General features: G+C 31.3%; 3 protein-coding genes across 3 annotated transcripts; all 3 read right to left on the bottom strand.

Moving 5' to 3' along the window:
• Nucleotides 1-14155: 14155 nt before the first annotated feature.
• On the bottom strand, nucleotides 14156-15268 carry LOC116774957 (uncharacterized). The gene is made up of 2 exons (XM_061523993.1): nucleotides 15156-15268; nucleotides 14156-14735 (listed from the first exon to the last, which is right to left on the bottom strand). Exons 1-2 carry the CDS (start codon nucleotides 15266-15268, stop codon nucleotides 14156-14158), a joined length of 693 nt encoding a protein of 230 aa, XP_061379977.1.
• A 21985-nt stretch (nucleotides 15269-37253) lies between these two features.
• On the bottom strand, nucleotides 37254-49257 carry LOC116774758 (facilitated trehalose transporter Tret1-like). Its single transcript, XM_061524150.1, has 8 exons — nucleotides 48640-49257; nucleotides 44358-44513; nucleotides 44202-44282; nucleotides 43793-43910; nucleotides 39553-39743; nucleotides 39088-39470; nucleotides 38106-38217; nucleotides 37254-37882 (listed from the first exon to the last, which is right to left on the bottom strand). The coding sequence occupies exons 1-8, from the start codon at nucleotides 48866-48868 to the stop codon at nucleotides 37611-37613; spliced, it is 1542 nt and encodes a 513-aa protein (XP_061380134.1). The 5' UTR covers nucleotides 48869-49257; the 3' UTR covers nucleotides 37254-37610.
• Nucleotides 49258-55062: 5805 nt separating this feature from the next.
• Nucleotides 55063-60254, bottom strand: LOC133319491 (facilitated trehalose transporter Tret1-like). The gene is made up of 3 exons (XM_061524103.1): nucleotides 60004-60254; nucleotides 57399-57510; nucleotides 55063-57066 (listed from the first exon to the last, which is right to left on the bottom strand). Exons 1-3 carry the CDS (start codon nucleotides 60187-60189, stop codon nucleotides 56795-56797), a joined length of 570 nt encoding a protein of 189 aa, XP_061380087.1. The 5' UTR covers nucleotides 60190-60254; the 3' UTR covers nucleotides 55063-56794.
• Between the last annotated feature and the right edge of the window lie 694 nt (nucleotides 60255-60948).

Here is a 60948-nt window from a genome sequence, read left to right on the forward strand (position 1 = left end):
TTCATATTTGAAGTGTCGTTAGATTTTTCTTAATAGCTTAAGTGTTCTTAGATATTATTTACTCACATTCACATATTGTGAGTTAAAAATAAAAAATTCAACAATAATATCGAGTGAGGCATCAAAATGAAGAATTTTAAACGCTTATTCTAAAAATATATATATATGAAAAAAAAAATTATTTAACTGCATTCGTTTCGTTCGATTGAATAAGTTTAAGTTGTAAAATAATAAAAATATAGTTTAAAAAAAAAAACATGAGTTTTGTAAGCAACCCAACTAAAAAGTTAAAAATTATCTTTATTATTAACAATAACAGTGGGCGGAAAATAATAGTATTACTTTTTTCATACGATTAGTTCAAAAATAGTATGAAAGATATGGTACAAAGCGCCCCACGCTTTACTCATAACAATACAATATATAAATACTTATCTTTAAACTTTAGTTTTGAATTTTACTACCCGAGGGAGCGTTATACAATTCGAAGTTAGGTACTGACTATTACTAATAGGATTAATTAAGTTAAGGTGAGCTGAGCTTTGTTTTAAAAATTAATTTCATTGTATTTGTTGTTAATTTGTTTTCTAATTCGACGTTATTTTGCCAAAATGGTTTTTTCTTGCAAGACTAAACAAGCTAAGTCTGCCAAAGAGAAAACTAAAACAGAATCTCCTAATTCACGTAAAATACGCCTTGATAGAATGAAGTTTGTATACAGTTACCTTTCTTAAGAGGAAAAGAAAAGAGTGTCAGAAGAAAATAAAGTCCAAGAGCAATCAGGCATCGAAAGAAAATTCATATAGAGAGACAGCAAAATCTCTCCACTCTCTGAGAGAGTATACTCTTAAAAACGGCAAAATTCTCAAAAACGGTAACGTTAACGGTATTCTCAAAAACGGCAAAACAAATCTCCATAATCTTGTAAGGCTAGACTAGATTCTATGAGATTTATGAACATTAACAAAACTCAAAGGCTTGTTTTTACACTTCTGCGAGAAGCCCAATCCATTTGATTGTACGAATTTCCTAAATTAAAAAAATATATATTTTTTACTCCAGCACTTTTACTTAGAAAAATGCATATAAGTACTTCTAGGAAAAAAAAATGCATATTGCCCGAGATTTTAATCTCAATTTTATTTAATACAACAAGAAGCAGGTTTTAAAACACGAGTTTTTTTGGTGTTTTTGGTGTCTATTAACGAGAGTTAAACGATTTCTGACGTGTACATAACTCATAAGACTAAGTATGTCTATATAAATTGAATTATAACCGACGTAAAACAACGACGGGATTCTCAATTGAATTTAGTACCTTTCATATACATTTTCTTATATATAATTTCTTCATCTATTTTACGAGTTGATTTGTGTTTTAGTGTACGGTTTCTTTTGTGTATATAAAGTTTTATTTAAGAACTTATTTTTGTTTAGAACAGTACAAAAAAAGAAGTTTGTGTTTTCAATTATGTGTATCTCGCTGTGTCTCCGTATTGGAGATTTGTTTATAGTTAATTTATTTTATAGGACAGGGAATTTATCAGGAGATCATCACTCCGTTATAATTGGTAATAAATATTATAAAAGTGTTTTCAGTACGAGTTATATAATATTGAAATAATTTTATACAAACTCATTAAACATATGGTTAGGATTTTTTTTCTAATTATAAATTTATATGACTTGATTAGGATCCTATTTATAATTTGCAATATGTTCTACTTCTTAATTATTTACTTGAATATTATAAGACAACAACAAAAAATCATACAAAATCAATACTTACCTCAGCAATATATGTCCAAGCACCATGTCATATTTGATTTTTAAAAACTGTGACGTCAACAATGCTACCGTCACTGTCACTATTTTCAACATTTGGCTTATCCATTATCCATTTAACTAATAAAACACTCACAAACACAATCACTCTTTTATTTTAGACTTCAACTTGATCTTGCAATTAAATAATCTTCCTTCTGGATAGCTATCACACTACTGTCTCTCCTCCACCAAAGTTTCTGAATATAATTGCTTTTTGTGAAGTCATTTATTCTTTTTATTTTAAATATTAAGTTACAATTAAACCATCCAATCTTTATATTGTAACTTAATATTTTTATAGAAAACATAATCGATTATTATTAATTACAAATTGGTTACTAATTAAGTTTTCGTTATACTAAAACTTACAGGATGACTAATATTCACATATTATAAATCACTATACGAATTAACATTTACAGATCTTTAATACAAATCATACAATGATCTGTAGAACAAATAATTTTGTTAAAGTAATCACTTGCGCCTTGAAATTGGTTATGTCACATCTACCCTCGAAAGTAAAATACTTATCAAACAGCTATTCCTTATAATGGCTTTAAATGGCGTTGCGCCGACATATATATTTGAAGTATAGTGCATTATTTATACTGTTAAAGACTTATTAATTACGATACTGAAATGTTTAACTATTTTAATAGCGTATTGTAATTATATACGGAACCTTGATGAAAATGATTATAGGGTTATGGATCCAAGAATAATTTGAACATAATTGGTCGTTTTCATTACTATTGGACTTTTTTTCATATCCATGTTTCATATTTTGTTGTTGACGCGACTTCTTTGCGTGTATTTAGAGATCAAAGACTTTTGTATGATATTGTATTTGAGACTTACCCGAAACCGTGGAAAGATAAATAAGGTTGTTCTATTTTAGAGACTCAAAATTCAGTCAGGATTTGTATTTATGAATAATTATATATTACTATAAAACTTTTCAAGATATTTTGCAGAGTAACCCTTTTTTTCAGGTATAAGCTTTTTTGCAATTTTCAACAAGCCAACCATATTTGACACTGGACGTAGTGTTTTTTTAAGGGTGTAATGGTCTCTAATTGCCATAAAAAATATAATTCAAGGTATTAAGAATCAAAATAAGAGTATCACAAAGTGAAAAATTTTACGCCTATAATTTATCAGTATTAAATTTTTTTACCATTTTATCTAGAATTTTTTTTTAGGGCAAATGTGTAAAATACGAAAAAAACTTACAAATCTTATGATTTTTCAAAATTAAAAGACCTCAGTTTCATTTTATATTATTATTTTTTTTAATTTTATAAGCCAGATGTTTATAAATATTTCTAGGGTCAAATAGTTTATCCAAAAATGTTTCCGACTCTTGAACCTTGAACTCAGCCTCAAATATAAAGTAACAATTAATCATTAATTCAGATAAAGAATAAATTAAAGCCCATTTTAATACTACTTGTTTTAAAATAAAAAAGACCTCTCAAACTCACACTCATTCTTTATGTTTCTGTGATTGTTACACAAGACTTTCTCAGCTTAAAAGATTTTAATAAGAACGAAAAAGGTCTAAGAGTGTTTAGGGCTTAGTCGCGGGCACTTAATCAACTTCAGTTTCATAATATTTATGGTTATTTTTAATAATGGATATGGTAATCAACTAGTAAAAGGTCTGATCTGGTCTGGTTATGAGACATCATATTCGCGTGAGGCCATAAAAAACCTCAATTATGAAATGTGAAAAAATTATACCTCTAGTAACATATCTAAGCAAAAGTTAATTCAATTTCAATATGCTCAATTCACACACCAGAAACTCAAAAACGTAAATTTCAAGGTACACGTTACATATTATGTCCCATAAGTTGTTTCTCACAGCTCAAATCAAAAACAATTTTGTCCTATAGTATCTACCTTTTCTGATACCATAATTTTTAGATATTATAGATTCAATAAAAAAATATAGAAGTACTTTTATAACTTTTGGCTCGATTAAAATAAAATAGCCTATTCAAAACTAGGCAATTAAGATCATAAAAACAAACATTGATTCAATAGCTCAAGTAATTGGCATTTTTAATGATATTAATTCACACCTATTGAAAGTTCAGAGAATAAAATTCACATATGTGTATCACGATACATTTTAACAATACCCTTAGAGAAACCGTTGTATGTTAAGCCCATAAGGCTTAAAAACGAGAAATTAGGTGGGTCTGTTTTGCAAGATTGTTAAAATAATAATTAAAGCGTTTTACTTCTTAAAATTATAGTGATAGAAGTTTTTTTTTTTATTAATAAATTAGTTAATTTGCACTACAACACTTTTTGAAATAAAAACTACTTGCACACTAAAAAGATAAATTTCTTATAAAGAAAGAACTGATGTTAAATTTCGGCTTAAAGGTCACGTTTATTTCATAACATTGGTACTAGGATACCATAAACAGCAAGATGTAAAACGAAACAACTCTTCTAGAAGATAAAGCTTTCGGTATCATTCTCAGTATGCACCCGACTGTACTCAGGGTTGCACGTACGTTTATCAGGAAATGTAGGTGACATTCCTTAGTAATTTTCTTTAAAATTTTATTTTAATTAAAAGACCGTGAAAGTGATATTCTTCATTCAAATATAGTTTTTATATAATGAAGGCAGCAAATTTATTTGTGACAATAATATTAAATAATTAATGACAAGAGAATAGAGATGTAAATTGTATGAGAATTAATAACCTATCGATTACATAAAATAAAAATAGTAAAGTATTCATAAAATAATCTTATCTCTTTATTATAGCTGACTTTCTTTTGATGAGTGAAATTGACGAAAGCAAGAAGTTCCTAAATATTTTATCTGAGTCTAAATCTCATTAACCTGTAACGCTGCTATATCCCTGATGGTACACTAACTGGTAGCATGATGCTGCTAATTTTCTCAACGAGCGGATTTTAAATCATTTGTATATAAATATCGTTTGTATATAAATACAAATGAATTAAGGTTACCGTTCTAAAAATTTAACAACACAATAAGGTGCAACTAGTTAACTTGAATTCAGGAAAATATCTATAAAGTAAATAAGCACAAATTAAAAAGGACTCATATAACCAACATATGGCTTTTTAAAGTTTGTAATTATAAATTTCTTAACATTAATTTATTTACCTTGCCTTCAAAAAATATTTTTGTTTATGTCTGCTAAACATTCCATAGATTGTTTTTTAATACAACAGGTTTAACTTTTTTGTATGCTGCCTCGTTTCGTTTGTATCATAGAACAGGTACCAGGATTTCATAAACATGAAGCAACGAAACGGAACAACGCTTACAGGCGGATTTTGGAATTTCAGTTTGAACATGAATGTGATGGGGGATGCACGTCCGTTTATCGGAAAATGCGATTCCGCTACATATTGGGTTGATAGAAGCTCAAACAAGAAGCAAGTACCAGAAGCACATAAATCACAAGGATATAGATTGGCGATACTGTAAAAAATATACACCCTTCGCTCCTGAAACTTACTTTAATAATATTAATTTAAATTATATATGACAATTGTCGCTAGTAATTTAGTAATTAAGTATTGCGTAATAAACTTTTATTTTAATCATATGAAATCACAACATACTATTAAAAATAAACATGTCGTAATAGGAAGTGAACTCGCAAGTGAAACTTTTGCGGACAAAACATTTCAACCAATAATATAGAAAACTAAAACGGTGAATCTATATTACATTTATATTTAGTTATGTATTTAAAAAAAATCATAATATTACCTCACTGTTCCATATTTTTAACAGCTGGTCTGCTTACGGGCTGATAGCTTCTGGGAAATCCTTTGAAGGTAAGAGAATTATAACCTTATAGGAGCGAGATTACAGGAAGAAAAAGGCCTCTATTTTTCGTTATCTTTCTCGTATTGGAATCATTGCAGCTTTATATCTTCCTAAAAAAAAAAATCGACAACATATGTACGTAAACGTATAAGTATATTTTTTTGTATTATATTAATTAATTGTCCTATCATATTATTTAGTAGCGATATTTTGTAGATATAATAATGACGAACAATTAATAATTACAAGATTACTTTTAAGTATTTCAAAGCTCATGATATTGCAAGGTGTGATATATTTACTTATATTTTTTAAAACTTTAATGCGAGACTTTAAAGCCTTTTATTTTATTTGATTGTAATCTTAGTTATAAATATCAAAGTTTTATTTTAGATTAAAGAAAAACCACTTTAAAATATCAAAATAGGGCCCGGTTATAAATATCTTGAAAAGCACTCCACGCTTGCTTTTTTAAACTAAATACATTTTTTTATTTACACTATTTTTTAAACTTTAATTTTCTTACACTATTTGTAATTCAAATTGATTAAAATTTATTTTCCATTTTTTAGTTGAATTTTTTGTAGAAGCGTATTTTTCAGTTTTTTTAAACTGTTATTAATTTTTTTTTATATTATTTTTAAAGTCAGTAACTTATCCGATAGATGAGTAAATTAAGTGCCTGCTGCCTTCCTTGGATAAGATAGGCGATTCTCAAGTTCCCTCTTCGAAAATTTTATCTTAATCACATTCGGTATCTTATCCGAGAAATAGGTGATCGGCGCGCTTGGTAATTTTTCCTTTATTGTTCTCGACGCAGATACTAACGGGGCTCGGGAAAACAAAAAATCCTGATTATCCTAGTAAGGACAACGTGTCAAACTGTTTAAAATATTGAATTGTCATCGGCCCTTGATAAGTATGCTAAATTTCGAGTTGATCCGATGTTTGGAAGGAGGTCAAAATCATGTTGAAAGTTTCCGTTACACACTAACATACTAACATACGTCTGAAGCTAACAAAAGCGTATTAATAGTTTAAATTTTTATGATTTGAAAGTAAACAAACATGTTTGCTTGAATAGGTATAATAAAATTCCAATTACAATCTCATATACAATAACGCCTCATGCTAACATCGCGTTTGTATTTCAATGTTACAAAATTTCAATTAAATTAAATTTTTTACTACGATACTGTCAACTAAACTTTAAATCAAAAGTAATAACTATATAGCCACAATTAAATTACATTAATATATGTAAGCTTATGTACATACAAGAATTAATTTTTCTCAAAACAAATCAAGAATAAACTCAAAATTTGAAGATATAAGACGCTAAAAGTGAAAACTTTCACGAACATTGACTGTTATACAAAAAAAAACAAGATACAATAAAATACTATATAAAAATGCTTGAGATGAAATTTACTACGGTAACTTGTAGTGATTAATTGATACAATATAGTTAATAATTGAATTTAGATACAATTTATAGAAACTGTCTTTTTATTTTATACTGGTCTTCTAGAAAACCTCAATATTGTATTCTTTTAGAACATTTAAAGTCAAAAACCTTAATAGCAAAGTTAGTATATACTTTTGTATTTGATATAGCACAATTGACTGCACATAGAAGCTGCAATTCTGTTATCCAACACTTTTTAGTGCAAATGGAAATGTAAGCTTACGTAATTCTATCAATGCCATACGTTACGCAGATTTATAGGACGTGAATGCAATTGACGAGATAAACTTGATTCATTAGCTGTTTATCTGACATATGTAGGACTTAAATTGGAAATAACAATACTAAACGAGATGTATTGCATAGTATAATGACAAGATTAGATTTGATTTGATTTGATTTCATTATTTTTATGTATCTGACTATGTAATAAGAATCTATGTTTATGTGATTATGTAGAATATTAGTATAAATATTATAAACAAATTGAAGCACTACTATTTCAATTTTAAAGGATAAAGGTAAAATTTTACAGATTTTGAAAACATCATCGTCGTAAGAGTCTTTGTAGATTCGTCGTGGTTACCACGTATCAGTGACCCATATACCTGATGACTTTCTTGGGAAGATAGTTGCAGTGATTTTCCCTTTCCTTCTGCACCCCTTTTTAGACCTTTTTGAGGCTTTTTAGACCCCAAGGCTTGCTGGAGCTTGTTTCAGCCAGTGGTGACTAAATACTCTTAGAAAGTACATATCACTCAAAAGTTCACATTGGTACTTTCCAGGTTTCGAACCCGCGCCGTCACGTATGAGAGGCGGGCCTTTTAGCCTCTAGGCCACCACGACTTTGTTATGCATTTTACGTAATTGGAGAATGAAATAAGGACATTTTTTTATTTCTATGAAATTATTACAAAATTAAAGAAACTTGAATGTATTTTGTCGCACATTATGAAGAATTTACATATGTTTTATTAGGTATTCTTAGCCTCAGGTTGGTTTTTATTGATCATAGTACAATTATATACTTTGAGATATATTATTGGCGATAGTAGAATTATATTGACGTTTTTTATCTAACATCTATTTTTTAAAATGACTCATCACTATAGGGCTTGAAATATTTTCGCGTCTCTTAGAGCACTACTAGTTGCGGGGAAGAGGTAAAAAAGGGCGTTGGACCAAATAAGCAAACAGATAACCTCGGAGCCAATGACCCCCAACAGCTATTAGTTCAAAATGTTATTATTTTGTATTCCGTATTATATACACAAATAAAAACGAATTATTAAACTGTAATTATATTTTTTACTAGTTAAGATTACAAACACGATTTTAATTTTTAATATTCTTTTCAGCCTTCGACCCGACAAAACAAGTTTCACATTAAGAAACCCGAATTTGAATCTTTATTTCAATATTTTACATTTTAGATTAAAACTCCGATTTACAAAGAAATATTTGTTGGATTATTATGGAAAAATAATGATGTCTTGCTTGTGCAAACTAGTGCGTGAAAACTTGACCTTTTTGCAGAAGTAAGACTGTCTTGTATGTCACGTTTATTTCTTAAGGCTTGTACTAGGATTTCATAAACATGGAGAGTTCATACCGTTTTCAGTATGCACCTGACTGTGACGGGGGTCGCACGTTTCTTGCTCAGAAAATATATTGAAGTTATTGGGTAGACACGAGCTTAAACTAAAACTATTTACCAGGTATATAAATACCTCAGACGTCGTTGTTTCAGATAACTTAGATATTTAGAGAGATGACAGTATCGGAACAAACTAAACCGCTTTCTGGAAGGTCACTTAAAACTCTTAAAATACTGTTATTTCGAAAACGTAATAAATTATTATCCATGATTTTTATCATTTTTAAAGTTCAGCTCATTATCTAGCTACTTCTATATTTTAAAGAAGCAAAACCTCAAATAAAGTAGAGATTAAAAAAAGCAATTTCTTTTTCAGTCACAAATGTCCCTGGTATAAAATTTTTATACAAAGAAGAGATAAAACCGCCTTCATTGAAACCGAAGCCTGTCTTTGTGAAGAAATCGAAATTAAGCCTTAATACAATGCAGTGATTGACCCAGTAATTGGAAACATACTTTAAGGTTTACAAATTTATATGCAAAGATACCCCTCAAAGAATTTTTTAAATGATAATGAAGCTTTAAGCCTATACTATCTTTATAAAATTAGTGTATGTTTCACGGAATACATGGTAAACATTGGAATTTATATTGTCCAGAACTACCAATGATTATACTGTGGGTTTATGCAGGATCACTTCAATTCTAAGCACTTACACCGTGTAATAATATAGTCTTACATTATAGGACGTTTTTTATCAAAGGATCATTTTAATATTGTTAGTGTTCTTCATTATTAAAATTGTATTGTTCTTTGTCTAGTAGGTATATTGTAGTTCCAAGCAGCACGTTTCAACTTGTAGGTGATTTAATCATCCCCTGAAATTTCTAAGAAGGTCAAAGGATACCTTCAAATCTATGAGACTATTTAAATTAATATAACTGTATCAGACCAAAACAAACAACCTGATGTAAAATATTGACATCTTAATGAAATTTCCCGATGGCTATCATACTATCTCTATTAATTGATTGATGATCATAGACCCAATGTGGTTTTTTGTCCTGAAAATATAATAAAAACATATCAAACAATGGAAGTAACTTTTGTGATAGAGGCGAAAGGTGTACGAAAACTTTACAGATTTGATGTGATGAGAACATAATAATGTCACAAAATAAATCACATCTCAATTAAATTAAGTCGTTTTCTATTATGTAATTAATAAACTAAAATACAATTTTATCTCATTTTGCCCAAAACGTTATAAAATAAATCTCTCTTTCGTTATCTATAAAAAGTAACGAAATACAAATGTAAGTTGGATCGTTATTGATTGTTTTATTCACGCGAGCTGAATGACTAACGATTCAGCTATTTTGATAAGATTACATTAATATAACCAAAAGAAATAATTATAATATCACCTAAGATCTAACTTGAAATAGAAAAGATATAGGGTACCAAGTTGTAATGATACGTATATATAATGAAAAATATTAATTTATTTAGCAGTTTTAATATCCTGTATTTATTATATCTCTTAATTATAATTATAATACGAATGATAGCTTTCAGAAGTTGTCGCCACCTTTTTATAAAATAAGCATGTTAGCGTGGGTGGTAACAATGGTATTAAGCTCGATCTTATTTGAAATTATAAATACTAAAAATAATATTTGTTCGTAATAATTATTTCTATAATAGGTTAGTATATCATTTTATTGTGATACAAGTTTCTTGCTCTATATGTGGCTATACATAGAAGTCTGTAGACAGAAGTTCAAAACTGAATATATTCAGTATTGTGATAGCTGCAAGTAAAATAATCACGATGTTTTTATTTTACTTGCAGTAAATTATATAGAGTAAATAGAATAGGATTTGACTATATAGAAATTAAAAAAATTGGTTTTAATTTTGACACTGATCAAAATAATAATGGTCTTGGAATCTTCATATGCTCAATATGATATTGAAATATTATAATAATAAAGTAGACATATCTATAATATTCAATATTTTTGCAAAACAGTATATGTATATTTTCTGGCAAAAATTATTACGAAATTACATTAAGTTCACTAAAAACATGACCTATCTATCTATCATCTATCTATCTATCTCTATGCAAGACATGACTTGTACGTCACGTTTATTTCATAAGACTGATACTAGGATTTCATAAACATGAGGTAGTATCCATCTGACTGTCATGCGGGTTACACGTTTTCTTCAACTATCTGCCTGCGCAACAGTTTCGGTTGGAACAAGCTCAACCTAGAATCAGATACCAGGAACATATAAATCGAAAAGACAGCCAAAGTTTTACATGTTATAAAATCATGGACAGTGAAAGTTTAATTAAAAAAACATCAAATTCTGCAAAATGAATATATTTTTAGCAATACACTTAGCACAACTAAAAATTTATATTTTTATTTTTGTTTCTGAACCTTATAAAATTGTTTATTTGAAATTATTTATGTGTAATTAAATTGTACGCTTATATTTCTATGTCATATAAAAGAAAGAAGTAAGAAATCTGTTTTGACTGATACTAAGCTTTTTTTTCATGTTATACACATTTATTTTTAAACTACTTCCCAACTAACTAATAATGAGAAAATTACATTTATTCACTACCCGAGTTGCAGTTTATTAGCATTAGTTATACAAGCGAAAGATGTATGGGAAATGACTTTGTCGAACTAATTAAAACTTGGAAATGTCAGAAACGGGAGTCAAAATCTTGATGAGAAGTTTCAGAAATAAATAATATCAATACCTTATTTATCTGAATACATGGATTTCCATTACACTTGAACTCATATATTTTTCTATATCAGAGATTCAGTGTTATTTCATATTTTTTGTCTTGATAATTTTTACGATTTCACTTAATATATTTGTTTCTATTTAAGTTATGTGTGAATTTCACAAAAATTATTTAAAACTATACCTTAAATAAGTTCTTTTTTATTTTAAATTGTTTTGTGGCGAAATGTAGTGTGTTAAAAATGGAAAAACGTGACCTATTTCTATTTTTAACGTTGACGATTCTAGCAGATTTAATGAAGAGTACAATATCAGGATCGAGTATGAGCAGATGCTATTGACCGTATTGCACATAAGATCCTAGTTTCTTATCCTGGAATTCATCAATATAAATCAGCAATTTACGTTACGAAAATCTGCATCTACATTATTCAGTTTGTTTTCTTTAATATGTCAGTTCGTTAACTTACCACGTCGTCAGAAACAAATTCAGGTAGGGCTAGGAACGTTACTCACCGCACTCGCCGGTGAGAGCGAGTCGGCCTCAGAACTGGCCCACTCTTTCGGTGACGCTGTAAAAGCCGCAGGGCTAACAGAGATACTCATTTAAAAAAAAAAGCGCGCTCTCAGGTAGATGTGATTTGTTGTAATTGCTTGACGTTGGTTGCTGGTGGTTGACTAGACTGAGGTGAGTGTAGGTCGACGTTATGAAGGATACGATTAAAATTGCATTTTCTTGTGGTATAATTGTTCGATTATCCTATGGATAAACCTCTTTTTTCAAAGCGGTTTTAATGTTTTATCTACCGAATGTTGTTACGTTCTTTTGAGAACGTTGGTATTTCTGTTTCAATTAGATTCATGCTTCCATCCATCACTTATGCGATGTTGTTATCAGAACATTGATTTCCTGTTTCAATATATATTGAAGTGCTATATGTAGTAAGTATATATGTATTCTTAGAAACATGATTAGACTACTAGAATTGACTTTTTAAAATAATAATCGATACAAGATACAATTTCGCTATTAATTTATTAAATTTACACAAAACTAAAAACAATTTTAAATTTATAACTTTCAACTATCTCGATTTAAACTTATAATGAAATATAATCTGAATATAACACAAACGAAAGATCTAAACACACTTCGACAATCTAAAAAAGGGTCCTGATGTCCTGTGACAACTGCTTATATGTTGTTCGAATCTCTCGTACCCTCTCATATTCCTACAAGAGACGAAACGTCTCAGCATGCCATGGATTTACCGTGCAGGGGCCGGGTCTTGCGACCCAGGTGTAGGTTTAAGGAACCCCTATCTAACTCACGTTAAACGCTCACCTCCACCGTCCAAGCTCCTCTCTCTACCTAACCAAATTTGAAACGAAATATATATCCATTACATATTACGTATATATAAGTATGCAAATATTTTCTTTAATATTAAATCCGACATATAGCCACTACAAAGAGGTGATTTATATTTCGATAGGGTAGTATTCATAGTGTCCTAAATTTTGTTTTGTGTAAAACTAATTTCTGTTATATTTGTGTTTCCTTGTTTACAAATAAACAACTTCTTTATATAGCTCTTTGTGGCACCTCAAGGAAATGGATCTCTGAAGATCAAAGCGTCAAAATCTCCACTATTATATTGTTTTCCTAATGGTCAATTTATGAAAACAATGTGCCACCAGTATTTCTTTTGCGTTATCTCCTTATTAAATTAGTAAGACAATTATATTTTCTATTAAAAATACTTTTGAACAAAAGATGACATATTTTATTTAAAGATATTTTATCATCACACGTAAGTCCAAGATTAGCCTGAAAATAGTTGATTTCAAATTGAATGAAATCAAAACTATTTTAAAAGACTATATTCTTGTTTATGATTCCTATTCAAATGGTTTTTTTTAAATATAATTGAGCTGTTTTTTTTTTTGGTGTCGGGTCTGTAAACTCTCATGAAACCCCGCCGTTCTCAGGGAAGAGCGAAGGGGACTGTCAGACTCTTACTGACTAGAACCCAACCCGTGCTCCTCATGTACCCGTATGCCAACCCACCCGGGTTTCGCTAACCCCCGACAGGTACTGACCCACCAGATGGTCAGGCGGGCCCCGTCACCCACTCTGCGGCCGTCACCCGGCCACAAGACTCATCTATGAGGCGCGCGCGGATTACACGCCGCCGCCTCGAAGCCTGCAGCTGTTATCGAACGACAAGGAGCCCCGATTCTGTCGTCCATAGGCCGCGCTCTACGGTTGCCGGAATTCAGCCACCCTAAACTACGGCGGCCAATGCGTCTGCTGCAGGAGGGGAGGCAGACTGCTTGGCTCAAGCTGGGCACTCCGCCAACCTATGCAGCGCCGTATCGTTGAGGCTGTTACCACAATGGTGGCACTAGGACGTCTGCTCCCGGCCTATGCAACATAGATATTTCCCGAAACACCCGTGTCCGGTAAGTACCTGCGTTAGCTGGTAGCTGAGGGCGCCATGGCTCCTATTGAGCCACTCCTCTAGAATGGGCTTTACCGCCGCTACAGCGCCGTGCCCCGCCGTGGGTTGCGCCAAGCGCGTCTGCCACTCCGCCACTAGGACTTGGCGGAGCTCCGCTTTCCGTGTCTCAATCTGTCCAGGCATCAGGCGTTCGTCTCCACGCGCCACCAATAGAGCTTCGTGAGGAGCTTTGCTTCGAGGTCCCAGAGGGGGGGGGATCCAGCTAGGAGGCTCGCTGCCTCAAAGGAGTTCGTAAAGTACCCTCGTAGGATCCTAATAGCCACTACGCGCTGCGGCCTTCGCAGCGCAGCGACGTTGCGAGCCGTCAAGGCCTCTGCCCTCACTGGCGCGGCATATAGCGCCATCGACAATGTAGAGTCTCCGGCACGAGGAGTCGGGCCCCCCAGGTTGGGCAGCAAGTGCGAGAGTGCAGAAGCGGTGACCAACAACCTGGGGGCGAGCCGTGTAAAGTGCGGCCTGAAGTTCCACCTACTGTCGAGGATAGGTCCAAGGTACTTCATTGTCGACTCGACAGCGATGAAGACCCCTTCTACTATGATGCTGGACCTCGAAGGCGGCTTGATCCTCGGCCCATGAAAACACAGGGCCTCAGGCTTTTGCAATGCCACCTCTAATTCCAGCCGCCGTATTCTACCCGCGACACCGTGTAGAAGCGCACCGCGTAGAGCCCAGTCATACCCTAATAATTGAGCTGTAGACAAACTACAATTTTATAAATATATCCCCATTCCTTGACATTTAATAATAAAATAAAAAACAATAAGAGCTGCTTAAATGTTAGATAAATAATAATTAATTAGTAAAAATACTATTACAATTAAATGATATTAATTTATATGACCTAAGGTTAAAATTGAAATCATCAAATCACGCTCTACGATTTCCTTTATACCTCCGATATAAAAAAGTTATGTAACTAACTAACTAACTGGGTTACGGAAACATTTTAAATTAATTTATTTTGGTGTTTTTTTTTAGTCAACTCAATCAATCGGGGTAAAATTAATCAAAATACACATTGATTAACAACTTAAAGAAATGTGCTTCCCAAAAGAGTCAACGGATAACGGAATATTGAGGTCCATTGGTCACGTTTATTTCATATGATAGGTACTAGGATACCATAAGCATGCAGTAGTAATTCTCAGCACGAGTCTCGCACAACTTTCAGTATGCAGCTGCGTGTAATCGAGGTAGGACGTACATTTTCCAATTTTATCCTTCCATCGTAACATTGGGGATTCATACACATAAACTCAAACCAGACGTAAATACCAGGGATGCATAAATGACAAAGAGATACAATGTTCTATAGGATACTGATTTATTCACACGTGTTGCGCGTTGAATATATATATGTATGTGTGATAGGTAATTTAAGAATATTCACACAGCATACTTAATCAACAATTAATAAAAACATCAGAATTAATATCGGTGCATTTAGAAAACCATCCAAATATTTTCATTTGCATCTGTACAGTCTTTTTCCTATTTATATTTGCTTTAATGTAAAAATTTTATATTTAAAACGTACTTTATGAATTTGTTTTTTAATTACATAATCGAGAACAAAATTATGTACTTGAAGTAAAACTTTTATTACATCGCCTTAAAATATTTATCTCTATATCTCTTATTATAGCTAGACGCTGGATAGAAGTACAGTGAATGATGATCGGCAGTGCTTGGTTCGTTTAGACTCATATACCATCAGTCTACCATATGTTACATGTATATTTATAATCAGAAAATTTCATCTCCGCTATGTAAATAAAAGTATCTCCAGCGATAACTCATTGACTGTTAGTTTGTAACAAAGTGTTTAAGTGCATAATGTTCAAAAAGTTTTTTTTTATTATGTGTAACCTAACCTAACCTTATCCTTAAATTTTATAATACTTAAATTAAATGTGTTACTAATTTTGACATAATAATAATTTATTTTTGTATCATGTTTTTGACACCAACTTGATTTTTTTAATTCCTTTTTTAATAAATATTTAGTGGTTATTTTTATGTTTGAATTAATTTTTTTATACAAAATTTGCATCCAGTAATGATTTTAAGTAATGGATAGTCTTAAAAAGGATGTTTCAGGAATAACAAGACGCAGCAACTTGATATAGAATAAATTCAAAACCAAGCCAAGCGAAAAAATTCCAATAGAATGAAATTTGGTATGGACAATGTTTGACAAAAAAAAAACGATATATTCGAGAACTTAACGATGATGATGATGATCCATACCAATCATAACTTCGTTTGCTTTGAATTCAAAAAGGACCTTTATTTAGAGAACATGAAATAAAATGTATATGTTTTTTGTCTTAAATATAACTAACTCATTGTTGGACTCCCTTAAAAAATCTTAGGGTTAAAAGTAAATAAAAAATTTAGCCTCTCTAAAGGAACGTTTCAAATGTGGAATTTCCATCACGTTTTTCATGAATGATGAGTACTGGGAGTTCATGAACACAGAGGAGAGGAATTAAAACATGGTTCACAAAGCTTCCAGTAACTCCACAGTATTTGCCCAACTGTGACTGGGGTCGCACGTTTTATCTATCAGCATTATCTAGAAATATCTTTGTTCTCCTGTATACTGGTTGATACAAATTGAATCTAGAAACAGATACCGGGAACATATATTTTTAAGGATACATATTAAAACCACATGCTATTACCGACACTGAAACGGTAATTTACTATATTATAATATACCTAGTTCTTTTAAAAGTTTAATCATTATCATTATAATCATCTTCGTCATCATAAGACCATGACAGTCCATAGCTATACGTAGGCGCTAATTTATGGTAAACTTAACTGTTGTTGGCCTATAAATTTGTTACATGAGCTCTTAATTAAATGCAAATAAGTGCAGAAGTACAACATATTTGATAAATAGATACGATGTAATTTCACCCTCGATGAATCAATAACATGGAGAATCGGATGTTCTTGTGTTTTATACTTTCCTAGTACCTGTTGCTAGTTTGAGCTTGATTCAAATAATATTCTGTGACAAAAATGAGAAGCAACCAACCCCTACTGGTGGCTGGTGCATACTGAGCGAGATAGATTCCTAGTTCTGCGAGATCCGTGCTTCGATTTTATACATCATGATTATGAACTCCTGGTATCAAACTTATAAAATACATGTGACAGTTTAACTTCACTTGCTTGTTTAACAACTTGTCTTGCAACTTACTTGTCTGTCTTGTCTTCTTCCACTTTTTTTGTCCGATATCACATTTGAAGATGAAACTTAAAATATTGGAAAAATCCTCCCAATTTTGAAGACGACCTTTTTTTTATTAAAAACCTAGTAGGATAAATATATATAGTTAGGATCTATTACGCTACCCCTTAAAATTTGCCTTCCAACAAGAAGAACCTGTTACGTAACGCCTTTCTATCATTGGAATTAGGAGAGCATAAAATGTGAGGGTTAAAATATGACCGATGAAATTTATTCCTGCTCAACATATATTTATAATAATGTTTATTTAGTTTTATACAGCTGATATTGATTATATGTAGTGATTTATAATCAGAATATTAAGTTTATAAAGTAACGATTATTTATATATACCTTAGTGAACACGAGACACCTCGATAGTTTTAAATAAATATTTATATGAAACATTATATTTTAATATTAATAATGATTTACCACAATTAAGTTTAATTCTCCTTTTAATTTACAAAAACATAATTATGTAATGTTTATGATTTGTTAGCTTTTGCCTGCGACCCCATGCGTGAACATCAGAGATTTTTTCCTGCATGTGACTACATGCTAAGATTTTATACAAAGTTAAATTGCGACAATAACGGACTTATTACGAAAGTTCATCTTTTTATTAAAAGTAGCTTTCAGTGAAAAAAAATTAATCCTACGGCCCCTTAATCCGAACTGCACTTCATGGTTCTACCCGTGTAGCTTTAGGATCGGGATCGGGATTGGGATGCAGCTGAAGTTTTATAGGCTAATTATTTGAATTATTGGTACATATCACGAAACGAAAATGTGGTGCGCGATTTAACCGGCGTAATTTTAGTATCGCGACAAATGGTGGCCTATATCCTTCTCCAGGGTTCCATCTATCACTACACCTCAATTCATCGAAATCCGTACAGCGGTTTAGGCCCAAAAAGTAACAGACAAACAGACGTCAAGACAGACGGACATACTTTCGCTTTTATAATATTATTAGAGATGTTCTTGATCTGAGTTTACATGACTCCATATGAGCTATAAATCGCTCAATTTGTAAACTATTCGTTAGCATGATATTTTTAATATATGGATATATGCTCCGAAATAAAAATGTCTAATATTTTCTGTCTTTAAAGAATTTGCACATAAAATAAACTTGAAGAGCGTTATTAATATTTGAATAGCTACAAAAATTGTATAGTTTACATTGTCTTGATATTCGCAATAACAAAAATATTGATTAATGTTAAAACCCTGAACAGGAATAGTATATACAATTCGAGGCTTTTGAAGATAATTGAAATATAAATTAGATTCCAACCGATTTACAAATCAGACTCAACAATTGTAATGAGACTGAATATTCGATTTCTTCATAAATCTAGGAATTAGATTCAATGAAAATGGTTTTATCTCTTCCTTGTTAAATAACTTTTATATCAGGGCTTAGCTACACTGAAAAAGAAATTGCTTTTCGTTCATTCCTATCTTTGTTGCGCCAGTCGTCGAAACATTCGCTAAGATATTATATTGTTAATTTTGTTTTTTTTTTTTTGTTGAACGGTTATGTAACAAAATGAGAGATTTTAGAAATATAAATATATATAAATGTAGCTTTAGATAAGTTTGTTGGAGTTCGCCAGTTCCAAAAGTTTATACAATTAATAAATCGTTACCAGTAAATCTCTTTATAATTTCAAAGAACATAAGTTTTATGCATTTCATACGTTTCACGTGCTCGGTGATATTACTCGCTCAATTTACTTACATCCCTAAACAGGATAGGATGGACACTTTACAGTTCCTGAATTCTCGCAAAGGTTTTAAATACACCTCTGCACTTCTATGCTATCCTGGTACTGATGTTATAAAATAAACGTGACCAAAGGAACTTCAGAACCAAACCTCAAATTCGAATTGAAAAACATGTTTAGGACACCAAATAGTATTAACATATTTCTTTAGACAGTGTTATCTGCATTTATATGTAAATTAAATAAGAAGCGCTTTGATAATTTCAATCTGTAAAAGAATTCAATAATTAATTCATCATAAAATTAATTCTTAAATCTTCTTAATTTCTTAATTTTATAGACATAAAAAATATTTGATAAAATCAAAGTTCTGATAAAGAAAGCGTTTCTGTAATGTAATGTTTCTTAATAGCAGTTAATAACATAAAAGTAAATTGAAGAGAAATGTTAATTTAGGCCAAATTTGGGAAATTTATATAAGTATACCAATCAGAACATCAAATAGGAATTTAATACGAGATATATGAAAAAGACATGTTTAAAATAATTGATCTTTATCTCATCGACTCTACTAACAGAAGCAAAGCATATTTTTAAGCATAAAAATTTTTACCCCTTATTTAATTACAGAGTAACTTAAAACAGAGCTTTCATCAAAAAGTATCTGCGAAGTTGCGAATTATTATTATTTAATTTTTCCCCAATAAATTGATTTTACGACAAATAAATTAGAAGAACATATGAAAATAAGAGAACTCTATTAAACCTTACGTATATAAAGATCTGGTTTATAAACATACGAGGGTATATCATCATTAGCCCTCGGCTCACTCTTGTTTAGATTCGTTACTCATCTAGTGGGTTGTTGGTTAGGAAATTGTACTTGAATTTCAATCATTACTTATTACCATTTTCTCCCAGCTTCAGAAATTATCATGATGGAAGAAAATTACCTTTTTTTTATTAAATTTATTCCAACTAGTGATCTTAATGTGAAATTCATTAAATTTTCAACTTTTAAAATAGTTGACCTCATAGACGTTTATTATTTGCAAGAAGATAATGTAAAACAATACTTTCCGTATTCTTATATTATATTATTATTGATATATTCTTCAGTAATTTCAGTTAATAATTTTAATATTTCTATCCGGATATCAATAAATTTATTAAGGTTGGATAAATAAGCCTTGATCGAGACATTATATTGTAAATTAATTACCAGAATGAATATGTGTGTCTCGGTTGACAGAGGTCCAACGGGATCTTCATAGAAATCGAGGACAAGCCTTTTCACGTAATGTTATGTCCTGACATGTAATTTGTCCCAACTGTCAACCAAATTTTTGAATTTGTTCTAAAGCTATACTAGAGATATACTATATATATATTAGATTCGTGTTTATTATATATTTTACACATACATATATTAATAACTATAAAGTTTTACATATTTAATTAATAAGTGTTTTATTTTTAAAATGTTACTAATCATTATTCTACATACATTACTCTACATTATTCTACCTGTTTTGATAACAATTTTTTATATCACCGCGATCAGGACAAAATAAAAATCAATTTAAAACAATTGGTTAGTATATTATGTAATACAAAATGATATCATTAAACAAGCAAAATATATTCAATTAATTTAATCTTCGTTTTATTTGTGTACATAATTAAAACCTTTATGATTTGAGAAACAATGACCGAGTATTAGTAAGGTGATAGTAGTATTAGTGTTATGGGTTATAACTGATAGAGGGTAAAAGTTCGTTTTCCTTAACAATTCCTACAAAAAGTTAAATCATTTATTAATTTATTAATCTTTACACTCCTACCTATTTAATATATTTATATAAGGCTGACTACATATAAATTATATCTTAAACATTCTTACTAATATACATATAATATAACTTCACAATTTTTTTTTTACCAAAAGTGTTACGTTCATAAACCATCCCATTGAAGGTATTTATATATGTATAACAAACTGGACACTCTCCGTATGTAGTTTGAACTTGCAAACTTGTTGTAAGGTTGTGTCCAGGAGGTTTTATAAGGGGACTGATGTGAAAATCTCATGTTTAAATATTTTAACGTTATTCACTACAGTTTATCTTATATTAAACGTTGATAATTTTGTTATAGAATTCTATAAAGATATATAAGTATTTATTTTATTATTCCCTAACTGGTTTCGTTATGTTATAATAACGAATATTAAACATTTAATACTGTAAATAATAAATTTCAGGTTTTGGGTAAACCAAAGACAGGATTACATATAATATTATTATGTCTGTTATTTTATAGGAACATATATTATGCAGACTTCTCTTTTCTGACATCAATCAGATGTCATATCTTGAAGATGAATCCGATTATTTTTCCGTATTTTCACAGCAATTGCTGGGGAAGATTTATACATAATTTATGATTCATGTTTTATGGTTTAGTTATATTCACCTGTAATAGCAAAATATGCCCTATAGTACATATACACACGGAAGATATTTCTATACATCACAAAGCACCATAATTATAGTTAACTCTTATTACGTAAAGGTTTAGTATAAAGTAGACTCAAATAAATACAATCCAAGTACCCGAGACGGTATTATGAAAATTGGATTATGTTCTTAAGTGATAAAACGTGTGAACATGAAAATGTGACAATGTAAAAACATCCTTGATAATATTTTAATTTATATTGGATTATATGGAAGAAGTGAAGGAGAAGAAAGAGATAGCTATAGTTTCCATCTCTCTTGCTCCAATTTAACTCTTTTAAAAGTAGTCATTCAGTTTTACTATAGTCCAGCATATAGTTTTTCCTTCATGACACATGTAAATTCATAATGACTAGTAATGTACAGTAAATAGCATTAATATTAATATCTATATATAATTTATAATACTTAGTAACATTATTCAAAATTTGTTTCAAACACAAGATAAATTTATACTATAACTTATTATGTCAAGACAACAAAAATGTTAGATAACAATTTCGTAGCTATTTTGACAACTCACTTAACAAAGAAACATCAAAATCTTGAACGAGTGCAAGTTTAGTAGATAAACTTTTAATTAATATTATGTAATAAAAAAAATTATTCATTTAATAAAATTTTATAAATAGATTTTCAATTATTTAGTCCTATATCGTTGTGAGCCGGCATAATTATGTATTTTTTAACGACATAACACGTTAATTAGGTTAATAAAAGATAGTAAAAATTTTACCGTCCGCCAGTTCAAAGTCACGGTAACTATTCGATCACGACCTATCAGAAACGCAAATTCCAATCAACCAAAAAAACAAATTTCGAACTACCTTCGGAAAAATAAAAATGTTGACAATGAATTACTTATTTAAGACTAAAATTTTTGCTTTGATTCTCAGTGTTATAGTATGGATACATACATATATTTATTTCTATAGTTAGGTGCATGTAAGAGATACGACTGTCGAACTACTTGGCACTTGGAAATATAACAAACGGGAATCAAAATTTGTAATTAATAACTACTTAACTTTACAAATTTTTGAAATATAATGTTCAACTTATAATTAATTTTTATTTTATTTTTTATTCTTTGAACCTATAATTATTTACAAATACACGAATGCAATGTATTTCGTTTTGCTCCAATCAAACTTATATTTCATTATTTTAAAAACACTTCGTTAATTTTGAATTTTGTGTTAAATTTTAATGACACAGCCACATTAATACTGGGACGATTATTTATATTAAGAAACAAAATGTACTAGTATATGATTACATAAGTAATTACAATCTATACGGGGGATTTATGTCCTTCAGTAGATCTCACACGGCTGAGATGATGTATGTGCATAGAAGCCGCAATTTTTAACAGAGTTACAATAATTATTTTTATATTGTTTGTAGCCAAGCCTAAGGCTCTATATATATAAGGTCAGATTGAGTCATCATTTACACTATAGGTTGTATGTTAGTTTGCGTGTCTGTTGTGTAACCTTGAAAGTCTTGAAACAATTAATTACATGTATTTATAAAGACCGTTATAGATCAGACGAAGGTGACTCAACGAAAACAGGTTATATCATATATGTATATTATCAAAGTATTATGCAAATGAGAAGATTATTACAGCTTGTTTTTTACTTACAGATTAATTTGAACGAAGGCCTTTGTTATGTAAAATTTAAGACGAAAAATTTATCAAGGACACTTATTTATTACAGAAAAAATTTATTAAAGTATCGTTGAGTTCTAAATGACCCGAAAAAAACGTTTACGATTAAAATCTAATTGGAGAAAATCGCAGGATTTGGACTTAATACTTAATCTTGCATGTTCTAACAAAACAAAAATTTTATACTATAAGTTTTCGAAAAATCAATGTTAACTCTTACGATACTTACTTGACTTAATAACCCTTTTTATTATATCTTTGGATTACCTATTATTTTATTGTAAACTTTTATTTAACACACACTGTCTGTTTGTTTGTGTATAAACGTATGCTCGGGTCAAAATTAGATGTGAATTTGAAATCTGACCCTTAGCTCACTAAAGTTATTCTTAAACGAATATGGAAGACGGTTTAATATGTCTAAACCAAACAAGATCAATTTATAACAGGGGTAAATAAAATATATAGCTGATTTATATTTAAGCAATAAGTTTTTAAATTCTAAATACTATGTAATATGAAAATGTGTTGCATGAAATTTAAAAACTCTTTCTGACCGTGACCGTGTGCTATAAACCAGACTGAGATTGTGAAACACAGGACATAAAACACCACGAGATAAAAAGGAAGTAAACTACAGGACATATATAAATTTTATGTAATAAAAACACAAAATAAAAATTATTAAAACATCAAAAAAAGTATTATTAATTGTCACCGTAGGTGGGGAAAATTTACATGTAAAATTAATAAATTTTATGATACTGATATTTTAAATAAAAGGATTTTGTGGTGGTTATCGCAATATTCTTTTAACGTGAGGTTCGTTAATGAAAATATAATACCAGGATCGCATGAAACGTTGCTAGTTGTATTTTTGATTGTGAATGAAATGAAAATCAACGTATCACAAGCAATCTGCATTAATATATCAATACTGTTACATGTTTGATTTCAATTTTGCACAGGTTTGGCAATTATCGGAGCTTTTTGGACCGTTATCAGCCAGTTAACTACCACGTGACATCCGTCATTTTATCCGTTATTTAAAAGGATTTTGCCGCAAATTTGAAAAGAATTATTTAAGTAATCCAGACTCTTTAAAGATAAATCTTTTATTTCGTCGTTTAATTTGAAATTCGCTCATTATATTAAGACTCTTTGTATGTGCAAGGAAACACTATTTTAAACACAGCACTTCCTATTATAAAAATATATATTGATAAAACTTTCATATAATATAATATTAGATATCTTTTTTCAGTTCCAAAATATGAATATAAATTCGTCGAAATTCATCCTGGAGTCCCACCGTGGCGCGCTCACAATCATAGATCTGTATATTATTTATATAGTTGTACTTTAATAACAAAGAACAAGCATTCCTGAGAGAATAGCGACTTTTAAAATATATTATAAAATATTACTTAAATGAGACAACATAGTGTCAGTAAATTTGGCTCTGGATTATTGGAGTACATATGATGAAATACATTTGTATGTAGTATCCAATTGAAAAGAGCTATATATATATATATATTGAAATATAATATTTTTTTTTCCATTCACTCATTTTTTGACATTGTTTAATTAGCCTTACGTTAAAGAATATTTCCCAATCCATATTTTTACACTATTAACTTGTTAATTAAATATTGTTTCATTTAGTTTGAGTAAAACAGACTACATTTTCTTTAGGAATAATATAACTCAAAATTATCTATCTAAATTATCTTATTAAAACAATCAAATTCAGTACAGAGAAATAAATTTATAAATTAATTACAACAGAGAAATGTGATAACCACAAATCACAAAGATCCTTCGTTACATTTTAAAAAAAACATCAATCAACTTGTTTTGTTGCGTAAAAGTGTCACGTTTATTTCACATCATGAGTACTAGGATATCATAAAATTGAAGCACTTCATTCAATCCCTAGAAAAGCATTGCGGCGTGCATGAAAGAAAAATTTAAAAGAATATCGCGTTCGAGTGAAATCTTATTGCAAGAATATTTTTTACTAGGAATCCAGAAATCTTGAGGAGGCCCAGTAATGAGAGTTGATGATATTAGAGATGATAAATGAGAATATTAATAAAATATTTAAGAAATTAAAAAATATATAAATACCTAAACTGAATGTAACAAACTAATTTAATTCATATGTGAAAAATACTGAGTAGCCTGACTGGAGGAAATGCATGCGGAAGGAAAGTTATCGCGTAACTGTCAGATATGACATCTTAAACTGGAAAAAGCTACCAGGGAATCATAAGTCTGCAGGCGATCATTCCAATTGACATGATATTGATTGATTAAAAGTAAAAGTTGAGAGAGACAGAGACAGACAGACAACAATAATAGCAACATTTTTGCAACTTCAAAAATGACACATATTACGAAGATGTTATGGGTAAGTAAAATGTATGCATTAATAAATTTTAAATTAATTTTAAACGCATTATTCAATGCATTTGTTGATTATCTTTTTTTATTATTATTTTATGGTTTATTTAATGGGTACGTTCGTTTGGTCGGATGTACTTATTTAGTCCTCTATAGTATTACACCTTTTCTTTCGAATCAATATTAATTAAAGAGATTTAAAATGACAATGTTCCATGTACAAGAAATAAATCATCCTACTGATTTGTAAAACCACGCATTCAATTGAAAATTTTATTTTTTAAATGATTTTTTTTAAATAGTTTTTAAATATTGAAACATTTTTCAGAAACGTCACAAACGACTTAAAAAGTTCTTGCGATTTATATGGTCTCGGGATATGTTTGAGCTTCTTCGATCAATATTGGACTCAGAAGAGTTAGCGATAGTAGCAGTCAGCACCAATGACATGTCACCCAGATAACAGTTCTCTATATGCATACTGAGGTTTTCGAAAGCTGTGAGAGTGCCGCGCTTAAGCACACTTTCAATAGTAGATAGTGATAATATCCTAGTACCAAACAATTCTTAAATATGTGAAATTTCCTTCTAAGCGCACTCACTTCCCTTTTTTAATAGCATTTATTGCATACTCGCATATTCTAAAATGTAATTTATACTAAATTGCAGTACACTCCGGACAATATAAGAAAAGTATTAAAATATCAATAAGTTAATTTTCCTTGACGGTTCAAAAAAAAATACCTGTTAAAGAGCGATAAATTCTTTATAGTATTTAGCTGTGAGATTCAGTTTTTTTCCAGAATAAAATTAAAATATTAAATTAGGAAAATCAATAGACATTTATTGTATAACATCGGTACTAGGAGTTAATCTTAATGTTTCGCTTCTATGTTGGTAGAAGTGAAGAGTTACGTTAACATCTTGATATCTTTCAGAAAATGTTCTGTCCTATGTTTACCGTATCGGAGGATGCATGGACGTCGCTTCATCCGGATTTTATACATTGAGCGCAAACCAACACCGTTGATACCAGGAGGTCATAAATTTTGAGGAAACATTGGTTTGCATTCAGGATGTGAATTTATTAAAATCGAATTTATTCTTTGTACATTCTATATATTTATAGTACAAACAGCAGTGATGATTTAATGCGATAAAATATCATAATATTATTTATGTGTTTGGTATTTATAATTCTATATTCGGACCTATTATATTATATTATGTGATATAAAAAAAAATCTTTTCAGACAAAAGAACTACTTAGAAAAAAAACAAAAAAAGTAAAGCAAGAAATATGTATATATGTAAAGCAATGTAGAGACCCGCTGGAATGTTACCAAACAAACAACAGGAACATACACTAATATTCCCAGCCATTCTAATCCCACAAAGTGTAAAGCCCTTTCGTCTACAATTTATAGAATTATAAGCATAATTTTATAAATTCCTATCGTACTTAAGGCTTCACAGAGTGGCAGAAGCCATTTACCATGAGTTGAACATGATGCAATTTTGTTGTTCTTCAAAATAAAAAATTCGTATGGGATAATATAACACGTGGGTGTGGAGAGATTTCATCTAAGAACAAATGTATATGTATATTATTATATTCAAATCAACACACATATAAAGAAGGCAGGATCCCATAAATCATAATCTCTACAGCTCTTTCCTTAACTTTTACTTATTATATTTATACACTAATAGTCCGAGAGCCAGTAACAGATATATAAGACCAAGTTCCTCTCAAGTGATAATTAGTAAAATGCATCAGAAAATCGAACCATAAAGCCTCGTGAACGTCATCTAAGTCTTGGTGGGGGGGGGATGAGTGTGTGTAGCCTGCCATGCTTGAAGAAAAAACAATACATACACTCATTTCCTCAGCTTAAAATTTATCAAGTTATAGCTAGCCCAATATCTAACAAAAAAAAAAGTCTGCTGGCTATAAAATACTTAGCTATACGCGTCAGCTGATGTCTCGATCATGGAAAAAAAAATCTTCACTTTCAGTGATATCTTCTCCAATAAAAATTTCATATGTAACTATTGATACGTCTGGCTGGCTGTATCTCGGTGGAAAAATCGTCAGCTGATACTTTGAAGGTCATTACATAGAAGTTAGTCAGAAGCATTTACTGACTATTTAAAGACATCAGCTGAACAGGTTTCCCTCGACTCAGTGCTAGCTTATTTTTTTATTTATCACAGAAGTATATTTAAAATCAGCTTACAATTTTTCATGTGGGAGAAAATGACGTCTCTTTAATTATTCGGCATATCACTCCAATATGTGGGTTGAGGTGAAATAAATATTCCGTATCAATACTTTTTAAACTTATACGTATAAATAATATACGTATAAGTTATAAAATACTCAAATAATAATAAAAAATCCAATCCGACAAGAGAGAGATGGTTGAGAATAAAGCCAAAGCGAAAACGAAAATGATTAAATAATATTGCCATTCGTATTGTAATTTTTCATATTTCTTTTTTATAATAAATTCTTATTCTCTTTTTATCAATTAACTAGTTTGTTTTATACTAAACAAATTGATTATTTAAATTATCCCAATGAATATATGAGACGAAACCTCTTAGCATTCAATGGATTCACCGTGCGGGTGCCGGGTCCATCGCGTTGCAGGGAGGGGAGCTTCAACAGTGCCTGGGACTTGCGACCCAGGTGTAGGTTTAAGAAGCCCCTATCTAACTTGCGTTAAACGCGTCCAAGCTCCTCTCGCTACCTAACCAAATTAGAAAAGTTCTTATTGAAGTAATTAAACTGAACGCTATGATGATTACAAATTTCTAAGACTTTTATGTTGTTTTTAAAATCTAAGGTATATTTATTATATATAAATAAATAAATTTAAACCTCTCTTTTACAAACGTTTGCCCTGGGTCACGTTTTTTACAAATGTTTTGTTCTAGGCGTTCATAAATTTAGAGAAGTTAACAAAAATACGACTGTCGTGCAGCTTTCAGTATCCTCCTCCTCAGTATGCAACAGACTCTCATCAGAGTTGCACGCCTCTTTTAGTGAACATACTCGGTTTAATCTCAAACGGGAATTAGTTACCAGGATCATATAAATCGGACGTGTACACAAATAATGCCTGTTATTTCTTTTTTTATATATAGAAACGCAAAGTGAAATAAGATATTGATTTTTAATGTAACTTTGTGCTTCTTCAAAAAATTACTCCCTACACTAATTTTTGTGTATATTTATTACATCACACTTTTTTTGTCTGTTAGCGTTTTTATTCATGGTTAATAATAAGCATTATTCTTACGATAGTCATCACCTTCCAAAACCTTCATCACCACTCATACCCTCATCACCTGAAACCACTAGCCGAGCTACACTTCCACACACGTCGGCCTTGAATGTTGCGCAGGGAGTAAATACCTTTTTGTCTGCGTAGAACACCAAGGCTAGCAAACCAAGAGTGCGCATGAACTGCAGAAAAGATCTGTTTATCATGCCCACATACTATTACAAGACCAAATTAGAGACAGACATGACCACATACAGAAACAATTGCATGAACGTTTCTTGCAACAATATGTGTAGAATAATAGTAAGAAAGTTCATGCAAATAGAAAGAAATAAAATCACACCCTCTCATCATAACACATAACTAACACACCACGCGCCGTATTTACTTGATTTCGGCCTGTTAATGTGGTTAGAGCCAGCTTAACGCTGAAAATAAAAAAAAAATAGTTTTAAAACGCTGAAAATAAAAAAAAAATAGTTTTAAAAACCTAAAAAAACACGCTGCACAGCTCAACGAACAAAAAATAGAAAATAATTTTCAATTACAAAGAAATTATATTACAGTAGTAGAAGATCAAACAATCATTATAATAAAATTAGAGTTAAGAGAATAATTTAATTGAGAGTAAAAAGCGTGGGGTGCATTTGACTATATTTTATATCCCTCCTCTCATACAGAGTTAGTTACCACTGGAATGATCGTAAGATATTAAGCATATATTTTATATAAGGATATAAAAGAAAAAAAATAAAATAGAGAACAAACCCAAGAAGTGCAGATGTGCTTTATGTACATGGACAATTTAGAAGTTACAGAAATCTTTTGTGTAGATATTAAATTTTAGTATTCGTTTTTATTAAAAATTGAGACACTGTGAGGAAGGACATTTGATTAAAATTATACGACACAGGTGAAAATCATAAAATGATTGGCGCTGACGTTTATTTCACAACGTCGGTACCAGGATATCATAAAGCAGCTGTAGTCCTTTGAAAGCCTTTATTAGTAATAAAGCTCAATTTATAAAATTTTAAACTCCCTCAGTATGGGTGGACCAGATCTGGAGCTGCACGTGTATTAATAAGAAAATACAGCGTAGTGTAAATTATGTGACTAGTTTTCAGACATGATGATGTCACATTAATTAACAGTAAAGATTATTATTACATTCTTGCGCTTAATGCTACTTACTTCCTTTTTAGTATGTAAGGTTAGCAGAAAGACAGACATATGTATAACATTGTATCATATACAAATAAGATTTTCAGAAGTAGACATTTAAACTAAACTATGTTTTTCGGATACAACGCGTTTTTTATTATTTTATTTCTACAGTTTACCGGTGTTTCAATTACTTTACAGCAACCGCGATCGCTCGCAGATGAGGTGATGTTTGAAACTAGATATCCGAACAACATTGTTTCCTTTTTAATGTATGCACGTACTTTAAAATATTATGCAGTTTCTTTTTAATTTTTCCATAATTTTTATTCTATAATATAATGATTATAAATAAAACATTGTTTCGTTACTTAAAATATTAATTATTCTGTTGTTGTTTTTTAACTTAAGAAGAATAAGCAAGTTGATAATAATAATTAAGGGAAATTTATTTCATAATATCAGTACTAGGATATCATGAATAAGAAGTAGTAAAGCGAAATAGCTTTCAAACAATTATGTATCACTGTGTACCTTCAGTATACCCACCTCTGATCGGAGTTGCGCATTTATTTTACCAGGAAATTTCTTTTCCAACGTTAATTAAATTCTACTCACATACAAACTCAAACTTAAACAGATACCAGGAACATATAAACCGCTAGGATAAGGGTATCAATGGTCTTATGCAATTGATTTATGGCAGCAAAGTCAACGTGAATTGTAATGTAAAGTATAATTAAAATCACAAAACGTTTAGTTAAAGTATAAATATACAATTACAATTTATTTTAAATTTAAATACCATGAGAGTAACTAATTTACTGATTCAGTAGAATAAGCAGTCTGCGTGTCACGTAGAACAGGATTTTTTATTTATAAGTTTCCTTTTCAACTGCTTTCTTAGAATTAGTCTTTGATTGAAGACCACGGAACAAACTGTTAATAGTTTAAATGAAACTATTTTTCGGATAAACTACGCGTGCTTTATTTTTTGTTAAAACTACACACTCCCTACGTTTCGGTTACTTTTCAGCAACCGTGATCACGGGCAGACGACATGTGAATGTCTATCAAATGAAATGTCGGGAGTATGTAGTTTTAACAAAAAATAAAGCATGCGTAGTATATCCAAAAAATATAAGTTTCATTTAAATGAATAAAACTCGCGAAAGTCTTAGATATCTCATTAAGCTGGGTATAGCCAAGCGACACTAGCAGTAGACATTTGTTGAGATCATCATCATTATCATTATCGTATTTTTTATCATAGCCTTCAAGCCATCACTCTCTTCTAATATAAGTAAACCTTTACTGCCTTCCAATTGAAGACGATAAGATTTTATGTACAAAATAAAGTTATATTTTTTATTTAACTTAATAAGTTTTTCAGGACTGTAACAATAAATAAAGCAGATTTTAAACTGCAATTAGAATGTCCTAACTATTATTACAGTACACACAATCTCAAATAAATCCAAACAACATACATATTTTTCATTTCAAAATGTACACTTAAAAGTCTGGGACATTGTTGCTTTCTGTGCCTACTTAATTTTGATTTCTTTATTATGTTAATAGTTATCTATTTTAGAAGGTATTTCTGGGTTTATTCATAGGTGGTAGAGCCTAGCTGTGATCAAGTTACTGGAACTCGAACATTGTCTGGGTCAACCGGGGAAGTACCATCCTCTCACTCTCGGCTGCGTTTCGTCCGATGAGTGAGAACGCTGGTTGCCTTTGCCCTTTCCCTGTTTCCACCCTTTTCTATCCCTCTTCCACAATCAAGGGTGGCAATTCATCCGCAAAAATATGCCCTGCCCCCTTTATCATAACAAAAAATAAGTATAACACTAATAGTTTAATAAAATTAACAATAAAAAATGTTTGGCACAATGTTATATGCCTACAATGTTATCTTATATATAGGTTGAACTTGAGTTCAAATCTATTACAGTTATACTTCAGAAATCATGTTTCAATTAATGAAGCTTTATAGGAAGCTAAAGCCCATTATGTTTTTAATATTATTATTTATTTATTAATTCCTTTTCTTTTTTTTATTATATCTTACTTCTGTATTTATCTTTCAAATAAGTTATACTCTGCTTTATAAAAACAAAAACTTGTCTTTTTATTAATGTTTTTTGATTTTCTCAAAAGACAAGTTATTCTCTGGACAACACTATTATAAATTATTATAAAAAATATTTTTTTATTTTACACATAATAAATAAGTAGCTTATCTGGTAAATATGCAATTATTGTTACTAGTTCTGTGGATTTAAGAAAATTTCTATTTCTCATGACTGACTGTGATGTGTGATGAATGTTTTTTAATTAGCTAGCATTCCAAGCCAGAAATGACACAAAATGTATCTTTGGATAAAAAGAAAGAAACATTCTATCTAAACAATTATTAAAAAGTTATTAAAGTTTAACAAATACTTACTTGCAAGGCCGCACGTTTTTACAAATCATTTGTACCAGGATTTCATAAACAGGAAGTAGTTTGAAACAAGTTTTTCTTCATTTTAATCCAGAGGCCCTCTGTGAAGTGCCCTGGACTAGCTCAGACAAGAAACAGATACCAGGATCACATAAATCGCAAGAACATCGAATGTCCCACGTGATACCGATTTAAAAACAGTGAACGTGTAATACGTTAAACACATTGTCCTTCTGAAAGATCATTATGAAATTAAAACTTACATAAGTAAAGGTGCATTTTTCAGAATTCATTTATATATAATACACGATCAAATTTGAATGTTAATAATTTATGTTAATGTGTATTAAAATATGGCCTATTAATAATGTCAATCTTATTATACCACAATGAAAATTATCTGTCATAGTTCACCGCCGTTCGTGAGTTTCCTCAGATTTGTTTACTCATATAATATCAACATTACCGTATTCCTTTCCCATAGCTTTTGTCTTTAAAAGTAAGCAAGTAAGTAATATGTTTTATATGTATATTTTCTTATGTAACTTTTGGGAAAAGTAAGTATTTAGAATTACATTGAGTATCCATTACACTTTCACCGTCGGCTTTTCAATGTCCTTGCAATTTTATGTGTTCCTGGTACCGGGTAGTTCTGGTATCTTGATTCAGCTCGTCTTCAAAATAACTTTTTATTGAAATAAATTTTATAAATATATTTTTTTTACCCTGATCGATTTCTAGTTCACACTAAATCTGAAGGCTGAATGAATGGCTTGTTTTGATTTAATACTCCATGTAAACGTGACCAAGACACGTTGTCTGGTTTTTTCTCGAGTTTATTAATTAATTACATTACTTACTTACTCCCCTTCCACTTTTTTTTTGTAAGTATGTATAGTAATTATTAATCAATATAAATATTTCGATATTAATTGCATTTTTTGTTCTTTTTTTTTTATTTAATATTCTTGTAAATCATTATTTTTTTTTAAACATGTTTTTTTTTAAATAATTATTTTATTTTTTCCGAAAGAGGTTTGACATTTATTACGAACAAGTTATCCTTTCCTATCAGAGGTAGCAGTGGGGCATAAAATGTAAGAGTTAGTCCTGGCTCCGATAACAGTTCGTATAAAAATACATTCAAAAATGTTTTAAGCTGAATTTGTTTTTGAACAAACTATTTCCTTTTTATTTCACTTTAAAGGTTCCTTAAGTAGGATTCATATGACAAAAGTCAAAACTGTTAATTATTTAATATAAAAATCCTCTCGAATTTCATATATTGTTTTAAAATTAATTTATTTATTGACCTTATTTGTTGAATTAGGTAGATATTGTTGGAGGTACATTTAAGACAGCAATATAAAAAAAAATATGGATATATATTTATATAAAAAAGTATAAGTGTCGTATTAACCACCACTTTATCGTTACTAAAAGAGTGACGTAAGCATAACTGACGTCACCAATTTCTTTATTCTTGATTGTCGTCAGGCAATTTCCTTTTCCAATTGTCTATAAAAAAACTAACCTAAATAGACAGTTATTATTATTATCCCATATTGGGAAATTTTTTGGATGCTTTTATAATAACTTCGTTTTTATGAAAACTTGGTATTCCTGTTATGAATTAAACGTATCTCTGTTTATTTGTTTCATGTTTTCCTGATTAAACTTGTTATTTACATCGATACCCTCTATGGCACTTACTATCATTTCGCATACTTTGTGATTTCCTGGTATACATGCTCTTGGCTTTAATAATTTGTCCTTCAGAAACCCCATCATTCATTCACTTCACTTGCGTCCGTCCCCACACACTATCTATCGCACGGATACTGAAGAGCTTCACTTTTATTAAAAACGCAAATAAAAAGACGAAATTAATAAACCTTACCTTAATACCGGACTCTACAAATATAAATAAATCCAGCGATTTTCATTTTTAAGACAGCAAAAATTAGTTCTTTCGGTCTTTACTAAATGCTTTTGGCTATCTTAAATTTTTCTCCAGAACTTTTTATGAAAATTTTTGCCCTGCACATTAAAATTTGACTATTTAAAAACAAAACGCTTAACAAGACTTGACAACTTTTAAAAAGGTACAAATTTCTACCTTAACTGTCTGTTTCCAATACTTATTATGGGTAGTAGTAGACAGATGCTTACCTTACATAAAGTGAATCTCTCCACTTGTTTGATCCTTAATTATATGTTAAAAAATACATTCTATCATTAGTCTGAAAATAATTAGTTTTTTTTAATATTTGTCGGTTTAACAAAATAGTCGCCATTGAAACGTTATGCAAGCTAAGTAGGATAAACATCCTCGTAAACCCACAGACACAGAGAATACAAAATAGTAATAATGCATTCAATGAAACCGAGGAATTAAAAAATGTTTTTAAGTAAGTAAAGGATCTAAACGGATACAAAACTTACTGTCACAAGGTAAGCAAGTTATTTCACTCAAATCTCAGGCATCTTCTTCGAGAATATGAATCGAGATTGTTGTTGGTCATAAAGTCTAAGTCTAAGTCTATATAAAAAATGGCTCAACATGTTATCGATACAACCTCAAGCTAGAAACAGATACCAGGATAACATAAACCACAAGGACATCAAACGTCCCACGTGATATTGATTTTGTGACAGTGAAAGTGCAATACAGAATACATACTGTCTTCCAGAAAAATCTCAAAGTAATTTAAGACTTATAAAATAACTGATTTTCATAGAGTATAATTTAACTATTTAATAGGTTATAAGACAGAATATTAGTTTTTATAATTATTTGTGTCAGTGAAATAGAAAGTTTGATTTCTATTGCTTTAGAAAAATTTAATTTGAAAAAATAGATAAATGCGGATTATGCACTAAGTTTAGCTCAAAACAACGTTATTTACCTACCTACATGGTCCATCGAAAAATTTAATTAATTATATTTTTAAGAACGGTAACAAGTCAGTTTATAAAAGAAGTCAGAAAAGTAGTCTGTTATTGTTTAATTATAATAGATTTTACTAACTTTATCTTCATAACTATGTTGCATTATTAAAATTCCCACAATATTGCTATTTTTCCTGTCTGTCTGTGTCTTTCTCCACTTTTACTTTCAATCAATCAATATGATGTCAATTGGAACGATAGTCTGCAGACTTATGATTCCCTGGTCACTTTTTCAAATTTAAGCTGTCAAATCAACATCTTCTACATTCTACTACAGTTAGCTAGTTAGTGAAGTTAATATTAATTTGAATCAAATATTTGACTATAAGTTTCGTTCTGCAATGTTGTGACAACCGAATTCAGCAATTTATTTGATTTGCTTAAAACATCTAGCCATTATATAAACGTTTCGAATGTTTGTAAAAGTTCGGCCAGATCGAGTAACTTTCAAAATTGAAATCGAACTGTTGTACATTGTTTGTTTGTCTGGATATCTCTGAGTTTAGAAACTTTCAGGCATTTCTAATATCCTGTTGTTACAATGTTTTGTAGAAATAATGTGTTTGTATTTTTAAAACGTGATGTAGGTCGTTACGGTCTAAGTAAAATAAATGTAAATGTATTTTTTTTACTTTTAAAACTTATAATATTATTAGTAAATTTAAATATTTTAAATAAATATGTAATAATAGCACAAGAAATCACTGGCCCTTGCAAACTCTGGATCACTTTTTTGTATCTTAATTTTGTTATTTTCTTGTAACGTAAGAAATTTAACCTGCCTTTGGTTTAATACAATAGTGTTTTTTAGTTAAAAACATAGTAAAACATAAAGTAAACAGCTGTCAAGCCTTAAATAGTGACCGGTGACGCATTTAGGTGTCTGAAGACGATGAGATGAAGATTTTGAATTGTCGGGATATTTCATTCAAATAATCCTATAATTCAATTAATCGAATAATCAAAATTATGATTATGTTTATTATTTTAATTAACAAGATTAAAACAAAATCAAAACATATTTTAACAACTCTACAAAATAAAAACTTTTTTCTTAAGCCTAACATATCGTACGAATTTGTAGAGGACCTTGTAAAAGTATCTTATTGATAGACGTTATTAACTTGAATAAGAGATAACAAGAATACAAAATTGTTGCAAGAAACGTAACTGTCCCAGAAACAATAACGCATGGGTAGTATAACAAGGATAAGATTTTTTTTATGCTAAAGGGGCAACCGCCGAGCAGACAGCCTACCTGATGGAGGTAGTACCGTCTCCCATGGAAATCCACAACATAGTTTTGCGGATGTGTTGCCACTCTTGATTAGGGAAAAGGGGGAGGAAAAAGTGGTAAAGGGAGGGAACAGGGAAAGAGTAGGAAAAGGTGGAAAAAGGGAAAAGGCAACCCGCTCTCTCACTCATCGGACGAACAGCAGCCATTAAAGACTACTTCACGCCGATCTTCTGTGAGAAGGTGGTACTACTTCGAATCAGCCAGCCAGATAACATCTACTTATATGATATTCAATTTTATCATATTTTAATCTTTATTTTACCACCATAAAATTATTAAATGCTGTACTATTAATATTGTAAATTTTGAAAATAATTCATTTTAATTTTTTAGTTCTACGATATCTCCACAAGGAAAGAATCTCTGTGGCGAACCAGAATACAAAAAAATATAAAAAATTACTTTTCGGTCCCATTGCAGTAACCGGGATCACGGACAAACGACATGAATTGATAATGAAACGTCGGGAGTGTGTACTTTTTAAATTAATAAAAAAACGCGTAGTATATTCCAAAATCTTAGTTTTATTTAGGTAGGTTTGTGGTTGTTTCGGCAGTTTACACATAGACGTGAATAGAATTTGCCATTAAAATGTTATTACTAATTCTTAATTTTGTTTTAAGACTAATTAAGCAACCTCGACTAACTGTTTTCTTTGTCTAATCTAGATTTTTTTTTTGTAAAATTTTCGGCCTATATCAAATTATAAATTTAATTAGTTTTCTAACTGTGAAAACGTAAACTGTTTGATTTTGTTGGGATTTTATTAAACCCTTAGTGAAAAACTGTAGTAATAACGAATTAGTAAGTTTAATAGGCTTATCATGAAAATTGTAAACCTATTGTTTATCTAAATCCACTTGTATTTGTAACAAACTTTTACCCTTAGTTTCAGGAATGAAAAATACGGTGAAGAAGAATGCGATAATAGAAGTTAAGGAAAAGAACCAAAATGGGACGAATGCACCAACGTCGTTTACTATCGCTCCAAAAGCTGTAGTTACTAGGAAACCACTTAACCAGGTCACTGTGACTGCTAAAGTTGAGCCATGGCTCCTAACATTTGGCGTGAACATCTCACCGATCAAGACATTCGGGATTATTCCTAGACCTGAAAAATATATATAGTACATGAATGCTATTGTGAATAAATGATATCACTTTTAAATATTAATAAGTTAAATGTTATTCTGATTTAAGATACTTATGACTTTGGACTAGTTTGATTTGTTTCAGTATCATTCCTTTTTTTTTGGGTTAAAAAGTTAAACTAAAATAAATATTTTAACTTTATACAATGAAGAGAAAATAAAATATTTTTACTATTAACTTGCCTGAATCATATCCAATGAAAAATATTATTAGAATTACAAGTGGTAACCAATGCATAGTTTTGATTACTGGATTTTCCAGATGCAACAGATAAAAATATGTTCCCATGACGAACTGCAACATAAACAAGGTCATATCATTCAAATACATGATACATTCAAGTATTTAAAATTTTATATCAATATTCATTCACCTCAATAAAAACGTATTAACGTATAGATAAAAAAAAATTATCAAGCGACATTAAATCAAATAAGGTATAAATTTAAATAGGTATTTGAAGAGCCCTTGAGTTTTAATTTCATTTTAAATAATAATGAAGTATGTCGATGACAATAATGAAGTAAAAACCCTTGATTTAATATTGTTGAAAAGATAATGTATTAAATTTATAAAAGTGTCTGGAGACTAAATAAACATTTTGATTTTTGATTTGGATTTTACAAAATTAAAATCTGAATGCTTTTGTAGACAATTTTATTTTTAGTGTGTATACAATGTCTGCCACTGTTGAGGTTGTTTGGAGGACGTAGGTCGATAAAACATGTTGTGGGGATTATATTGTAAGATAATCATCAAAATAGCAAGGATTATTATTAATAAAAGTATGTCCTATTCAACAAATGACTACTATTAAATACCTTACTACACTATTGTATCATCAGTAGTCCCATCATATGTAGTCCCAACCTTTAGTGTAACTATATTTTTCACCAAATATGGGGTAACAATTACGAAGAGGTTCTATAGTAAGGAAACTATAGTAAATTTTGAACAAATGTGTCGCCTTACTGATTATTAAGGCCGTGAAAAATTACAGTATCAATAAATTTATTGTAAACCGAACTGTAATGAACGAACAATATATAATAACATACTTTTAATATAACTTCTTCATTTGAATTGACTTTATAAATGTTAGTTGTCGGACTAGATTGAGAAAAAACGTTTAAAGCTTCAAGAAGGTAAAATAATATGACGTACCATAGCCGCAGAACAAATCACGCAGGATACCATCAAGACGATCTTTCTTCCAATCTTTTCAATAAAAACCGGGGCCACCGTGCTTCCCAGTAATTGAAAACCACTAATAATTAACATTCCTATATTCCCGTCTATTTTTGATCCGGCTAATTCAAAAATAGTTGACGAAAAAAATATAACAGCCATAACACCACTACAGTGTTGTAAAATGTTAATTGACATAACTCGGAACAATGCTTTTCTGTTACTTTTTATTGTAAATAAATCTTTCCAGTCTTTTCTATTACTTATAGTCCTGGAATCCTCCTTTGATGCAATTATTTTTTCTAAGTCGTCCAATCTGTCTAAGTCCGCTAATATTTTTTTCACAACATTATCATTTCCTGCAACAACAATTTTCTTATAATGTTGCAATTTTTTTAAATAATTTCAGTATATGTACTTCGAACTGTCAAAAGATTTAACCTTTTAAAACGTAAAACATCGGTGACTCTGGGATCATAAGTACGCATAAAGTGAATATTGTAGTTAACGCTACCCCAACGTAGTTTGTAGCTCGATAAGAGAAAAATGATGTTACTGTGAACAATAATGTTGAACCTAAAGTAATAGATATTCCTAGAATGGCAAGCAAAATACCACGGATATTTGTAGACCTGGAAACAAAAATTAAGTTATGACAGAGACGAAATTATTATTATTACAAATATATAAATTTTATATTTATTAATTAGCCTTATTATTTCAAATCATAAAATAGTAAATTATCGTGACTTTGTTATAAAGAATAATCTTATTCATATCTCTATAGTTCAATTACACTTCTGGATTAAGACATATCACAAAAACTTCTTCAAACAAAGTAAAGCAGGTATAATAACAATAAAAAGTTATAAAAAAATTATAAAAAAAAAGAAAGAAATACATTATTATGGAAACGCAAATAAAATCTGACTTAAACAAAGATTTTAAAACGAACAGTCGTTGTTACTGATTTAAAAATAAATATAAGGTACAAATAATGTAACGTATTTATCTCAAAGCTGTTTAATAAATTCAAGAGCAATTTTATAAAAGTTAGTTAATAATGTCGAGATATCCAAAATTTTCGCTAATTCACATATAAATAAAAGTGCGGTTTTCCCCTATGCTACATGATTCAGTTACTTTATAGCAACCGTGATTACGGACAGAGATGTTGAAAGTGTCTGTCATTTGGTCAAGTTTTTTTGTCCTCTACCACCAACAATTTACACATTTTCTAATATTCTGCTCTGGATGTTCCCAGAATAACTATATCTCGAAGACTGATTGTGTGGTCATGGACATAGAATCTTATATTTTTGGTAAGGGTATCGAGTGTCAGTCATCTAGTTTATTGAAATGAGGAAGTTTTTGGGACCCTACATAATAAATTTCGGTTTTAGCTGATAATTTGTTTCAATACTTAGATAACAGGTCACACAGTATAATAGTTTTTATGAATTATAACACAAAACCCATCAACATGTTTAAACATGATAACTTAATAAAAAGTCTAATACCCCTAAAAGCGCGGCACAAAGTACAATACTATTACTATTAGGTGGTAGAGCCTAGCTGTGGTCAGTACAGCTTGAACAGGGCCTGGTTCGACCAGGGAAGTACCACCCTCACACAGAAGATCGGCGTGAAGTAGTCTTTTATGGCTGGGTTTCGTTCAATGAGTGAGAAAGCCGGTTGCCCTTCCCCTTTCCCTACCCTTTCCTCTCCCTGGATGTTGATGTGTACAATGACATTCTATCCTGCGTTAGCCTAAGTCCGTCTTTGGGGTGTTGAATATGTTCCATTGGCACGAGATCCAGGAAGAGCCGATGAAACGGTTCACCGTTGGCCGCCCGTTGGTCCGTAGGAGACTCTAACCTAGTCTATCCCAGTCTAGGAGGTTGTCCCACCGCCAACGAAAAAAACCCGTCGGTTAATGGCTGTACCGGAGTAGGAGACCGGTGTGGAACCCAGCTCGTAACCACGGGTCGGATCAGGGGCCTTTCCGTACCTCGTGAATATCGACATACAAAACTCGATCTTCAGTTCAGACTATGGACAATTTTCTGTGACAGGATGGTTGGTGGACCATCGACAACCTTTCATCATTCCATTCAACAAATTAAAAATAAAAATATGGCTGTCAAAAAAAATTTAAGGTATCCACAGCGGCAACCCCTTCCACATTTTTAGTAGACTTTTGCAACATTAGGGGTATACACTCTAATCTCAATGCCGTACATCACCACCTAGAGACGGTAAAGCCGGCCTTGTTATTTCTGACCAAGACACAAATATTCAATTGTGGTGATACATCGTATCTGCGTTACCCTGGTTACAGATTTGAGCACCACTTTCTATCGCGGGTCGGGGTTTGCATAAGCATAAAAAACAAAGCAAACGTATAAACGTTAAGAGGATATTTGCTGTCAACGTCTTGACAAACTCGAACATAGGGACCTATCAGTGATGTGGGTGCGTGTGGACAACGGTAACTCAAGCCATATCTACGCATGCCTATTCAGGTTCCATAGGGGTAACACCGAAGTCGATCAACTTTTTGGTCACGTCCAGGAAACTATAGTTATTTATTACTATTTTGCAGGGAACGGAATATTTCATTCCCAGCTCCGTAATTCGCAAGGACGACAAATTGCAAGCCTGGTGGCGTAAGTCTTTTTGCAGGAGCATCACGCTCAAAACAGCTTAAATATCAATCTTGAGCCGCGGCATCAGCTGCGAAGGATCCAAAACCGTCCAAATTGAAAAAGGGTTATAATGCTGTTTCCAGGTCTTTCTGTAAGTTCTCTCTACCAACCTTGCACAATCCTGACGGGACGCTGGCTCATTCCGCAAAAGAGAAGGCTGACGGTCTGTGCACTATTTTTGCGTCGAATTCAACTCTTGATGATGAGGGCAAGTCACCGCCTACTATCCCGCGGTGCAGAGAAAATATGCGCAATGGGCGTTTCACGCAGAGCGCTGTGCGTACCGCCCTGTCGTCCCTCGACGTCAAGAAGTGCAGAGATCCAGATAGTATCTCAGCTATTGTACTTAAATGTGTTTTCCTGAATTGACTTCGGTTCTAAAACGCCTTTTCACGCTTTCTTATGATACTGGTAAAGTTCCGTCTTCGTGGAAAGTGGCCAATGTCCACCCTATCCCGTAGAAGGGTGACAGCATAGATCCGTCCAATTACAGGCTTATTGCGATTACGTCCCTGCTCTCAAAGGTGATGGAGTGAATCATAATTACGCAAGTTTTGGATCATCTAAAAGATAACCAGCATATAAGTAGCCATCAATTTGGTTTTCACCACGGGCGAAGCGCTGGGGATCTTCTTGTATACCTCACGTATCGATGGGTTCAAGCCATTGAGAGCAAAAAGGAGGCCATGGCGGTCAGCCTTGATATCGAAAAGGCCTTTGATCGGGTCTGATATCGTGCACTTCTATCGAAGCTACCATCATACGGAAACCCGAGAAATTATGCAACTGGATAGTCAGCTTCCTTCATCGACGGAGCATACAACTCGTTGTTGACGTTTCATGCTCGGAACCCATGCTCATCAACGCTGGCGTGCTCCAAGGCTCAGTGCTATCATCATTATTGTTTTTCATGCTTATCAACGACATGCTGCGAACCGACAACATTCGGTGCTATGCAGACAACAGTACTGTTGACGCTTTCTATATGGGCAGAGCTAATATTCCTCGTCAACAAGTGGAAGCGAGCAGAAAGAGACTTGTGTCTGAAATTGAAAACTCCCTGGATCAGATCTCTGAATGAAATAAGGTGAATCTAGTTCGGTTTAATTCCAAGAAGACACAAGTTTGCGCGTCTACCAATAAAAAGAACCCATTTACTGTACTCCAACATTTCAGGACACTTTCCTTAAGATCAACCAGAGTATTGAGATCATTGGGGCTGACATAGCGAACGACGTTCAATTCCGGAGACATTTGGAGGATAAGGCTAAACTAGCCTCTACTGAGTGGAGCGAGGCAGTATTTCACACCGGGAATCTTGCTTTTATTATACAAAGCACAGGTTCGTCCCCACATGGAGAATTGTTCTGATCTCTGGTCTACAGTGCCAACTTCTTCCATTTGATTCCATACAACGTCGGACAAATCGTATTGTCAGCGATCCCGTGCTCACAGACGATCTAAAACACCTAAGCCTCCGAAGGGATATGAGTTCCCTCTTCGTGTTCTATCGTCTATATAACGGAGAGTGTTCTGAGGAACTGTTTGATATAGTGCCTTCGTCACCATTCTACCATCTACTACTCGCCATAGGGTTGGATTTTATCCACATCACCAAGATGCATTTAGTTGCAAGACAATACGTGCGTCGCGATAATTTTTTCCACGTTCGTGCAGGATGTGGAATGATCTTCCACCCGAGGTTTTCCGTGACAAATACAATATGGGGTCTTTCAAACATCAAGTGTTCAGGTGGCTCTTTCACAAACAAGGCCAGCAACGCATCTACAACACCCCTTATGTTGCAGATGTCCATGGGCGATGGCGACTACTTTCCATCAGTCAGACCGTCTGCCCGTTTGCCCTTTTGGGTCATATGAAAAAAAAAAACTTAGATCGTTCCTTGCACTACCTTTTATCACGAATCATTTTAAAACGAATAGATAAATATTTAATATTTTTGTTATACTTACGACATTTCTCCCATATAAACAAGGTTCATTAGAAAGATGCAGCCATTGCCTAAACCTGTCATCAATCTTCCGACGTAGAGAATTGTCAGAGTGTGGGTAGTAACGAGCAGAATATATCCTGAAGAAATTAATTACCATTGTATGGAAAAATTTATTTCGAATTGAAAATACGAATATGAACTTAACATGAAAATGACATACATAAACATTAATATTATTAAAATTTTGGATTTAATCTTTTAGAAAGTTGTTAATATTAAATACTTATTTATCTAAGCTAATATTTTTCTGCATGTGTTTAATATGGAATCATTTTATATTTATTAAAAATAAATGAAATTTATTTCAATTTTCTTGTTAAGTTATCAAAATTTTATTGAGTGAGATTCTATTTATTACATAAACATACCTATTATGCTAATAAGACCACCTAGTAGAAAACATGGTTTTCGACCCTTGGTGTTTGAAAGCCATCCCACTAAATATGGACCTGTAATAGTTCAATTACAACATTGATGATATATTTACATTGGCTGTTTCAACTTTCATAATAAATTCAACCTACCTGGTATACAGCCTATGTACAATAAAGATGCAATAAGAGAAGCTTGTGTGTCCGTCAATTTATGTGATAGAGGAGATTGTTCTAAGTCCTGAAGTTTCGGTATAATAGGTCCTGACCATGATATTGTAAAACCAATTAACATTTGTCCCAAATACACTAAAATAAATAACACATAGCTACAATAATAAGAATAATTCCTTGTCTAAAAACTAGGAGTCTAAAAAGTAGGCCGTCTGCTCGTTTTCCACCTCTCTCATAAATAATCTTCAATATATTACTACTGCCTGCCCTAACTAGTGTTATCGTTCAATAATCAAAGAGAGATTGGCTCATCTCAAACGAGAACAGGGCAAGTACGACTCGAAACGCTTAATAAATCGGAATAATAATTTTTTAGAAAACTCTGAATATAAAACTTAAATCTTATTGTAATTTTGTTTAAAATATAATGTAATGAAAACATTTCTATCAGTCGAGTAATAAGTATTAGGTATATTTAAATTTAAATTGAAGTTTTTAAACAAATTAATGGCCAAAAATAAAACATTCCAAAGTTTTGTTTGAATTTGATGCGGTTTCTGACTGGGACGAATTTTATTCGGAGTTGAATTTCACTGTAATACTGTTGAAGCTATGCTATTCCATACTGTTAGACAAATAAAATGCAAGTAAGGTTTGGTTGTATATTTACTATTGGGATTATAGTTAAACTTAGCAAACAAAATGTTAATATCTGTCTGTTAGTTTGTATAATTAAGTCACCGTACGCCTCTAGCAGAAGTCCTTCCCACTATCCTATTTCTAATACATTATATTCAACATATTTTTTTTAGTTGTCAGGGTACTTATTTACATTGTGTCTTATTAAAATCGTAATTTGATACAAATTTTCTAATAAAATTGTTATTTTATAATTAAAAAAAATAAAGATAAGTATTATGTATTTTGATATTATTTTTAGCGACTAATGAAGAACACTTTGATCTGATTTCATATCGAGAAAAAAAAACATTACCAACTTCAAAGTAAATACAATTAATCGTTTCATTTCTGCGAAATATAAAATAAATTGAAACAAAACCATAACATAATTTGCGAACTTATGGTCAACATTCAAAATAAGCCGTACTATAAATATGATACTGGAAACATGTGCTAATGAAAATACCGAGTAAGACCATCCTAGACAATCAAAAATCTCGAACAAACAAGCCAGTTACTTGGAAAAAAGTGTGACTCAGTTTATTCTAAAATACTACAAGAATCTAATACCGCTTTACATTTTTCGAAGAATACAATAACGTCATTGAAAGAAAAATCAGCAGTAGAAATATTCGAAAAGTTGGTTCGACGAGATTCTATAATATATTGTGCACGAAACAGTAACATCCAACCTAACTTCTACCTAACAGTAAACGAGTTAACAGTATTTACGGGCATTTAGATTTTTTCTTCGTTTCATCACTTGCTATAATAAGTTTAAACTCTATTGGTGCAGAGATGATGATGTGCACATTACTTTTGCTAAAAAGGAATGTCTCGTAATTGTTTTCATGAAATTAAATAAATTTTACATTTCAATGACAACTCAAGAATTGATAATACCGAACAATCATTTAAAATTTTACGATTTGTCGTTAATGCCTATGAATCATTAAGAATATTTGGAATTTTTTAATCCAATTTAGCTCTTGATAAGATAATCGTGAATACCTCGGTAATTATGGGATCAAACAGTTTACAAAACGTAAAGCAGTGAGATTTGGACACAAGCTTTGGGCACTGTGTGACATCAGCGGATATTGTCATAACATATACAGACAAGGATGCTAAAATCTTTGATAGTATAGGTTCAAGAGTGGTAATAAGTAGCTTCCTCTATGTACACATTCAAGCACATGTAGTCTACATTGACAACTTTTTCAGCAGCTTTTACAACTGTTGATTGATTTGAAATCTGAAGGGTTCAGAGCAATAAAAACAGTCTGAGTGAATAGGACCAACAAATAAACTGTTATAATAAAAAAATAAAATGAAAAACAGACGCAATTCAAACTAACTTTGTAATAGAAATAATGAAATATTGTGCACGAAATGACTTTACACCAATTTAGTTTCTCTCTAGACTAATTTTGATACGGTGAAATATTTCTTAAAACTAATAGATACACAACGACAGAAAAGGTTTAAGTAACCGTGAATTAGCCAAAGCTTATTCATAGCTATAACTAAAACGTGGCAGGTGTGTACACATCACTGGTTGGTTTCTAAATATCCAATCCGATTTAGACGAAAAAAATAGTAATTATTGGCCTCTATTCATCCGTTTTTAGACATATCCCTAGTGAAAGCATGGATTTCATACAATCAAATAAAACAAATGAGATGATCCCTCTATTCGATTTTGGAAGACGGATTTGTTTTTTTTGATGGATGAAAAAAACGGAAGGGAGAGCCAGGAAACCTCTACTAGGTTCTTATTGATTTTACTATATGCCAGGTGTGACAATATAGGTAATGAAGGCACGCCAACCGAGGCGTTGATATGGACCAGGTTGGAAGAAAACCTTTTAACCTATTGCGCAAAACACGAAATAACACTTCACAGTGACTTTTATGAAACAAATTTGATTACTTTTTTGAAATTTATTTTTTTTGCTAATAATTGTTATCTTTCACGAATGCTGACTACATATCCTTACTGTGATATTCAAAAGACTATATATGTTATTTTTCTTGAAGTACTGCAAAATCAATTTATGATTTCATAAAAAAAATCCAATGTATTCGATGCTCAGGAAGAAATGGATTAAAACTGTGCTATAACGGTTAATTTTTAATACCAAATTTTTTTATAGGTATCCCAGTCTGCTCCTAACAAATTGGGCCAATTTAATAGATGAACCAATTGATAGATATATTTTTTTTAAATATAATTAATATGTTAATCTGCTCTATCTTTGCAATAAGTATGTTTTTTTTTATTTTTCGGGCAATTTTGAAATGGGGTTTAACGGTCTGAATCACTTTTAAAGCTAGAATCTAAAAATACGTATTTTGAGCATTCCAATGTGTGATATCAACACTCAAATCTTGATTATATGTTATCAAAAAACCGTAGTTGTCTCATATTAATGTTTATCTATCTCAGTCTGACACATAGTTCACAAATTTAAAATTATTTCCTCGGCAGGCTGGTCTTAGTTTTTGTTTCGACTGCTAACTATGTGAACAACCGCTAGTATGAAGATTGCTTCCGATACATAATAACTTGAATTACGGTTAAATTTTACATCACCAATTATTCAATGTTTGTGTGTATTTTGCTGTATTTCCTCTCATATAATTTTCTTTTGTATAGACATATCGAAACGCACGCATTTCATAATTATGGCACTTATTTTTAATATTCAAACAATTTTCATTCCTTCTGGAATAGACTTATGGAGTATAAAACTATATTTTCGTTACGAAATGTGAATATTGTGAAACACAAATTACTACAAAGGATTGCATTTTATTTTAAGGCCGTTAAGTTTTATACGATTTATTGTAGAACATTTCATTCGTGGTTTAATTCATTATTTTTACGTCAACTGGATTCAGTGTTGTGTAATATTGTCGAACTCGCTTAAACAAATGCAACGCCTATACAAATAGAACGTAAAACATAAGAACTAAACTGGACTTATAAACACAATATTATTAAAGAATAAATATGAAATATAAATATATATATATATATATATTTAAGCCAATTTAAAAGCATTTTTGAATTTTAGATTCACCTATGTGGAGTACCGTAGCAACGTTTCTTCACAAACTGATCTATTAGGAAGGCTAAGAAGACGAACATAAACCGCAATTTTAATGTAAATTGACGTATAAACATCTTAATACGTATTTTTATTTTAGTTTAAATTGTCCTAATAATATTAATGATCATCATCAGTTCATCGGTGCCCACCGGTGAGCAAATGCCTCTTGTCACATGAAGAGATGTTTTGAAATAATAAGTCCAGATGTCCTCACGATTTCCTTTTTCACCGCTTGTCAGTGGTGTCTAAATACTTTTAGAAAAAAATCACATTGGTACTTGATAGGTTTCAAATCCGCGCTCTCATGCATGAGAGGCGGACCTCATCCTCCAGGCCACCACGACTTGATTTTAGTCACTTAAACTCAAACATAAAACTCAATCAAATAATGTTTATGATATAAATCCAGCATATTTCAATATTTTGTAGAGAAGATATTTACAATTTTATATTTTATTACTTACAACATAACGAAATAAGTATCTGAAGTTGAAATCCAGTAATTTTTATATTAAGCATTTTATAAAAAAAATAAAAATAAACCAAATATAACCAGTATGTCAAAAGGTACACTACAACTGATATGATGCTCCTTTGTAATCCACTAGAATTTACAATCACACAGACAATGAGCGCACATATTACCCGTATCATAAACAGTCGTCTGTCTATTGAAGCAGATATATCATACATTAAAATCGTGTTATAATCTTAATAGTAATTTAATAAATCCAAAATAAAGTAAAATTCACGATAAATTCTACGAGTTTATATATTGTTGCGATCAAAATTTGTTTTGCCTAAACAAATATTCTGATAAAATATTTAAATAACTTAATGCAAAATAGTAGGTACAAGGTATTGTTATTAAATTTAGAGATAAAATTTCTTTATTGTTTTATGACCCACAAATGTGGCTTTGAGAGTATTAAGTGTTTTCAATGTCTCAGATAAGATTATACTAGATATTTGAGTGAATTTACTAAAAATATATTCTGTTCCCTTATAAACTCAAATATACCAGACCATAATCATCATATCATCTTTGACATCAAGAGATACTTGACACTCTTCGCAGTATGTACCTTAACATATATATATAAAAGAAACTTATTATGTACTTAGTAAAAGAAAAATCCTCGAGAGAATAGTAATTTAAAAATTTATTTTATAATTATTTGTCCTTAAAATACTGAAAGAAAAATATCTCAGAATCTATAAAAAATTAAAGAGCTTTTTATCACTTTACTTAGGATCAGATGTTAGTTTTGTAGTCTATGACTGGTTGGATATTATTCATGAACTATAAAAGTAAATAAGAATGATTCTGAGGTCCGAGAGAATGGACATCTATTATTAATACAATTCTGTAGAGCTGTCTGCGAAAACCGCATTAATCAAGTAGCATATCACACGGACTAAGGTTAGATCGGAGCGAGTCAGATAACCGAGAAATTTGCTAGGAGAAAGGTCTTAATTAGATCTAGATAATTGATGTGAATTGGATTAATATTTTCGTGTTTTAATTATATATTGGAGACAGTTGCTGCATTTTGCTCAATTAAAAGAGAAGAATATTATTTGTTTTCACTCGTGCATTTAAACTCTCGAATATATTTGTCGTTAATTTTTTACTTTTATTTTTTATTTTTTTTTTGGTTTTTCTCTTCACATATATTATTTGCTAGGAGAAAGAAACAAAAAAACCGGCTCACAATTAGCAGACATAATTTAGTAATATTTATATATTTTTAGAAGCTGATAATTCCTCCAATTCAAATTTTATATGTTCTTTTTTTATGTGAAAGGTGGCAAACGAACCCGCGCGGCGGGACATCTTGATGGGCAGTAGTGACCGTCGCTCATGGACATCCGCGACATGGATGTTGCGGATGCGTGACCAACCTTGATTGTTGAGGAAAATAGTAGAGGATGGCAATGGGGAAAGGGCAACCGGCTCTCTCACTCATCGGACGAAACGCAGCCACTAAAGGCTACTTCACGCTGATCTTCTATGAGAGGGTGTTACTTCCCCGGTCGAGTCGGTCCATGTTCGAGCTGTAGTAACTTGACCACAGCTAGGCCCTACCACCTAATAATTTCCTAATAAGTTCCTAAATATTAATTTATTTCTAACCAAGTTAACACGGAACTCCAACAGACCTTTTGTCACCAAACAGCTTTATCATCTACTTTAACATTTCATAAAGATATCTAATAAAATTAACAGAGAAAGATTATAAATGGTCTATTTTTAAATAGTAAGTAAACTAAGAAGCGTTGAGAGAAAAAAAAGAAGAAAATACTAGGAAGTGCCGTTTATAATGATTTATTTGTTTGAGTTAGAAACTTTTACAATATTATATCAAATCTGTTTTGTTTAAGTATCAATTAAAATATGACCCTTATGGAACCAACTAGAATAAAAGGACAAAATCTCGCAAATTGCTTTCGAGAATTTTGAGTTCATTGTTTGTATGTTTTTTTTTATTGTCAATTTTATTGGAGCTTACTGAGCTGGTTACTTTATTATGCTGAATGGATTTTTAGAACAGAATTTGAGTAATAATTAGCGAATTAAAAAAATATTATTATTATAAATCAGCTAGGATTTATTACCATTGTAGAATATGAATTACGGTCATTTCTGAAATTGAATCATCATTAATTAAAGAAGATTAATATAAAAAAATTGTATATCGATATTTCAAGTTTATTTTATCCAGTAAATCTTTCTAGTAAATCTGTTTATTTCAGATTTTTAAGCTTAAGTAATTCAGAATAGTTTACATTCTTTCACTTTTCCTTTATTCAGTGCCAACTATACCTAACTTTACCCTCGTTTAATTAATGACTTTGGGCAGAAATCAGCTCTGGACAGAAAAAAGCCAGAAAAGAATTGTCTCGGACTTTTTCTTAAAATACGACAAACTTTCTCAGATTACCTAACCTTCATTCATATCATTGAACCTTCATACTTATCACTATTATTATTTGTGCATCCCAATTTTTATTGGTCATTGCCTTCGTTCACATATCTACTCTCTACAATACATATATTTTAAGGAGTCCACATTGTTACGTACCTTAATATTGATGTGAGCTTGAAAGGTTCTCGAAAGCATCTACAGACGAATAAGGTACCACCCATCTATAACCTAAATCTATTTCCTGGCCATGAAAACCTATTTCAGCTGTAAAGCCATCTTCTGCGAGTGATTTTGGACGATACAGTGTATATCCGTTTTCTCCGGATATTATTTACTCTCAAAGCGATTGAGGATATCTTTTAGAGAAATTACCTTACAGCATACAGGAAAATTTTAGATTTAATGTATCATGTGAATCTTTTTAATATCGAATAATATATGATCTTCAGTTTTATCAGGAAATTCAGTACTAATAATAAGTATTGATATCATCAAGCCAAACTTATCTAGCCACAGTAGTATGTGAGATTTTGGCAACAGCCATTTTTGCTCCTCCACGCTCAACGTACGTATAATACAGAAAAGGTTAGAAAAAACATTTTCGTTTGTAATGAAGTCGACGATTAGTTTTAGTTTTTGGTGAAAAACACGCGTTTCAATATCATGTTCATCGCGAGGTGCCTGACAAAAAAGAAAAGCTCTTGTGAAATAACATTCTATTTTGAGTAAGTGATGAAAGATATAGAAAGATACAGTTAATTTTAAATGTGTACACGTAAACATTTTCGATATCGTTATGAAAATGTCTAAACTGTTCTTTCAGAAATATTAAAAGAGACATCTTCTTATAACAAACAATTTAGATGGATAAATCTCATTTTAATTTCAAAAAATTTAAGATAGCATTTATTTACAGTTCCATTTCTTATTAAGTCAATAGCAAATATTTCAAGAGTTTATTACATTTATTGTAATTGATACGTTATAATCAAATAATATTCTCCTATAATTCAAAATTAATAAATTCAAAATTAATTGTAAATGAAGATTTACAATTAATTTCCAAGAAAAACATACTCGAAATGAGTTTGATCAAGTTCTGCTCTACAATGCCATTTAAAAAAGTGCGCAATATATTTTTAGTAAACCGTTAAATGTTATACATACTTTTCAAGGGCACATTGTATTTGCAGCTGTACAAATGTACACAAAATTTATATTCAGCATACCTGTTTTTGGTTATTGTTTATTGTCGATTGTTATGTAAATTACCAAAAATGTTGGGATATCAAAGCAAATTACGTGTCTTTCTTGAATACAATATCTTACTAAAATTTAAAATTTTGCGTCTGAAGTAATATTCATCTTTACAGACGTCTTTTTTAAATTTATGCCTTATAAATAAAAACAAATTGGATTTCAAGTTCTCCACTGTCAAAGTAATGTATGAGTGCAAAGAACAGTTTTACGTTAGGCATATTCAAAACATTAAGTAATTATATGTATATGAAAAATAAGAAAAGGTTACAGGAAAACCTCGACATAAAAAGGTGTCTTTGTGACCCGACTTTAAGTACGAAACCAGTAGAATCGTAGACGAAAAATATCCTTGTTGAATATTTTTTTCTATTAAAATTTTAACCAACAATAACATGCCTTCCTATCGTTAAATTTTCTCAATGACCTTACCATCAACAAGACACTATTTCACTCAATTAGTCTATGAACCAGAAAGAATAAGCTAAAACATAAATGATTATGATAGTGTTAAGTATTGTGCGGAGAGACAGGGACGTCATTCAAATACGCAAGTCAGTTACCCTCTAATTGCTTTATTAGAACAAAGTCGACACGCGGTACGTAGCCCACAAACATAGACAAATGCATATGTAACATCCCTCCCTTTTAGTAACACAATATTCACTTAATCATTGAAAATATATCTGGCATTTTTGGTCGCCATAGGAGTCGAAAATTAATATTAGGAGTTGAAAATATAAGAGTTAAATAAAAACTTTTATTTTTTTTCCCTAATAGTTTTTTTTATTACAACCTCTTGGAATTATGGCTTTAAGGCCCCATTTTTGCAATTTTTACATAACTCTCGGTTTGTCCGTTACTAGCAGAGTGATATATCGGGGTTAAAACGTGCTCAATACTGTTCATTCTACAAATGTATTTAAACTTTAAAGATGTGAAACAAGTACCGTTGTCACTGACCAACGTGTGCGGAACCTCGAAACGAGATATGAAATCGTATAATTTGCTAATAATGGTATTCGAATTATACATCGACGATGTGTTAACACATGTGACGACATAACATTCAACCTATTTACTAAATGCGTCTAAATAAATTAAAAACATGGAATTATGTTTACTACTATATTCTATTGCATAGTTCTACGCACTCAAAAATATAGCGTATCTCTGTAAACGGTTGACGGACACTTCTGGTATGCCTTTGTGTGGCCCGAATATAGCTAACAGGGATTTGTGATCCGTTCGAAGCACGAAGGGCGCTGACCGACCGTAGATGTGTTGATGAAACCGCCTGACTCCGAAAATAATTGCAGTGGCTTTTTTTTTAATCTGAGCATATTTTTTTCCGCTCGCTATAGCGTCCGCGAAGCGTATGAAACAGGCCTTTCTAAACCATCGACACCTATTTGAAATAATACGGCTTCTAACCCTGTTGGTGCCAACGTTTTATCGGATGTTAAAATATTTTTAATTAATGAATGCTTCATCATGGATACGAGTCCATTCCGATTCGGTATTTTTATATAATAAATTATATAGTGGGCTTAAAACGTAAGACGCGTCCGGCACAATATTCAGATATAATTAGTAAAGACCCAAAAACGACTGTAACTGAGATACATGTGATGGGTTGGGAGCTTGTGAAGTAGATTTTACTTTATCGGGCGATTTTCTAACTCCGTGTTTATCTATGACTGAGCAAGATACGAAATATCGTCCTTGAAAAACTTGCATTTACTCATCTGTATTGTTAACCCAGCATTATCTAATCGCTGTAGAAATGTGATGGGCCTCTGTTAATGCTGGTTAAAGTGTGATCCGGTCACTAAAATATCAACTAATAGAAAAATAATCTCGTCGATTCCCCAGAGCAAACATCCTATAGCGCGCTCAAAAAAGGCTTGCGCGCTTGATAACAAGCTTGATAGCTTGATAACAAACACTAATCGAGTGTAATTGAAGAGATCGCGACGAGTGTTCGTACAGGTTATTTTCTGAGAGTTTTCGTTAAGCAAAAATATTTTTGCGCCATAGATAAATAAATTTTACTAAACTGACTGCCTCTTACACGACAAGGCCTGGCGTGCACATCGCACGCTCTCAGCCAAGTCGATGGCTTTCGTGAGGGTCAGCTCCCGCTGGTCCTGCATGAACAATTAGTCCCGCTCCCGTTCTGGCCCCATGCCCATGATGAAATTATCCAGCAAGACCTCCTCCAAATTCTTATGTGCAAAGTGTGTCGCCAATCCTCTTATCCTGGCCGTCCATTGAATGTGCATTTCACCTGGACGCTGTGTTGGCAAATAAAACACTGGCTTTTCAGCAAACCCGAATCTTTTAGGTGTGAAGTGTTCGTCGATGAAATTTACGATCTTCTCTTAATACAACTCTTCTACCTACTTAGGTAACGCCAGGTCACTCGCAAGTTTAAACCTCGACTCGCATAATGACATTAATAATATCGCCCTCCGCTTGACTGTAGCTTGTCCGTCTGCGAGGTATTGTCGTTCGCGATGAACCAATGTCCCAGTCACGATTTGTAGGTATTCCACTCCTGTTCCTGGTTATCAAAAGTGGTAAGGACACCATATATAGCTCACGCTGACATTTTTTCGGCAAATTATGAGTTCGCTTGTCGCCACTTGTTAAGTATTGTGCGGAGTGACAGGGACGTCATTTTAAAACGCAAGTCAGTTGCACATTAATTGCTTTATTAAAAGAAAGACAGCACGCGGGACGCAGCCCGCAAACATAGATAAATGCATACGCAACAGATAGTATTAAAACCAAAACAACAATTTTATTGTATAGGCTCTTGATACAATACATACAATATGTACAGTTTATAAGTTGGCAAACCTTTAAATAAGACAGTTAACACAATATACGTCTCATATAAATTAAATGTAGTAGTTTATTTGTAGAAATAAATTTACAATAGACAGTGATAAAGTACTAAAAAGTGCTTTTTGAAACGTCGTTTTTACACCACTATTGTAATATTTTTATTGCGATAATATTATAAATCTATCGCGAATGAAAATTAAAAAAATTGAAGTCGAAAAAAATCAAAAATAATAAATTCGTTAAAATATTATGTTAATGCAATAAATACTTATCATTTATGCTCTTAAACTTAAGGATATTAAAAAAAATTGAACTAGAAATATTGAGAAAGAATTGTTGTTTAATATACGAACTCTAAGTGAGACATTTTTTGTATTATAATAATAAAACTGAACATTATCGGTCAATTATTTTACTTTCATATAAAATATATGTATATATATATTTTAATATCGTTTGGAATATCAATAATTATCAATCATACCATAGGACCAGAATACAATTCATTTTAATTCATTGCAATTCTATGACGAAGTATGTAACAGTCATTTAATTTATAAAAACTTAATATTCTATAACGCGATCATTGAGGTTGATGTTTAACACAAAACCTGATGGAGGTAGAATGTTTTATATACCAGTTTTCATACGTTGGATAGAAATGCAGTCGTGCACTTTCGTGAAAGGTTGCTTTTGTTTAGAAGTAATTTTATAAAAACTTTTAAACGTATCAGAACACAAGAAAGAAATATAAAGTGATGAGATTATAAAGAGCTAAATGTATTGGTAAATTTTACACAAATACTTAAATGCATGTAAATGATATACATAAGAATTTGATAAAGAAAATATTTTGAAAAATAGGGAATGTACCAAACATAGGTATAAGTTTAATGAAATAAATTTAACTAAAATATAAATTAATTATTGCATTCAATAATATCCTACTAGCCATATCCTTGTCGTAAATGTAATGATTGATATCTTTAAGGTAATGCATAAGTCAAACAAAAACTCAAAAATTAATCTAAAGAATTTTACGTATTTAACTCAATGTTGCTCGATATAAGCCAGTACAATAAGGTGTTCAGAAAAATGTAATACTAAATAAATATAAAACCTTACGATGCATTTGGGCATCCCAAAACAAAAGAGGAGAAATCATACTGTTGAATGCCTAGAGGTCGGTGGAAACTTATAATTAAGAATATTATATATAAGAAGCAATTTAAGATTCTTGTTACCGACTTCTATATTTCTATTCTTTTCTCTCTATAGTAAAATGTAAAATTATCTTCCTATATTATGTTTCTGTAACTTGTTGTCTGACAGTTTACATTTAAAAATAATTTTACGGGTATTTTTGTACATTGGAAGAAAATTTATACAACCTCTTTAAGGTTCACTATGCGTTGTTTTCGTAATTATATCCTTAGTGTTCGATCAACATATATTACAAATTAAATTTTAAGAAAGATATAATAACATTTATGTTACTGTTCACATAGAATTAAACTCTTAGTGAAATAACAGCAGGAATAACCAAACATTATGTTTTATGGCCGTGGCATATGTGTTGCTATATTTTGTCCAAATCCATTTGTATTTCTAACAAACTTTTACCCTTAGTTTCGGGAATGAAAAATATGGTGAATAAGAAAGCAAGACCAGTAGTACAGGAAAAGACCCAAAATGGAATGAATGGACCAACGTCGTTAATTATCGTTCCAAAAACTGTCGTAACCAGGAAACCAATTAACCCGCTCACTGTGATCGTTAATGTTGAACCACAGCTCCTAACATTTGGCGTAAACATCTCACCCATCAAGACACTCGGTATGATTGCTAGACCTGAAAAAATATATTGTAAATGATCAGTACATATGTGAATAAATAATAATGCTTTTAAATGGGTCAAAGTCAAATGCAGATTAGGAAAAGAACGTTGAAAATCAGCAATGTTTCATCGAACCTTACTTTGTGGGACGCCTCTTTTTGATAGCATAAATTGTAAATATAATAATATTTATATAATAATATTAATTGTCTTCTTATTTCATTGTTAATTTTACTTTCTTATTTCATTCTTAAGCATTCCGTTTCTTAGTCTATTTTAAGTTTTGTTTTAAAATTTTCAATTTATATCGCAAGATAAAGAAAATCCATTGCTATGAATAACTTACCTGAATCAAATCCAAGGAAGAAAATTGTAAGAACTACAACTGGCAACCAAGATACATTTTGTATCCCTGGATTTTCAATTTCCAACAAATAAAAATATAATCCCAGCGTGAACTGAAATATAAACATGAAGATAACATTAAATTCAAATATAAGAAATTTTATATAATTGTTGGTCGATACACCTCAAACAAACAATTTGTTTATAAGTGTAATCATCGAATTGGAAGACGTACAAACAAGAATTATGAATTAAAATAATAAATTAAATAGTAATTGGGTCGTAATTTCCTCTAAAATACAAATTCCATCCGTACGTGAAACTAAAGAAGTAAAAAGACATAAACAAGTATCTTTGAAAAGAAAAATAAATTAAAAGTCATACATTAAAAACACTTTAAAGTAGTAAATAAAGTTTTTTAAATCGTATTATTTTGATTTTTGATTTGAATTTTACAAAAGTTAAATCTAAAACCTCTTGTCAACTTTTTTATTTCTAGGTCGACAGATGTAGATCCATATAACATGATACAATTATCACATTGTAAGACAATTGTTAAAATATCAATTACTCTACATAAGTAATAATGGAAGTAATTTTGTATTTCAGGGGTCATGATCAGTATAGTGCAATGGCAAAGCCAACATAAAGTAAAAGTAAAAAAGTGTCCTTAATTAAAGGTAGGTTCTTTTTGAACACTTTTAAATAGGGCACAGCAAAACTATTTGAAATTATAGAATACTTTACATATTTTGCTATAATATTCTAAACAACTGTTTAAAATTTTTGTCTATATTTTTAAATAAGAGTCAATTAAATCAAACGAAGTGCCAACCTTTGGTTAAACTCTACTTTTTGTAAGTTTGATATAAAAATACCGGGTTACTTAAGTTTCCAGGCTCAAAACTATCCTAAATTCTGAACAAACGTATCACCTAACCTAATATTTTTCTGTTAATAATTTTTTTGGAAACTGTTGTGAAAAATCTTGTAATGTTAAGACGAAACCTCTTAGCATACAGTGGATTCACCGTGCGCGTGCTGGGTTCATCGCGTTGCAGGCAGAGGAGCTTCAATAGTGCCTAGAACTTGCGATCCAAGTGTAGGTTTAAGAGGCCCCTATATAACTAAAAAAAACCTTCAAGAGCTGCCTTCGAAGTACGTTCCCAGAATGAATTGATATTATTTCTGGAAAGGCCCAAATCTTTTAGTAGATTTTAGAGAGATTTAGCCTTTATACTTCTCACTTCCACTTCTACCGCGTACAAATCCACGACCAACCTATTTTTAGCGAGTTCGTTAGTGAGCTCATAATATTTACTGACCTGACTTGACTGTCTTTGGGGATTTTGGTTTTCGAAGGTACCGTAAGCTCTAATATCACAAAACGCTTTAAAATTCGTGAATACATAAATATGTCTGGTCTGGAGACCGTCGCACAAATATCATCTGGGATTTGGTATTGTTTCTCATACGTATCCATCATTATAGTTCGATCCAAAGCCGCATTAAGGATAGAGTAAGGCTTGACGTTTGATTTTATGGTCCTAGTGCCTTTTCTCACAAAACCTACTTATCACTCGTTTGTGGTTATTTCCCTTGGTGCTCTGGCTACCGAAAGACTAACCGCTTCGCGTGTGATTTGCAGAGCCCTATCGTGATGACACGAGTATTGCTCACTATCCAGGAGTATCTTACATCCCACAAGCAATTGATTATCAGTTCTAACTGCCTTCCCACAGATATAGCAAGATTTTTCGTTACCTTCACTCCATCTTACTAAATTACTTTGATCTGGGAGAGTCATTTGAAACGCATTGAGATTAAATTATAAAATGCCGGCGACCGATCATGAATTCAGGTGCTCCATTTTAGTACTAAAGGGATACAAAAATCTCCTATGTCTAAACACTTGTTCGGCATCTCTAAACTCATTGCATGGATCTTATATTTAGCATTATCGTCTTGCCGAATAAAAGACTTCAATATATCCGTATCTTTGACTTTCTTAATTGATCCTAACCCTACTCTGTTACTTTGCGCCCCTATCATAAACTGATTATGGAATTGAAATCTTAATTCTAGCTCTGTGGCATCTTTGTCTTTTGGCAGTGATGTAACGACGTCATCATGGGTTTTCCCCAAGATATATCTCTTGGAAACTATTAGGTATTTTTTAGAGCTCTGACGACCATTTTAAACTCATCAAAAAACTATTGCGATCCCTGAATAAAGCTGATCAATCAGCCTTTAGCACGAGCCCGAACCACAACTTCAACATCTTTATGACGCCTGCATCTAATTTTGACAAAAGTGTTTTATTAAAATTATAGACGAGTAAAGGCCAATTTAAACGTGAAGTTAGGTAATTTTCGTAGATCCAAGCTTTTCTGACGTTACTGATCTCTTGGCTGACCTGTATGTACCTTTTTGAGATCGTTTAAAAAGCTTTCTACAATTCCTTCTGAAATTCCTTCCTTAAATTAGGATAAAATATATTTTTAACAAAACATTAAAATCAAAATAACTAAGGTATGAATGTAAAATTTTAGTAATTTAACTAGCTCAAGAAGAAAGTTTAAAGCGCATTTAAAAATATGACGTACCATAGACAAACAACAAATTGCACAGGAGATCATCAAGATGACCTTTCTCCCTATCTTTTCAATAAAAATAGGGGTCACGGTGCTTCCCATTAATTGAAAACATCCAATAATTATCATTCCAAGATTTCCTTCTATTTTTGAGCCGGCTAATTCAAATATTCTAGGGAAAAAAAATACGACGGCCATCACACCACTGAATTGTTGGAAAATGTTAATCGTCGTCAGTCGGAATGCTTTTCTGTTATTTCTTAATGTAAATAAATCTCTCTTTATCTTAATATTGCTTATAGTTCTGTAATCTTCTTTTGCTACAATGAATTTTTCTAAATCGTCCAATCTGTCCAAGTCCTGTAATGTTTTCTTAACAGCATTGTCATCTCCTGTAACAATAGTCCGAGCTTCAATGTTGTAAAGTTTTGAAATAATATAAGTAAAATTTTATCTGTTACCAAATTTAACCTTTTAAAACGTGAAACATCGGAGATTCTGGAATCATTAGTAGGCCTAAAATAAATATTATACTGAATGCCAACCCAACGGAGGTTGATTCTCGATAAGAGAGGAATGTTGCTGCTGAGAATAATGACATCGAACCTAAAGTTGTAAATATTCCTGCAATGGCAAGCAGGGTACCACGCCTATTGGTAGATCTGGGAACAAAAATTTATTTGTCACAAAGACAACATCATTAATATTTTTAATAAAAAAATATATTAAGGTTATTGCGTAACGAGTTATTTCTTTGTCCTTTTAAATATATATTTAATATGAATTATGATTATTAATGATTACAAACCTATGATTGACGAATTCATAGTGACTAGAAAAAAATAAATACCACAACTTATCAAAATCGTATTACATCTCAAAAAGGTCATCAAAAATAAAGTAGAGCAGCCAGAAATAGAGATACAGTACAAAACAGAAACGCAGACAAAATTTTTC

This window comes from Danaus plexippus, chromosome 23, assembly GCF_018135715.1.
Source record: "Danaus plexippus chromosome 23, MEX_DaPlex, whole genome shotgun sequence".
Classification (NCBI taxonomy): domain Eukaryota; kingdom Metazoa; phylum Arthropoda; class Insecta; order Lepidoptera; family Nymphalidae; genus Danaus; species Danaus plexippus.

What these genes read in the sequence shown, in the direction of transcription:
- LOC133319491 (XM_061524103.1), bottom strand. Translation starts at nt 60,189, where the DNA reads ATGGCCGTCGTATTTTTTTTCCCTAGAATATTTGAATTAGCCGGCTCA. An exon ending in CAATTTGTTGTTTGTCTATG is followed by an intron (nt 57,511 to 60,003) that starts GTACGTCATATT and finishes TTTATATTTCAG; the next exon opens with TTCACGCTGGGATTATATTT. An exon ending in CTTCCTTGGATTTGATTCAG is followed by an intron (nt 57,067 to 57,398) that starts GTAAGTTATTCA and finishes ATATTTTTTCAG; the next exon opens with GTCTAGCAATCATACCGAGT.
- LOC116774758 (XM_061524150.1), bottom strand. Translation starts at nt 48,868, where the DNA reads ATGTATGATATATCTGCTTCAATAGACAGACGACTGTTTATGATACGG. An exon ending in GTTTATATGGGAGAAATGTC is followed by an intron (nt 39,744 to 43,792) that starts GTAAGTATAACA and finishes TTTTGTTTCCAG; the next exon opens with GTCTACAAATATCCGTGGTA. An exon ending in TTTCATTGGATATGATTCAG is followed by an intron (nt 37,883 to 38,105) that starts GCAAGTTAATAG and finishes TATATTTTTCAG; the next exon opens with GTCTAGGAATAATCCCGAAT.
- LOC116774957 (XM_061523993.1), bottom strand. Translation starts at nt 15,268, where the DNA reads ATGTTACGATGGAAGGATAAAATTGGAAAATGTACGTCCTACCTCGAT. An exon ending in ATTACTACTGCATGCTTATG is followed by an intron (nt 14,736 to 15,155) that starts GTATCCTAGTAC and finishes ATAAAATTGTAG; the next exon opens with TTTGTCTACAGCTCAATTAT.